The sequence below is a fragment of the Triticum aestivum genome, chromosome 4D (genome assembly GCF_018294505.1).
Source record: "Triticum aestivum cultivar Chinese Spring chromosome 4D, IWGSC CS RefSeq v2.1, whole genome shotgun sequence".
NCBI classification, from domain to species: domain Eukaryota; kingdom Viridiplantae; phylum Streptophyta; class Magnoliopsida; order Poales; family Poaceae; genus Triticum; species Triticum aestivum.
Genome location: NC_057805.1, coordinates 211,174,896 through 211,246,984, shown reverse-complemented (window position 1 = coordinate 211,246,984; position 72,089 = coordinate 211,174,896).

Sequence of the window (72,089 nt, the reverse complement as noted above, 5' to 3'; positions counted from 1 at the left end):
TTTAGTGGCCCAACAAGTGTCAGGCAAGTGGGATTCCAAGGACCCCCTCATGGCGGCTTATCGCCGCGAAGTTGATGCCATTGCTGGACATTTTCAGGGTTACCAAGTAGAGCACATCGATCGCAGGAAGAACGAGGCGGCTGATGCATTAAGCCGGCTGGGCTCTCAGCGAAAGCCGGTGCCGCCTAATACTTTCTTGGACATTTTGCATAACCCTTCTGTTAAGTTGCCTACAGAGGAAGACTTGGCTGTTCCTGACCCGGAAGCACAGTTGGTGGCGGCTCTCCACATTATCCCAGATTGGACAGTACCATACTTGGCTTACATGACCCGGGGAGAATTGCCTGAGGATGAAACTTTGGCCAGACAAATAACCCGGCGGTCTAAGTCAATGATAATTATCAATGGCGAGCTGCATCGTCGCAGTGTCACTGGAACTTTCCAGCGTTGTGTTTCCCCTGAGGAAGGTCAAGAAATTTTACGTGAGATTCACGAGGGGGATTGTGGCCATCATGCCGGCTCAAAATCCCTTGTGGCCAAGGCTTTTCGTCATGGTTTTTATTGGCTGACGGCTCATGCTGATGCAGAGGACTTGGTCAGTAAATGTGACGGTTGTCAGAGGTTCTCACGACGGGCTCATGTGCCGGCTCAAGAGTTGAGGATGATTCCAATCACTTGGCCATTTGCGGTCTGGGGGCTTGATATGGTTGGGCCTTTTAAAAGGTCCAAGGATAAGAAGACCCACCTCTTGGTGGCGGTCGACAAGTTCACAAAGTGGGTTGAGGCAGAGCCAGTTAGTAAGTGTGACGCAGCCACAGCGGTTCAGTTCATGAAAAGGGTGATATTTCGCTTTGGTTTTCCACACAGCATTATAACTGACAATGGCACCAATCTGTCTAAGGGCGCCATGGAGGAATTTTGTCAACGAGAGCATATTCGGCTCGATGTTTCATCAGTGGCTCACCCTCAATCCAATGGTCAGGCTGAGAGAGCCAATCAGGAGATCTTGAAGGGCATCAAGCCCCGGCTTTTGGTCCCTTTGCAACGGACGCCGGGTTGTTGGGTGGAGGAGTTACCCTCCGTGTTATGGAGCATCAATACTACTCCTAACAGGTCTACGGGTTACACACCTTTCTTCATGGTTTACGGAGCTGAGGCGGTCCTCCCTAGCGACATCCGTCATGACTCGCCTCGAGTGGCGGCTTATGTCGAGGCGGATAATGAGCAGGCGCGTCAAGATGCTCTTGACTTGTTGGATGAACAACGTGACGTAGCAGCAGCTCGCTCGGCGATTTACCAACAAGACCTGCGCCGCTATCACAGCCGCCGGGTTAAGTCCGGGTCTTTCAGGAAGGTGATTTGGTGCTCCGGCTCATCCAGGATCAAACAGATGCACACAAGTTATCCCCACCTTGGGAAGGGCCCTTTGTGGTCAGCAAGAACTTGCACAACGGGTCATACTACCTTATCGATGTTCGGGAGCACAAAGATTCACGTAAGTCGGAGGAGGAGACCCGCCGGCCGTGGAACATAGCTCAGCTTCGGCCTTATTACACTTGAGCCACCGGCTCTCATAATGTACATATTTCTATAGCCATGTATATATTGTGATAAATAATAAAGCAGGACCTCTGTCCTTTTTTCCTCCAAAGGTAAATGTATTATTGTTATTTCCATTGAACATTACATGGTCACTTGGAGGTTGATCCGGCTTATGATCGTATTCGAATCTAGCCGCTAAAATATGATCACTTGGGGGCTTCCTGTTCAAACATAGGTCGTATCCGAACCAAAGAGAACATAGCTGTCGATACCCACTTGATTGGCAAATTGCCGAGCTCATTGGGGAGTTTTTCTTGATCATATTTGAATCATAGCTCAACCCCCTTTGGGAACCGACGTGGATCGTATTCGAATCAGCGTCGTTAAACAACTCTCAAGGTCATTTGGGGGCTTCCTGTTCAAACATAGGTCGTATTCGAACCAAAGAGAACATAGCTGTCGGTACCCTCTTGATCGGCAACGCCAAAGCCACTGGGGGCTATATGATCGCATTCGAATCTTAGCTTAACCCTTTGGGACGGTTCTCTGGTCGTATTCGAATCAGAAGCCCTAAGTTTTTGATCTCTTGGTTTGCAACAAATTCTTTTGATCATATCAAAAGTGTTCAAGGGTGGTTCTTTGTCCACCGGCTTAACTTTGATTAATAATGTTGATAGCACACAATAAGCATTATAGGTGCTGGTGAACCGGAGTTGAGTTCTCAACCTTATTATTTGGGTTACATAAACCGGAAGTGTACTTGAAGGCTTGCAGCCGCTAGAGACTTGTGATTTGTTTTCTATGGCAGGACAATTAAAGATCAGCTCTTTAAGCTTAGGGAAAGCAAATGATCAAACATAACCCGGAGGAATATAAAAGAGCAGCCTAAACAGAGTTGAGCGCTGCACACGTGCACGATGGCACGACAAAATAAGTGTTTGTCCTACTCTATTACAGGACTCCCCGAGTCCAAAAGGTGAGGCATTGTTTTTAAGGCATAACCATGAGCCGCCTAAGAAATTAAAGTGCTTGTTGGGTTGAAGCTTCCGGCTCATCCCTCTCCGCTCCTCCGGTTGTTTCCATGACCTGGAAGGTTGATGATTTCCAGTCAATGCCGCTCAAAGCTTCAAATTGAGCCTCATCATCAATTAACCCGGCCGGGTCAACTTCAGGGGCGAAGGTATGCTTACGAGTTGGCGGAATCAGGCTGACTGCCTCATAGCGTGGTGTTGGGATTCTCTGATTCTCCGCGTCATAGCCCGGCTGATATTTGGTAAGATCTGTGTCATTGCCAATCAAAGTGGCCACAGGGCGTACGCTCTTCACACAGGCGGCGAAGTCCTTCTGGTCAAAGGGGGTGCCGTCTTCCTTCAAGCTGGGATACCCAAGGGCGATGTCGGCCGGGTCTAGCTCCGGTAGAAACGCCTTGGCCCGGCTCAGAGCGGCTATGGCTCCGGCTCTTGCAGAAGCCCGTCTCAGCTCTTGGAAGCGCTGAGGAAGTACGGCAAGCCGCCTGAGTACATCTGCCAGGTGAGTGGGAACTTCATTGGACAGAGCCACAACGGCTAAAGCACGTTGTGACCCGGTGTAAAGTTGCTCCACCAAGGTGTAAACCGCCTTCAGCTTAGTCAGCACGCTCTGGTTGAGATTGGAACTCCTGGGACCTGCATTACAAAGTCAAGTGAGCTGTTGGCAATTGAGATGTTTATGGGAACTAAACGATATAAACTGATTAGAAATTTACCAAAGATTGCGGAGACCATCTGAGAGACATGGCGTTTTAAGCCGGATAGCTCGGCGGTTCTTTCAGTAAGAGTGGCCTCCGCTTGTTCGGCCCGGCTGAGCAAAGCAGCTTTTTCATCTGCCCAGGCTTTCCTTTCTGCTTCAAACTTTTTCTTCAGTTTCTCTTGTGCGGATACACTGAGTTCAAATTTGGAGTTGGCTTTTTGGGTTTCACTTTCCTGGGTCTTCAGGCGGCTCTTCAGATCAGAGATTTCCGATTCAAATTTCTTGCAGGCAGCCTGTACAAATTCCGGGTTACAGTTGAGGTGATTATACATGCAACATTAAAGTCCCAAGCACTTTGCAAGCAAAGACACTTGGCACTTGGGGCTAATGTAGGCTGAGAAGCTCTATCTACAGTGCCGGTTCATGAAAGTAAGTCCCGAAGCACTTTGCAGGCAAAGGTACTCGGCACTTGGGGGCTAATGTGTCAAGTTGCTCAACTACTTGGTTAAATAAGGTAAAAGAATCAGGTAACTATGCTGGTTTAAGCCGGCCCTTGAGTGTTACCAGGTAAGCCGGTATTAAGTCTACAAACATATTCTATCATAAGTAATAGACTTGGGGCTAGCATGGTAAGGATGACTATGGAGTAAGCAAGAGGAGTTGTACCTCAGATTTTGCTGTAATCTGCTTCACCATGTCAATTTCCAGGTCCCGGCTTGTTTGTGCACTTGACCAATATAGCCAGCGACAATATCTCCAATGCTCAGATTGGCATAGTTAGTAATGTCCAGCCTGGCTCTGCGGCGTTCCAGAAGTTCCTCCTTGGCAGAGCACCTAGCCAGCACGGTGGGTCTTCCCGGTTCAACAAATTCGGTCCGGGTAATCACCACGTCCGGGTCATCTGGATGAGCCGGGCTGGGGATCTCCGGGTTATCAGAACCCTCCATAACTTGCTCATCAGATGGGCAGTGGTGGTTTCCGGAGCTGGTGCAGACGGCGGCTCAGGGGCAGAGGCATCAGGTTCAGTCAAGACCGGCTCTTCGGCCGGCTTACTTTTCTTCGCCCTCTTGCTGGGCTTTACTTGTATACTGAAAGTCAAAGGGTTAGTGCAAAAACATGAGTAAGATAAGCACAAAAGAAGCTGGCTATCATTACCCGGGTGCGGTTTTGAAGGCCGGCAAGTTAGATTGCATGGAGTCGCCGGAGGAAGGTGAAGTTCCCTGATAGTTTGAATCAGAAGAATTGAGTGGTTGACGAGTGACGCCCGCCAAAGGATGAAAAGGATATAAGTCGGAGATAACCTCGGTCCGGCGCTTCCTTGATGCTTCGGGTAAGCCGGAGGAGAGGTCTGCGTCCTTGCTAGTCCGGGTCTGCCTCCGACTCTCATGAATCTGTCGCTTCAAAAGAAATTGAGGATCTTGATAAGCTAAAGGATGTGAAAATCTTACTTTCCGGGTTACTCTTCGGACTTTCAGTCTTGGCAAGGGCTCCGAGTCGGAGGAAAGTATAGTTACCTCTTCAATCACCGGGTTACTCGCTCCGGTATCCTCCTGCTGATAATCAGTGTCAATAAGACGGTTAAAAAAGGAGCCTAAAGAATCAAGGGCTACCTCTGACTCGGAGGTGTCTTCCAGGTGAAGCAGGTCCGAGGCGCTAGGCTTACTCCCCTTCTTGCGGGGAGCGGCTCTCCTGGCGGCTTTTTTAACCTTCCTGGCTTTCTTAGCAGCTTCATGGTCATACCTGACCTTCCAGAATTTATCATTAGCCTGTAAAATACAACAAAGGTTTCTTGAAGTTAAGACGAAAATTGTTAAAATGAAAAGTAAGGTGTTCAGGTCAATAGCTTACCGCCGGGGCCGGGTTAGCCTTGCAGAAGGGGCTTAGGCCTGTCCTCCCGCAATCTGCTAAGCTCTCGTTCAGAAGAGACTTGGTCATGTCATCAACGACGTCCTCAGGTAAGTCGTCGGGGCTGTGCCGAAGAGGATCATCCTTCCGGCCCGTGTAATCACACATTAAGCCGGGGCGGCGGCTTAGAGGAATCACCCGCCAAGCAATCCAGACCCGGACCAGATCAACGCCGTTTAGGCCGTTTCCCAGAAGAGCTTTGATTTTGTTGATGGTGGGAATAAGCGGTTGACGCTCAGCTTGAGATAATTTGTCTGGCAGGGGGTGATTTGACTCCAGACGCAGGGCGCGAAAGCCGGGCAGAGGGTTCTCATCAGCCGGAGAAGTATCTTGGCAGTAGAACCATGTCTGGTTCCAGTCCTTCGGGTGGCTTGGCGGCTCAGCATAAGGAAAGAGACAATCTCTCCGTCGTTGGATTGAGATTCCACCAAGTTCCAAGCTAGGCCCGTTGGCACATTCATTCTGGCGGTTCAGGTAAAATAACTCCCTAAAGAGTAGCAGGCTGGGTTCTTCTCCAAGGTATACCTCACAGAACACTTGAAAGTTACAAATGTTCGACACGGAGTTGGGTCCAATGTCTTGAGGTCGCAGATCGAAAAAGTGCAGAACATCTCTGAAGAATTTTGAGCCAGGAGGAGCAAAGCCCCGGCTCATGTGGTCAGCAAATATGACAACCTCTCCGTCCTTTGGTTGAGGTCTCTCTTCGGACGGGTCAGGAGCTCGGTAGGACATGACCTCCTTCTTAGGCAGGTAACCCGTTTTTACGAAGTCATCTAAGGTGCTATCAGTAACGTTGGATCTCACCCAGTTGCACGTAATGGGCGCTTTGGGAGCCTTGGGCGGCATTGTGGAAAATGGAAGCCTATGACAAAAGAGAATTCCCGGTTCAAATTTAAGCCGGAGGAAGATTTCAGTTCAGTATTCAAGATGGCGGTTTATGAAGGGGCCTAATGATATATGACTAACTGTGTCAGGTTATCTAAGCCGCCGTGGATATCTTAAGCAATTTAAGTTATTTAACTCTATTGTGAGTGAGCCGGAGATTTCACAAAGCAGGGTCTCTTTTAAGCCGGCGATATGAGCCGCCATGGCTAACAGATGCAGTTTTTTGTCTAAGTGTTGCACAAACAAGTTTCACAGATTGCAGGGATTACTTTGGATCAAACGATCGTCCAGAAAGGAAAAATTTCTAGACCTAAAAAACTGATACAGAGGAGTTCATAAGCTCTAAATGAGGTCTTTTTTCGGGCAAAAGGGATCTACTAGCATAAAAATGGGTGAGAAACTACTACCGCAGGGAGTCTGTACCGTTTTCGGATCAAAAGGAGCCTCGGTGGAGGAACTGTGAAGAAATCGAGATGAAACTACGAAGAACAGGGAAGAAGCATGGAACCCTAATGCGAATCTACTGTACGGAGTAGCAAGGACTTACTGGTGCCGATGAGCAGCGGAGGTCGCCGCCGTTTCTCTGGACCGGTTCAGGATGATGCAGCGGCCGAGGCTGAGGAAGACGAGGGGCGCGGCGGCGGCGGCGGAGCTCGAGCTCTGGGGCGTCAGAGGAGGAAGACGATGGATCGAGAAGAGTGACGAAAGGCTTATGGGCCGGGCCTATTTATAAGGGACGGCTGGTAAATGGGCGCGAGAAACGAGGAGGCTGAAGACATGATTATCTTGCCGCAGAAACGCCTCGATTCTCGGGATGGTCATTAAGATAAGATCCGTTGGGATATGACAGAATAAAAAATGAATTTAATGGAAGATGACGTCATGGCGGGTTACCAAGAATCCAGAAGATGACGTCACAGCGGGTTATAGCCTTCGCACAAGCAGAAGCCAGAAGATTTTCTCTTAAAGGTATTGAAGATTGACATGAACCGGTTCAAATCAATCTGGGGCCTAATGTTGAGGATATAACCATTAGAGTCACCCGCCCAGGAGGGGCCGGGTTACGTCATAATGATCATCACGTGAAGCCCAGTACCAAGCTTGAGGATGGCGGTTCAGTAATGGGCTTAAGACCCGGAGGCGGCTTAAGGCCCGTAGTGATAAACCGCCGTTATGGCAAGACTTATAGTGTAAGGCAAGAATAGTTAAGAGTCCGAGCCGGACACTGTTATAAGCCGGCTGGGACTCTGAGAGCCGCTGGGCGTCAACCTCTCAATATAAAGGGACGAACCGGCGGCGGTTCAGGACAGCAACATCAGATCGATAGCCAGGCATAGCGGTTAAGCTCCCTGGTCATCGAAACCCTAAGTAATTCCACCTCAACTGGAGTAGACTTTTACCTTCACCGTGAGGGGCCGAACCAGTATAAACCTCGTGTCCTTTGTCCTGTTTAACCCCTTTAAACTTCCTAGCTGCGATGGCTCCACGACTAAGTCCTTGCACGAGGACATCTGCCGTGACAATTCCACGACAGGTCCCATAAATCACCCAACCGCGTAAGGAACGCAAACTCAAGGAACATAACACCGGTATGACGGAAACTAGGGCGGCAAGAGTGGAACAAAACACCAGGCATAAGGCCGAGCCTTCCACCCTTTACCAAATATATAGATGCATTAATTAAATAAGAGATATTGTGATATTCCAAAATATCCATGTTCCAACATGGAACCAACTTCAACTTCACCTGCAACTAGTAACGCTATAAGAAGGGCTGAGCAAAAGCGGTAACTTAGCCAAACAAAGGTTTGCTAGGAAAGGATGGTTAGAGGCTTGACATGGCAAATATGGGAGGCATGATATAGCAAGTGGTAGATAGCGTAGCATGGCAATAGAACGAACAACTAGCAAAGCAAAGATAGAAGTGATTTCGAGGGTATGGTCATCTTGCGTGCAAGGTTCTCAGAGTTGTCGAAAGGTTGATCCTCGTAAGCGTACTCAATAGGTTCCTCGTTCACGAACTCGTCTCCCGGATCTACCCAAAACAAGAACACAAGCAATGGAACCACAATCAATCACGGGAAATGCACAAGCAACATGATGCAAAACATGCATGATATGCGGGATATGATATGCGATGCATATGCGTGCTCCGGAAGAAAAAGGATGAACAAGGCAGCAACTTGGCAAACCAAGTATGCCACTGGAAAGATGAGATGATTTCGGTCGAAATCGATATAAAGATCACCGGAAACGGATGCACGGTTTGCAAATGGCAAGCAAAACAAGAATGACACGATTCTGCGATTAACAGCATGATAGCACTTAGAATACATCAAGTAACTATGCTACAGCACCCCAACATAGCAACAAAGCATATGGCAGTGATCTACAGGAGATGCTTGACAAAAGATGAACACTGAGCTACGGCTAGATCAAACATAACAGGTTCAAACAAGCATGGCAAAAGTGCAAAAGATATCAGCTTCACAGACTTGTGAAAATACTGAACATGGCTGAAACAGCATCAGGTAGCAATGTTCAGAGCAAGCAATCAACATGCTACAGGAACTTACCATAGAAAAACAAGGCATGGCATGAATCTACTAAATGCATAGAACAAAAGTCCCTTAATGACCATGAGCCAAAAAGGATTAGAAGATATGATGGCACCCATGTAAACATAGCAAGTTTCGTTAACAGGTTTCAGACTTGGCAGAAAACAGAGCATGGCATTAATAGAATTATGAAGGCATCTTTGTGAGCTCAATTCACTCCTCACAAAGCAATGCATGACAAAACAAGCATACCTACAGCAAGATGGCATGTTTGAAGCTAACCATGGCAAGAACAAGTTCATATCATGTATGGATCAACTACAACAACCTTGGCAAAATTGAATATCATGTTAACAATTCTGCCAGGAACATTTTATAACAAAAGTAGAGCAAGATTAAGACACGCTATGGCACTCTATAATTACAAACAGGGGAATGGATGGATAGAGCACAACTATATCTACAAAACATCCTTATTGAACATACTCAAAAGAAGCATGGATCTCACTGTAGACACATGGATACATGGCAACAAAATAACAGCAGTAACAGACTAGCAAAATTCCTAAGTCCCTGAAAACAGAAACATCACGAAGCCTAGTTTGCATGCTTGTGCTAGTCACCACATAGATCACAAAAATACATGGCATACACTCTGTAAAGATGGCATGGCATAGATCAAAACACATGTAGAGCTCATGCCCATAAGATGCACACATCAAATGCAACAAAAATAACAAAACATCAATTTCTGATAAGTAACAGCAGTAAACATCATATAGCATTCTTGCCCCAGAGATTTGGGCATCAATATGGACTCAAATGAGCATGGCACAATGGAACAAAATTAAGAGCATCTCGTGATGAACATTTCGATATATCACACGCAGAAACGGAGCTAGTATGCAAGAGTTATGATGCAATGAACAGAGGCAACATAAAAAATCTAGGACTTAGAGAAAAATCGGGGGAAGGAGAAGTCAACCGAGCTGTGGATCTGGATCGGGCCTCGAGCTTGAGCTCGGGCTCGCCGGAGCAGAGGGCGCCGGAGGGGACGGCGGCCGGCGGAGGAGAGGAGGAGGACGGCGAAGAGGAGCGGGGTGGAGGCGCCGGCGGCGGGGAACGGCGGGGCGCGGCCGGCGCGGAGCAGACGTCGGGCGCGAGGCGTCGGCCGGCGAGCTCGGCGGCGACCGGGAACGGCGGCGGGAGCTGCGGCGAGGGCGACGGGCGGCGGGAGGAGCCTCGGGTGGCGGCGGGCGACGGGCGGGCCGCGGGGGCCGACCCCGGGCCTCGCGGGCTTCGGCGGCGCGGCGTACGACCTGCTGAGGTGGCGGCCCCTGGTTGGCCGGGCGCGGCGGCGGGGATGCGTCTGGCCGGCGGCGGACGTGTCCGGCGGCGCGGGGGCGATTTGTTAGGGTTAGGGTGGTTTTGCCCGAGATTTGGGGGGGAGGTATTTTTATAGGTAGAGGGAGCTAGGAGACTCCAAATGGAGTGCGGTTTTCGCCCACACAATCGTGATCGAACGACCTAGAGCATGGAAGAGACTTAGAGGGGTTTTGGGCTGTTTAGAGGGGGGTTTTGCTGCAACACACAAAAGACCTTTGCGGTTACCCGGTTAACCGTTGGAGCATCAAACGACCTCCGAATGGAACAAAACTTGACAGGTGGTCTACCGGTGGTATACCAAGGCCACTTGAAAAACCTCGGTCCATTCCGAGAACGTTCAACACCCGCTCACGAAAAGAAACAAGAGGGGTGCGCCGGAGGAGGTGGGAGTGCCGGATTGCAAAACGGACAACGGGGAAAATGCTCGGATGCATGAGACGAACACGTATGCAAATGAGATGCACATGATGACATGAAATGAGATGCATGACAAGAACAAAATGCAAAACGAAAAACAAAACCCAACCACGGAGGGAATATCATAACACATAGCCGAAAATGGCAAGAGTTGGAGTTACAAATATGGAAAGTTACATCCGGGGTGTTACACCCTTCGCAGAGGGAAGTAGGGATTTGTAGAGGTGCCAGAGCTCAAAGCGAAAAAGATAGAGATAAAAAAATTTGGGGGGCATCCTTTTCCTGTCAACGAAAACGACCGAGTAGTTCCCAATACTTTCCATGCTATATATATCATAGGCTGTTCCCAAATAGAAAATAAAGTTTATTCCTTTTTCCACCATACTTTCACTTTCCATGGCTAGCCGTATCCACGCGTGCCTTCCATACCAACACTTTCCAATGAATTTATTATTTGACAACATAAAGTAAATTCATTTTTCATTTTAGGACTGGGCATCCCTAATACCTTTATCGTACTCTCGTGCAATGACAAGTGAATAAACACTCATCGTGAGAATAACACATCTAGCATGGAAATATATTAGCCACCCCTACCGTTTCATGAGCAGTACGAGCACACAAAAGTGAAGTTTATTTTGAAAATTTGAGATGGCACATACAAATTTGCTTAGAACGGCAAAAGAATACCACATTGGTAGGTATGGTGGACACATAAGGCAAAACTGGTTTAAAGGATTTTGCATGCACAAGTAGTGATCATACTTAGTGCAAAATGAAGGCTAGCAAAAGATTGAGAAGCGACCAACCAAGAAACGAAAAATCTCATAAGCGAGCATTAAGCATAACTAACACCGAATAATGCACCACAAGTAGGATGTAATTTCATTGTATAACTATTGACTTTCATGCTTGCATAGGGAATCACAAACCTTAACACCAATATTCTTACTAAAGCACAATTACTCATCAACATGACTCACATATCACTATCATCATATCTCAAAACTATTACAAAGAATCAAGTTTATTTTGTCCAATGATGTTCATGAAAGTTTTTATTATATCCTCCTTGGATATCTATCACTTTGGAACCAATTTCATATGTTGCTTTTTTAATAGCTCAAACAAATATAAGTGAAGATCATGAGCATAATATTTCTTTCTGTCAAAATAATTTAAGTGAAGCAAGAGAGAATTTCTTAAAAAAATTACTAACTCTCAAATAAATCTAAGATAATCATGAGAGCATTTCTTCGAAAATAACAAAGCACACCGTGCTCAAAAAGATATAAGTGAAGCACTAGAGCAATTCCATAGCTCATAAAGATTTAAGTGAAGCATAGAGAGGAATTCTAACAAGTCATAGCATAATTTTGGCTCTCTCAAATAGGTGTGTCCAGCAAGGATTCATGACTTAAAACAAAAGGTAAAACAAGCAAAGACTCATATCATACAATATGCTCCAAGCAAAACTCATAATATGTGACGTATAAAAATATAGTTCCAAGTAAAATACCGATGGTCGTTAGAAGAAAGAGGGGATGCCACTCGGGCATCCCCAAGCTTAGTTGCTTGCTTCTCTTTGGATAATAGCTTGGGATGCCATGGGCATCCCCAAGCTTAGGCTCTTCTTACTCCTTATTCCTTCATCCATCGTAAAATCACCCAAAACTTGAAAACTTCAATCACACAAAACTTAACAAAACCTTCGTGAGATCCGTTAGTATAAGAAAGCAAATCACTACTATAAGTACTATTGCAAACCCATTCATATTTTATTCTTGCATTATATCTACTGTATTCCAACTTCTTTATGGCAAAAAAATCTTCAAAGAAAACCATAGAATCATCAAAACAAGCACACAATGCAAAGAAAACAGAATCTGTCAAAAATAGAACAGTCTGTAGCAATCTGGATATTTCGAATACTTCTGTAACTCCAAAAATTCTGAAAAATTAGGACCACGTGAGCAATTTGTAAGTTAATCTTCTGCAAAAAGAATTGGCATTTTATCATGCTTCTGTGATTTTTAATAATTCTGTGACTAGCTTGCAAAGTTTCTGTTTTTTCAGCAAGATCAAATCAACTATCACCCAACATGATCCCAAAGGCTTTGCTTGGCACAAACACTAACTAAAACACAAAAAACACAATCATAACAGTAGCATAATTGTACAAACACTGAAGAACATAAAGCAAAAGAAAATAAATAAATTTTATTCAATGGGTTGCCTCCCAACAAGCGCTATCGTTTTATGCCCCTAGCTAGGCATAAAGCACAGATCTAAGTGTTGTCATCTTTGTTTCTAGATCCATAAGATGCCCTCATGATTGATTCGTATGGTGGCCTAATTATTGTTCAATGGAAGTGTTCCATACCCTTCCTTAGTGGAAATTGAATTTAATATTGCCTTCTTTCATATCAATCACGACACCAAAAGTACGTAAAAAACAGTCTACCAAGAATAATTGGACAAGACGGATTGCAATCAATATCAAGAACAATAAAATCTGTGGGCACAGAATTCCTATTTTCAATTTTGCCAACAAGATTTTCACCCTCCGAATTACCGGGACGCCTTCTAGCTAAAGTTGACTCTTGTTCAGTCCCTTTATTATCAATCTTAATCTTACTAAACAAATAATCAATAGAAGAGACACCAATCATTTTAATATCTTCATCACTTTTATGAAAGCAATCACTAGAAAATGTTTTTTCTAAAAATTCTCTTCTAGCACTAAGCATGGCGGTTCTTTTCTTACTTTCATCCATAGAAACATAAAGAGCTTTAATTGATTCTTCTACCTTAGGCACAAAAAATTTCATCATGAGAAATTCTATCAATACTTCTAGACATATCATCAATCTTATTCAGCTTTTCTTCTATTGTAGCATTGGAAACTTTTTGAGTATTGATAAATTATTTAATATTATTCTCAAGATCAGAGGTGTTCCCATTATTATTATTAGAGGGATTACCATAGGAATTACCATAATTATTAGAGGAATTACTAGGAAAATGCCTAGGATTAAAATTACCTCTATAAGCATTGTTATTGAAATTGTTTCGCGAGATAAAATTCACATCAATGGCATCACTATTTTGCTCAGTCAAAGTAGACAAAGGCACATCATTAAAATCAATAGGAGCACTTTTATTAGCAACCGGTTCAATAAGATCATCAACGTTTTCACTCAAAGAAGAAATTTCCTCATCTGAATTAACCTTTTTACTAGTAGGAGCTCTTTTGGTATGCCATTGTGAATAATTTGCCATAATATTATCAAGTAATTTGGTGGCTTCACCCAAAGTAATTTCCATAAAAGTACCACCCGTGATGGAATATAAAAATTACGAGAAACAAAATTCAACCCCACATAATTTTTTTGTATGATCATCCAAAGAGTTAACCCATGAGTTGGGCAATTCCTTAGCATCAATTTCATCCTTTCCCAAGATTGTGCAACATGCTCATGTTCAAGTTGCTTGAAATTCATGATCTGGCATCTAAGAGAAATAATTTTTGCGGGCGAAAAATACTTAGTAATAAAAGCATCCTTGCACTTATCCCAAGAATCAATACTATTGCGACACAAAGAAGAAAACCAAAATTTTGCATGATCTCGCAAAGAAAACGGGAATAATTTCAACTTCACAACATCATTGTCCACATCTTTTTTCTTTTGCAAATTGTATAATTCCACGAAGGTGTTAAGATGGGACGCGGCATCCTCATTAGGAGTACCGGAAAATTGATATTTCATAACAAGATTCAACAAAGCGGTATTAATATCACAAGACTCCGCACTAGTTGCGGGAGGAGCAATCGGAGTGCTAATAAAATCATTGTTGTTGGTATTGGAGAAATAACATAACTTGGTGTTCTCTTGAGTCATTGTGACTACGCAACAAGATTGCACTCAAAAACAGATCTGACGAGAAAATGGAGAACGAAAAAGAGGGCGAATAAAACGACAATTTTTTGTGAAGTGTGGGAGAGGAAAAGAAGTGGCAAGTGGCAAATAATGTAAATTGCAAGGAGATGAGATTTGTGATTAGGAACCTGGTAGATGTTGATGATGTCTCCCCGGCAACGGCGCCAGAAATTCCTTTTGATGTTTGCTTGAACTATGTCGGTATTTCCCCAAAGAGGAAGGGATGATGCAGCACAATAGTGGTAGGTATTTCCCTCAGTGATGAGACCATGGTTATCGAACCAGTAGGAGAACCATGCAACACTACGCAAAAAACACCTGCACACAAATAACAAATACTCGCAACCCGACGTATTAAAGGGGTTGTCAATCCCTTTCGGGTAACAGCACCAGAAATTGGCAAAAGGATGGGAGAAAGTTGTAATAGATTGAATAAATAGATCACAAATAAAATAAAGTGCAGAAAGGTATTTTTGGATTAATAGATCTGAAAATAAAAGCAAATAAAAATAGATCGCAAATGCAAATATAATAAGGAAGAGACCCGGGGGCCGTAGATTTCACTAGTGGCTTCTCTCGGGAAAAATAGCATACGGTCGGTAAACAAATTACTGTTGGGAAATTGATAGAACTTCAAATAATCATGACGATATCCATGCAATGATCATTATATAGGCATCACGTCCAAGATTAGTAGACCGACTCCTGCCAGCATCTACTACTATTACTCCACACATCGACCGCTATCCAACATGCATCTAGTGTATTAAGTTCATGGAGAAACGGAGTAATGCAATAAGAACGATGACATTATGTAGAGAAGATCTATTTATGTAGAAATAGACCCCATATTGTTATCCTTAATAGCAACGATACATACGTGTTGGTTCCCCTTCTGTCACTGGGATCAAGCACCGTAAGATCGAACCCATCACAAAGCACCTCTTCCCATTGCAGGATAAATAGATCAAGTTGGCCAAACAAAACCCAAATATCAGAGAAGAAATATGAGGCTATAAGCAATCTTGCATATAAGAGATCAAAGAAGACTCAAATAACTTTCATGGATAAAACCATAGATCTGATCATAAACTCAATGTTCATCGAATCCCAACAAACACACTGCAAAAAAGAGTTACATCATATGGATATCCAAGAGACCATTGTATTGAGAATCAAAAGAGAGAGAGAGAGATAGGAAGCCATCTAGCTACAAACTACGGACCCGTAGGTCTACAATGAACTACTCACGCATCATCGGAGAGGCACCAATGGGCATGATGAACCCTCTATGATGGTGTCTAGGTTGGATCTGGTGTTTTTGGAACTTGTGGCAGCTGGAATTGATTTTCGTCGACTCCCCTAGGGTTTCTGGAATATTGGGGTATTTATAGAGCAAAGAGGCGGTGCGGGAGGCCACTGAGGTGGGCACAACCCACCAGGGCGCGCCTGGGCCTCCAGGCGCGCCCTGGTGTCTTGTGCTCACCTGGAGCTCCCTCTTCGGTACTTCTTTGGCCCACTGGATGTCTTCTGGTCCAAAACAAATCCACAAAAAGTTTCGTTGCGTTTGGACTCCGTTTGGTATTGATTTCCTGCGATGTAAAAAACAAGCAGAAAACAACAACTGGCATTGGGCTATGTCAATAGGTTAGTACCAAAAAATGATATAAAATTATTATAAAATGATTGTAAAACATCCAAGAATGATAATATAACAACATGGAACAATAAAAAATTATAGATACGTTGGAGACGTATCACATGTAAGTATATCAATCGAGCACAAGGAAAGATATCACAGGGACACACTACTGCAAGATGCTGCTAACGCGACACTACGATCAGCGACCCTTTGACGAAACTGTGTGCGATGCATTAATCACAAACGTTGATGTAAAAAAACTTGTCAAAAAGATGCACAACGTTTGTGATGAATGATACATCAAACACGGTTCAGATTTTAGTTGCGTGTGCGATGAGGGGCATACGGTTGATCTGTACGAACTGTTTGCGATGAGATAGAACAACAGAAACGGGCAGCCAGATCAAGGTGTGTGCGATATATGGCATACAGTTCACTCCGATGAACCGTTTGCGATGAGTGAGGTGAACAGAAACGATTCGGCGTAACAAGATGTGTGTGATACCCGGCAAACAGGTCGGTAATCATAATTGTGTGCCATCATTACAGACATCCCATATGGTCTTTTTTTGTGAATTGTGTGCTCGTCAGGGCACACAGCTAAACAAACCAACCTGTTGGTGATAATGTAGAAGATCTCTATCGAATACATATTACTAACCGTCTGCGATGAGATTGACAGGATAAACAGAGATATATACAGTCTGCTTAATTTAGTCCTTCTTCTTCTTGTTGTTCTTGTTGGATGGCCCCGCGACATCGTCTTGGCGAGGACGCTTCTTGCCGCTGACCGTTGTCTTTTCATCGCTGCCGCTGTCGTCATCGTCGTTGCTGTCGTCGTCCTCCTCCTCCTCGTTCGACCATTCCTCCTCCTCATCATCGTCGTCCTCTTCTTCGTCCTCCGACGGCTCCTCGTCTGTCTGGTTGTCGTCTGACGACTCCGGAGGCGGCGTCCCTTCCATGAACCGGATATAATCGAGGTCTGGGCTCAACGCTGGACTCATGGAAGACGAGCGGGATGATTCCGATGTTGACCTATCATCGGGCGCCAGAATGCTGGCCGAACTATCGTCCTCGCTGTCGCTCGACATGGCTGCAGAGTGTGTGCCAGTGTGTAGCGCGGCCTGCCGGGGACGATGAAGATGGTGGACACTTAAGTGGGGTATGCAGAGAAGAGGTACTGCCAATTGAAGCGGTGATTGAAGCGGGGGTTGACCTATTATCTAACCGCTGATATAATCAACCGCAATTATTTGTACCCAGTCGCTCCAAATTCCTGGGGTTGCGCAGGACTCCTATTAGCTATTTGGCTGGTTTCCTTTTTCAGGACCAAAACAAGGAACGAGTTTTGGGATTATGCACCGGTACCGGTACGAACGGAGTAGGACAGTTGGCAAGCAATACATTGAGCTCTTCTTATTGATAAAGCCAGTAATAATCAAACTAGAAAGGAAAAGAAAAAAGACAAAGAAAAATATCTGCACGAATCTTCGCGTAACATCAATGGCATAGGACCTAGATGTGCATTACTTAGAGCACATCTAGATGTGCTTTAGCAATACTGTCAAACAAAACCCCTAATCATCATTGCACACAGCGCATAGAACATGGCTAATGCGACAACCACAATTAACATGCTAGTTCCTTCTTGTCTCTTGCTTCCATCTGTTGCCTGTGATTGATTCTTTCTTACTTCATCATACTGATTGTATATTCCAGATCAGCCAGTTTCTTCTTAAGCTTTACGTTATCTTCTGCGAGCTTGGTGATAACACTCCGAGGCCTGCCATGCCATCTTCATCCAGCCAGTAAACAAAGGCACAAGCCTTATATCCCTGCCAATGTTAAATAGTATTTTGGATGAGCGGTGGCATTAACTGAAGTAAAATGATGAACTTAATTAGCACTAACCTCTAAGGGGCAACTGAGAAATCGCCTGCCAATGTCGAATCCCTCCGTGCATACACGTCGAGCGGGAGTGTGCCCGTGCACACAACTCAGCTTTTGGTACTTCTCGGTGGCGCAAAACTTGGAGTCGAACTCGTGTTGCGGGAGTCTCGAGTCAAGCTCCGGATCCGGCGGCAGATCGCTTTCCTGGGGGGGGGGGTCAGTCAGGATGGATTCAGCAAGGATCTATACTTTGGACATGCTAAAATAGATCGGGATAGATTGGAACCTGGTAGGACGATTCAGATCCATAGTACACCTGCCTTCTGATGACCTTAGGCAAGTGCTCGGCGGCGATCGCCGTCGTGGCAGAGATACGAGCAGGAGCAGCCGCACCGAAACCATCAGCACCACATGTCCGCATTCCCCCAATGTCAGCACCACGTGAGGGAATTTGGAGGCTATGTAGGGATTTGGGGGAAATGGGGAAACTGTGGAGATAAGCTAACGGTCGGGAACTACTAATGGCACTATATGTATGTTGTATACGGCACACTATTTGTACATGTCGTTTGTGTTAGGTATTACAACATCACACACGATTTCCGCACCAAACCGTGTGAGAAGACAACGTAGGTTAGACACGGTTGTCGTTACATAACCGTATGTGATGTACTACCCTGTCCATATAATTGAGTTACGGTGAGATACCGTGTAAATAGCCGCTCCATGGATATCCGTCAAAAAAATAGCCGCTCTGCATTTAGAGATGGCGGCGGCGGCCTAGGCAGCGGCTACCGGAGAAGAGGTCAATCCTCGGTCGATGGGAGGTGGCGGCATCATAGGAGGTCAATCCTCGGTCTGTGGCAGGAGATAGGAGGAGCTCAACCATCGAGGTTGGCGGCAGCGTGATTCGAGCACATCCATCGCGGTCGATGGCGGGATAGTGGAGGTCGAACTTCAGGCGGCAGCCGCACTAAGCTTTGCTCCTCGACCCTGCTGTCTCGACGTGCCGCCGCATCGCGCTTGTCTGTTTGCTGGGTGGAGGTTGCCGCGTGGCTAATTAATTAAGGTATTCTTTTCGTGAGTGGCTTAATTAAGGTATTCAATTCCTAAGTGTAGTGTTCTACTAGTACTCTGCGTGTAAATTGACTGGCCATTAATTTTTGTCATTGCACGTCTGGATAACAACATGGAGTGCCCTCAGTAATTATTAAAATAAAACCTTGTGATTTATGCACGCATCTTTGGGTAGCAGTTAATCCGTGTATTAATGTTGTTGTTTTGTTTTTAATTACCATTCATGTGATGCAGATGGAACGATCTCGATGGGTGAAGAATCGGAAAACCGCAGATTTTATCAGTGGCGTGACACAGTTCATGAATTCGGCTGAAAGCACAAAGAGGAGAATTGGTGATGCGGATTACATCCTGTGTCCATGTACTAATTGTGCCAATACAGAGTCACATGAAGTTGCAGATGTCCAGATGCACTTAGTCTCTTGGGGATTCATGGATGGATATACACGTTAGACCAGACACGGTGAAGAGGAGGTCATGGATGAAGATAACCAGGGCAGCGAGATGCCGAACCCCGATCAGTGTCACATGGATGTTGAATCTAACATTGGGGCAGAGGTCGTCAAGCTACCAATGGAACACCGGAAAGCCGAAACGCCCATGGAAAACCAAGACGTCATCGCAGATGACGACGATCTTGATATGCCAGATTTTGCTATGATTGCAGATTTCGAGGGCCCAGAAAAGGATATGATTGGGTACAAGGATCTACCAACCATTGATGCGGACTCCAAGAAAGAATTGTATCCAGGTTGCAAAAAGAAATATTCCAGGTTGAGTGCCACCTTGGCGCTTCTCAGATTTAAAGCAGCAAACGGTCTATCAAACTAGGGCATCACAGAGATCTTAGGTCTTTTCAAAGATATTCTTTCGGAAGATAATGTGCTCCCCAGAAGCACGAATGAAGCGAAGAAAATTGTTTGCCCATTGGAACTTGAAGTACAAAAGGTACACGCTTGTGTGAATGATTGTATATTGTACCGTGGTGAGTACAAAGATTTGCGTGCATGTCCCACATGCAAGCATGCATGATACAAGCGCAGGAGAGCAAAGGACAAGTACAAATTGGATGACGAGATCAAGACAGGAATCCCGTTCAAGGTTGTTTGGTACTTGCCTTTAATTCCAAGGTTGAGGCGTTTGTTTGCAAACCCTAGAGAGGCAAAGAGGTTGCGATGGCATCATGATGAGCGAATTGCGGATAGGTTTATGAGGCACCCGAAAGATGGGGCTCAGTGGGAATTAATCGACAAAAAGTTTGAAATTTTTGCCAAGGATCCTAGAAGTATAAGGCTCGAGGAGTGTACTAACGGGATGAATCCTTTTGGCGATATGAGCACCAATCACAGCACATGGTCGGTGCTTCTGTGCATATATAACCTAGCTCCTTGGTTGTGTATGAAGAAAAATACATTATGATGTAAATGATTATCCAAGGCCCGAAGCAACCTGGAAATGACATCAACATTTACTTTCAGCTACTGGTAGAAGAACTGCTGATAGTGTGGATAGATGCTCCTGATGTAAAAATGTTATGATGCTTACAGAAAGGAGATTTTCGATCTACATGCGATTCTGGTGCACACCATTCAAGACATGCCGGCATTAGGCAACACATCGGGGCAGAAAACAAGGGGAGATGTAGGGTGTGTCACATTCATGGATAGGACAGCTAGCAGAAGACTTCCCAACTCGCGCAAAAAAGTGTATTTGCGTCATCGTAGGTTCTTACGGAAAAATCACCCATACCGAAAGATGAAAGCTAAATTTGATGGTACGGCAGAGGCAGGTGCGGGCTCAAGACCCTATGACGGGGAGGTGGTCCACAACATGGCTAAAAAGATTAATGTTGTGCTTGGCATGAACCACCCTTTGACGGTGAAACTAACACCCAAGGATCAAGTGTTTAAGAAGAAATCGGTGTTCTAGAAATTACCTTACCGGGAGATTCTACGTGTACGTTACTGCATCGATGTCATGCACGTAGAGAAGAACGTATGTGAATGCATCCTTGGTACTCTGCTCAAGATTAAAGGTAAAAGAAAGGATGGTGACGGTTCACGGCTCGATATGCTTGCTGATCAATCACAACGCACGAGTGAAGCAGAAGATGATGACAAATTCATCAAAGCTCGCGAGAGTTACAATTTCAATACAAAAGAAGCAACACAGTTCTTCACCTATTTGTTGTCAGTTAAGACACCCTCTTCCTACTGCGCAAACATCAGAAGTCTCATGGATGTGAGCTCAGGTAAAATAAAGTTGGGACACATGAAGTCACATGATTGCCATGTAATGTTGACACAAATCCTCCCGGTGGCCATCAGGAATCTGATGGACAAAGATATAAGAAACACACTCATTGACCTCTGTGATTCTTCAACCAACTATGGTAGAAAGTTGTAAATCCTGAAGAGTTGGATCATATGCAAGATGATATTGCAAGAATATTGTCCAACCTAGAGATGTTTTTCCCACCGTCATTCTTTGATGTCATGGTCCATCTCACTGTGCACCTTGTTGACGAGATAAACTATTGTGGTCCTGTGTTTCTTCGCAACATGTATCCCTTCGAGCGGTTGATGGGAATACTGAAGCGCTTTTGTAAGAACCGAAACCATCCAGAGGCAAGCATCCTACAAGGTTATACCGTGGAGGAGGTGGTTGAGTTTTGCACCGAATACATGAAACAAAGACCTATAGGTTTGCCCCTCTCTCGCCATGAGGGAAGGCTGAAAGGTAAGCCGGTCCTTGCTGGCACGCAAATGGCTGCACCCCGAGAATTGGCAGAGAAAGCCCATTTGACAGTACTGCTTAACAGCCCAGTTCTCATTGCTTATGCTGAAGAACACTTGGCGGAGATACACCAAAGCTTCCTACCAATGGTGCCTTCATCAGAAGTGGAGATGAAGGAGCACACTACGAAGTACGCCGAATGGCTGAAGAATCGTTTGTCACAAGGATCCGTCGATGACATTGCTACGTGGTTGGCACAAAAGCCATCACCTACGGTGTTGACGTACCAAGCATATGACATAAATGGATACACGTTCTACACTGAGGAACGTGATAAGAAGACCTCATATCAGAACAACTCTGTTCGAATAGAATGCATGACTGTAAATGAAGCTGATAAAAGGGTATACTATGGAACCATCAAAGAGATTTGGGAGCTTGACTATGTGAAAGTTAAGGTGGCATGATTCAGGTGCGCATGGATCCCTCTTGGTCAGGTAAGGATTGATGAGTATAGGAAGACTTGTGTTAACAGGACAACAATGGCATATCACGCGGACCCATTCATTCTTGCTAGCGATGCTACCCAGATTTTCTTTGTGGAAGACCCCTTGCATAAGAATGACCATTTAGCCATGCATGGGAAGAGAAGGGTACTGGGTGTCGATGATGTTGCCGATGAGGACGAGTACGATGATTTGATGAGTTGCCAACCAAGGAATCACGCAGCCGTGTAACAGAGTAGCGTAAAATCATAAAAAACCCCAAGTTCATTTGGGGTCAACTTAATGATCCCAGTTCCCCCATGTACATGGGAATTAAGACGTAAGACTAGTCTTTATGCCTACCCTGCAACTTAATTCGTTCAATTTAGAACTATCGCGTGTACTGAATTTGTGAGTTATGCCCGGTTTTCTGTTGATGTAAGAACCGTTAATATGTTGACCTTGATATGCTGTCAGCTCAGGCAATGAATATGGACTGTTTTTTGTTATTATGATTATTATATCATAGAGGTAGCACACTCAATTGATCTCGCTACAGTATGTGTGAACAAAAATATGCAATCTGGTTTGCGAATAGCACACAGTTCGTTGATGAAAGCCGTGTGCCGACCAAACCCCGTCACCCCGCCCACGATCTGAGTCGTGCTTTCTGATTGGCCAGAACCAAACCCCACGGATCATACATCTGCACCGTTGGATGCTCCCAGATCGAACGGCGATCCTCATCCCTTTCGACAACACATGCAGTTCCGGTTGTAATTTAATTTTTATGCACAAAATGCATGTTAATCTCAAAAATGTCTTAAATATAGCTAACGATACCTGAAATGCGCCAGAAAATCAAACCCGTGGTATAATGGTGATTGCGTACCGTGGAAATTTTTATGGGGCCAAACGATGAAGTCACCGGCCACAGGAGTTTGAATTGACACGTCTCCTTTTGGAAAACCATGATCCTTCATGTGAGATGCTCCGGTTTGGAAGGAGCGGTCATCAAAACTTGTGCCAAACTTTACCAATTTTTTCCACGGGGTCATGAGAGCATGCCACAGGCACACATCGATTTTGATGATGTCTGAACTCCATCTGAATTTCCTGTAATTAAAATACCAACTAGGCCTACGCCAGTGGCCGCACCTCGCGGCCGAAATGTTTGAAACTTCTCCATGCTTCTCGAACAAACGGATGAAAACTCACAAAGCGATGCACAAATGATCTGTACACCTTTGCTAGGCTGATAGTAAGGGGGTATCATAGCTAGTATCATGCATGCCAACCAGGCAATTTTGATGAGCTGTCATAGAATTAATTAAATGAAGAAAGAGAGGGTTAAGTATCATATCATCAAACCGTATCATAATAAATGCTATGCTACTATGTGTCATGCATGACAATATAAATAAAGTACTACATATGATACTAGCTACTCTATGATACTATGCATTAGAGCAAGTACACAATAGAGTGACATAAGACTAGCCGCAATGGGTAGTAACATAGAATGTTACTAGTCTATGTTGCTACCTCTATAGTGGGGAGTAACATATGTGTAGTAACATGCAACACTTCATTTATTAGGCTATAGACTCATCTTGCCTTGAGATGTGTGATGTTACTCATACTACTAGTAAGACTACCCACAGCGGGAGTAACATAGGTAGTAACATCACACATATCTAGATAAAATAGATGATGTGGCAAGCAATAAATGAAGAAGTGGAGGAAAGTGGTAACATAGCTAGTTACTAGTAGTATGAGTAATTAACATCACACATATCAAGGCAAAATGAGTCTATAGCCTAATAAATGAAGTGTTGCATGTTACCACACATATGTTACTCCCCACTATAGAGGTAGTAACATAGACTAGTAACATTCTATGTTACTACCCATTGTGGCCAGACTACCCACAGTGGGAGTAACATAGGTAGTAACATCACACATATCTAGATAAAATAGATGATGTGGCAAGCAATAAATGAAGAAATGGAGGAAAGTGGTAACATAGCTAGTTAGGCCTTTCCCAGTGCTCCACCGTGGACAAGTGCTAAGCATGCCACATAAGCGAAAAAAATGACATGGCACAACATTTAAGGAGGGGAGAGAGCACTTTGGTGACACCAGGAAGAACCAATGCCAAGCACGAGAACCTAGGCAAACCCCTTAAATGAAATAATTTGACCAATGCATGAAAGACTTTAGGTGCCAACTCATTAAATAAAGTGTGCTTAGCAACAATAAGTTAAGCACATATGCATTGGGGAGTTGAGTTGCTAAGGTATTTAATGCACTTAGCACCTCATCTAAGCACCTCTGCATTGGAAGATGTCTTACTAGTAGTATGAGTAACATCACACATATCAAGGCAAAATGTGTCTATAGCCTAATAAATGAAGTGTTGCATGTTACCACACATATATGTTACTCCCCAATATAGAGGTAGTAACATAGACTAGTAACATGTGCATGTTACTAGTCTATGTTACTACCCATTGTGGCCAGTCTAACTAGCTATGTTACCACTTTCCTCTCTTTCTTCATTTATTGCTTGCCACATCATCTATTTTATCTAGATACGTGTGATGTTACTACCTATGTTACTCCCACTGTGGGTAGTCTAAGCATGCTATAAGGAATAGAATAATATATATGTTCTTATTAGTTGGAGGAAAGAGAAGAGAAGCGGGCTCTTGGTTAGTAGAGCTAGCTGCAACACGAGACCCAAGACACTTTGTGAGGATGTAAGGTGGGCCAACTATTGATAAACTAGTACGTATATAAAACTTATTATTGTACATGCCCGCTAAGAGATTGGCTGTATATGACATGGCAACTTCTTATAGCCGACCCTTGGCTGTATTATTTACCATGCTCTTAGTGAGGTAGCTAGTATATCATAGATGACTAGCTAGTATCAGACTAGCCATAGTGGGAGTAACTTCAGTAGTAACATCGACTCCAACTCAGCAAACTTGCTTATGTGGCAATAAGTTAATGAGGAGAGAGATAGTTTCAGTAACTTAGCTAGTTACTGTAACATAACATGTCCCAATGCAATATGAGTCTATAACCTAATAAATGAAGCTTTGCATGACACTACACTTATGTTACTACCCACTATGAAGGTAGTAACATATATAGTCTAGGGATATGTACTGTATGTTACTAGTGTACTCTCCACTGTGGCTAGTCTCATACTCCCTCCTTTCTGGTTTAGGCTGGTTGTAATGGTATTATCATAAGCGGTATCATGCATGCCAACTAGACTTTCTGGATGATGTGGCACACAATTAAATGAGGAAAGAGAGGATGTGGTATCATATCATGATACCATGTCATATTAAATGTTGTACTACTACTTTGTGTGATGCATGACAATTAGTAAGGCAACCTAAGATGCTAACTTATGATACTATGCATTACAGAAGTAGTATCCTACACTATCATATGCATGATACTAGTATATATGATACTCCCCATTACAGCCAGCCTTATAGGGCTCAATTTAAAAATCTCACCAACCAAGGTAGATGGTGAGTGGTGGAATACTTTTTGTAGTTTGCAAAAACACCCAATTAATGCTTTTGTTTTCCTCAAAAAATTATGTTTTCCAATGTATTAATTGCAATACATGCATGCATATACAAAGTACATGCATTGATCAACTTTCTCTTAATACTTGCATGCAATGATTTAATGCACCTTGGAATCTGGACATGTGATGGGGAACAACCAAATTGAGCCTTATGAAATGGAAAAACTAAAATTTTGAGATAAGCCTATAAACCGGAAAGGAGGGAGTATATATGCATGATACTAGTATATGATCGGCAATACCTCCGTAATGCGCATACATAGTATCATAAGTTAGTATCTTAGGTTCCTTATTAATTACCATGCATGACACAAAGTAGTACAACATTTAATATGATACGGTATCATGATATGATACCACACCCTCTCTTTCATCATTTAACTGTGTGCCACATCATCCAAAAAGTCTAGTTGGCATGCATCATACCTCTTGATACTCCCATATTACGACCATCCTTATTAGGGTGGCCATAGTGGGGGTATCATAGCCGGTATCATGCACTCGGGAATAGAAAATATGATGATGTGTGGCAAAGAAGCAATAACATATGTAGATATCGTAACATATATATATATATATATATATAATAAATGCTATACTACTTTGTGTCATGCATGGCCATAAATACGGTCATCTATGATATATACACCCTCCGTAAACTAATATAAGAGCGTTTAGGTCACTATTTTAGTAATCTAAACGCTCTTGTATTAGTTTACAGAGGGAGCTAGTACTACTCTATGATACTATATATGCACTATGAAGGCACGTACGTAGTATCATACACTAGTATCATATGCATGATACTATATATATATAGTATATGATACTCCCCACTATATAAGGCTGGCCATAGTGGTGGTATCATAGCCGACGATGTCATGCACTCGGAAATAGCAAGTATGCTGATGTGGCAAAGAATTAAATATATATAAAGAGGGTTAGAGTAACATATAGGTAGATACCGTATCATGTTAAATGCGATGCTAATTTGTGTCATGCATGGCAATAAATATGATCTATATATGATACTATACTCTATGTATTATACTATGTGCTATAATTAATTAAAGGTAGTATCATACACTAGTATCATATATACTGTATATTCATGATAGTAGTATATGAAACTCTCCACTATACTCGTGATTTCTTACCGTGGAAAAAAATTGGAGGCGAAACGATGAACTCATGTTTTCATTCGAACAAAAATATGATGTTAGGTAATGTAAATGTTTTCAAAGAGCACACGGTTCACTCATGAAAGCCGTGTGTCCACTAAACCGTGGCCGATGCACCCCCACCCCTCTGCCACGCGCGCGATCTGAGTCGTGCTTTCTGATTGGCCAGAACCCAAACCCCACGGATCGTACGTCTGCACCGTTGGATGCTCCCAGATCGAATGGCGATCCTCATCCCTTTCGACAACACATGTACATGTTTTCAAATAGCCCCTCCCAAAAAATGTTTTCAAATAGCACACGGTTCACACATGAAAGCCGTATGCCTACCAAACCGTGTCCGATGTCCCCCTCGCTGCACGCGCGATCTGAGTCGTGCGTTTTGATTAGCCAGAATCCAAACCCCATGGATCGTACGTCTGCACCGTTGGATGCTCCCAGATCGAATGGCGATCCTCATCCCTTTGACATGAAATGAAGTTCGGCTAGGAATTGATTTATATGCCAACATGCATGGTAAATGCCAAAAAATGTCTTACATATAGCACACGAGACCTGAAATGCGCCAGCAAATCAAACCCATGGTAAAATTGTGATTGGTTTACATGGAAAAATTTAGAGGCGAAACGATGAACTCACGTCTTCATTTCAAAATTAGTACGTCTTCATTTCAAACGAAATTATTCTGTTTGTGCACACGAGCGCTTAGAGGCAACCGTTTGCATATGCCTTTCTGTGCGCGCGGCGACCGGGGATATTTTTCACCCTTTTCACCTAGGCCTCCAACCCCCCGCCCCATCGTCCGCCCGCGTTTCACTCAACTAGTCCACCCAATCTCCTTCGCCGGCTCCCCCCTCCCCCAAATCCACAGCAGAACCCTCTCCGGCGCCGCCGTGCTCACCCCGGCCGTGTGCCCGCTCTTCGGCGTCAAGCCTACCTCCACTGTCGTTCCAAACACGCGGCGGCCTACACCCCGCCGTCTTCATTTGCTCGCCAGCCACCCTCGAGCATATCGATGCAGTAACCCTCGCCTCTCCTATGGTCCGGCGAGGCATATTTCCTCGCAATCCCTCTTCCAATTTCGTTCCGCATGTTCCCAAATTGGCTATAAAATAACTGAGAGCGTATATATGTTCATTATCTACCTTCCTTACTACATATAAGCTGTATTTGTTCCAATAAATTACTGCCTATTTACAGATCGCGGGCGCCCGAGTCACACTAACTTAACAAATTAGTCGTACATTTTCTAAATTATTGCATGGCATGTTTAGAAAGCTTGATACCAAGTTGTTAGTTTTATGCTTATCCTCCTTTCCTGAGTTTCGCATGTGTTCGCTGTAGATGCGAGTAGCAGCGACAACACTCGTTCAGGCCATGTATCTTCATCTGATTCGGACAACCCTAGGTCTTTAGCAGATTTTGAGGGATCAAGTAGTCTTGAACGGGATAGAACTGCAGCAATTACCCTTCCGGCCAGTCAGGACACGGAGGAACGCTCCAAGGAAGCCCACACACCAGCCTAAAGGTGTATATGAAGTAACCGAGATTGATTTAAAGTCCTGGGCTCCAACTAAACAAGATAAAACACGTATGAGGTTCAGGAGTGTGTGTGGATTTGTTGGCAGGGCAAGGCTCAACATTAATCTGCTGGGGTTTCGGAAGGCTGACACAGAAACACGGCGAAGGATAGTCCGGGAGATCATGGATCACTTCAACATTCCGGAGTAGTGGAGAATGCAGGTGGAACACGCTGCACTGAAGAAGGCTAGGGATTCTTGGAGAAGCTGGAAGCACGTGATGTACAAGAAGTACTTGAGTGAAGGCAAGGACCCAATCCCCGCATACCCCCAAATTACAAAGGCAGACTGGGCATGATTCAAAAGGGTCAGGGCAACTAAAGAGTTTTTGAGAAGAGTTTCAAGCAATCGGTACTTCAGAAGAAGAACATACACCCCCACCGTATGGGTGTGGCAGGATACTATGGCATGAAACTGATATGGGAATAGGAGGACAAAGAAGCAGTAGCGGCGGGTGGGAATTCGGCCTTTAGCGAAATCAGGGGCGAACGCGCCAGAGACTACTTGCGGGCACGTGCAAAGAGGCATGATGACGGAACTTTTTTGAAAACGCACATGATGCCAAACTGTATGAAGTGATATTAGAGGCTTCCAAGATCCCTGGAAGGTTCTACAGGAACTCAGGGCCATGTGACATTCTGTCCATTGCTCTGGACACAAAAGAGCCCCCTGGCCGTGCAAGGGGTATAGGTGTTAATGTCCCGCACAAGAGGGCTTTCACACTCAGCAAAGAAGAGAGGCTCAACATGAAAAAAGCGAGGAGTGAAATGAAGCAGAATGCATTGTATGAAAGGTTGAAGAAGGAGATTTATCCGGCTGTTCGAAAGGATGTTGAGGAGTCAATGATGATGCAGAAGACTCTAACACTAATAGATAGCCAGCAGATGGGAGGGGAGGCGGGCATGGATGATGCTGCTTATTGCGCGACAACACTGCACAAGAGTAGCTGTGCATCAGCTGACTCCAGCGACACTGAGACTACTGCAGCTGCTCGTGATGATGCTATATCTGATCTATCTGGAATGAAAGACAGACTGAAGGGCGTGCTTACACATTATGAAGGTACATTAAAATGTGCAACAGCCTGGGTTTTCCCACCCTTCTTGGAAGATGGCCTCTTCTTGGACAATGTCCATTGAAGCCGGGCTGTGTGAAGTGCTACGTGACTGAAGTAAAGCCTGGATTCAATGAATTTGCCCTGAAGAATGTCCTAGGAGACTTCGATGAGCAAAGGACCTTGGGAGAAACACTGTTACATCACGTCCAGTGGCCACGAAAGGAAATAGAGTTCATCGAGGAGATTCCTGAAGCCCCGCCAAGAGAAACCACTGTTGCCCCTCGACCGCTGACGCTCTCCTTGCACAGCAGCTCTCGCGGGCTGATGCATCAACTTGTGATCAGCCGGCCCGACTTTGTGGCGTACAGGCCATATCATCCTCCGCCCCAAAGCAGCCAGTGGCAAGGCCTACAACTGCTGATGATGCACCACCGGTTCAGATGCCGGCCGCTAAAGCAGCGGGGGAGACCCAGCTGCAGCACATGCTCAATAGACCAACATGGTGGAACAGACTGCTAAGCAGTCTGATGCTTCAGAACTGCCTGCTAAGCAGTCTGTACGTCTAGAACTGACTGCTCATCAGTCCGTCGCTCCGCAGGCGCGTGATCAGCATACCAATGCGTCAGCACTTCCTGCTCAGCAAACCAACGCGTTGGCATGGCCTCCTCAGCACACCGACAAGTTGGCACCACCTGCGCAGAAACCTGACATAGCTTCAACGCATGGTCAGCAGTCCGATGCCTATGCTCCTACAGCCCAGCAGTCCATCACAGCAGCACCGCCAGCTCAGCGGTCCGGCATAGATAAGTCGTCTGCTAAGCAGTCCGTCCAAGCTTCACCGTCTGCTCGGCAGACTACCTTGCACGCAACCAGACGTTCTGCCAGAAATGCTTCAAGTACCAAGAAGGAAGTGGCCAAAAAGGCTACACCCCTCAGAAGCGTGGCGGGGAGTGAAGAGGAAATAGAATGATTGCCTCTTACTTAAAGCACTCATCGCGCAGAACCAAATTAACAGCAACTTGTTTGAATTGGGGAGTAATATTATTTCTGATGCCATGGATGATGAAGAAGTATGTTTGTTGCTTGCTAAAAGTAAAGCAAACGTACTTCAAGCACACTATAACGTCCATGGCCAGCCATTTCTTGTCGGCGAATACTTTGATGAGTGCAGCTCCAGTTGCCGCGAGTTACATGAATATTGCATGGATCTAATGTCAGCAGGTCATCATGGTTTGCTAGTCCACTACAACAAAGATCATTTCCGACACGATGCTGGTTCCATCGATGTGAGTTTCGAGGACTTACATCTCTTCTTCAACTTCAACGTGCTCGATGCCACTCTTGTTAGATGCTTGATTTTGTAAGTACTTAACTAACCCTGATCAACTTCTCCATACAAGGCTGTAAATGATAAACAGCTAACTGCATTTTATTCCTCTCAGGGGATTGAACGCGCAGAGAAGAAAAAGGGAGAGTGTGTATTTCATAGATCCTGCATTAGCAAATGGCACAACATTAGATGGGAAGGACCGACGGGACTGGGCCGTTAACATGGTCGTCCGTATCTTCGAAAACACGTCCCATGCAGAATCATTTCTCTGGCCATATCATGAACGGTAAGTCAAGTAAACAACCACGCACACATTGATTGTCTTTCAGATTTCGACATCATTCGTAAGTTCATGGCTTTCTTAATATGTAGCAATCACTGGATATTGGTATTCATTGTTCCAAACAAGAACACAGCTTGCTACATCGATTCTCTTAGAGAGTCAACAAACGCTCAGGATCTGACGCATCTTTAGCAATTCATGGATAGGTATTGAATTCTATGATGTTGAAATTAATTTGCACTCATATCTTGTTCAATAATTGATGTTGTCAAAATTCATCATCATTTGCAGTGTGCTTGCATTGTGGAAAACTAAACCAGGGAACCTCTTCAAGAGGGAACTACCACTGCAGCACGAGATCGTTTCTCCAGTAACACACCGAAATCCATTATTTTCAGAAAATTTATCCAACAGTCTGCAAATACCTTTCGTTACGCTAGTCAAATGTTCAAGCTTCTAAATAAACCTTTTTCTATTTTGTCCAAAGAAAAAAATACACCTAACACCGGTTAGGTTGTTCCTAATAGGACAAATACATGACTAATTATGTACAAAAAATTTCAGTGTCCTCAGCAAGAAGCAGGGACCAACCTTTGTGGATACTATGTTTGCAGACACATGATCTCCATCTGGAAATCCGCTGATAGTTGTGACGATCCTCGCGAATTAGTACCAGTAAGTCTATCTTAATTAATATCTTCTACTGCACTCATATGGCACATTCTGATCTTAACATTCTGATCTTAGAAATACTGCAGCTCATCTTAAAACCGAGGACCCCTGAACCGCTCCCGGCTGGTGAATTGCTGATGGTTCGGAGATTTATCAGCGACTTCTTCCTAGATCATTACATCAATCCCACTGGTGATATTGAAGATTTCAGCATGCCTTCTCCTGAAACATTGAGCAAGAGTTAGCCGCTAAACATATAACGCATGGATCCATTGTTTTCCATCTGATGAGGTCTTCGTATTTCGTACACTATGATTAATTATGTAATGCATATATGTGTGGACAAATCATTGAACTTTAGCTACCATATGTTCAATTGCAATTATTGCGAAATCTGATGAATGTTCTTCCCGTGGACACTATTTGTTCAATTGAATATTGTGGCGAATTTGCTTTTTGCGTGCCGATTGAAAATGGGATATTTTTGTTTATTTGTTCAATTGAATATTGTGGCGAATTTGCTTTTTGCGTGCCGATTCAAAATGGGATATTTTTGTTTATTTGTTCAATTGAATATTGTGGCGAATTTGCCTTTTGGGTGCCGATTCAAAATGGGATATTTTTGTTTCAACCTGGCAATTGCTTCGCACATGGTTCAACTAAATGAGTGTGTGCGATCCACATCGGAAAGCATACGTAAATCATAGCGGAACCGTCGGTGATACACAGCAGATCGCAAACGATTTGCAGCACTACTACGTGTGCGTAGGGTCTCCGGAACCGTTTGTGATATCGCGTTATCGCACACGAGAACTGGGAGTAAACCGTGCCCAATGCAAAACACAATCCCAGTCATAAATTTTTCAGGAAACGTGTGGGATCCCAAATGAAAAGCACACGTCACTCTTGCGGCAACCGTCGGTGATACCCAATAAATCACAAACGGTCTGCAGCACTTGTATGTGTGCGAAGGGGCTCCTGAACCTTTTGTGATAGAACATTATCGCAGACGGTAATTGTTGGCAAACATGTGTGATGGAGTCTAGCACGGTAGACGAGTTACGCAGAAAACTCGTGTGCGATGCGGCACAAATCGCACACAATTCATATGTTGGCCCGTGTGCCTTACATACTGTTTCCCAAACGGTTTGTTACGACAGACCGTATGGTTTCACTGCGTCATTAGAAACGCTTAATCACCGATACTACACGTGCGAAAGAATTTAGTGTGTGCTGCATCGCACACGATTACATTTTGGAAGGCCTCTGGATCACTGCTCCATATCCCTGACGGTTTCTGGGTCGTGTGGGAAGGACACCCTATCGCACACACTCACTTGGCGACGGTCCCAAATGCCGTCGTGGAAAGGGATTAAAAACCGTTTGTATAGCACCGACATGTACTAGTGACAAGTATGCAATTGTGAGGTAGTGATGCAAATATGTGTGACAAGAGAATAAGCATCTACCTCGAGGTCATAGCAAGCATTCACAAATTGCTTAATGAAAGGTCTATGGTAGGCATAAGAATCATTCACAACACCGAAGAAGATGAGATGTCTAAACACATGGGTCAAGTGCAACGCAATCCAAGCATAACGTGCATAGGGTGTAGTGAAGATAGTGCGGCACTCTACACGATAGAAAGAGCAATTGTTCATCATGTGTGAGGCGATCAAGTCAATCATGTGACAAGCAATGGGACATGTCATATGTGAAGAAATGACATTGTTGCAACCAAACATATGATAAGCAACTAACCCAAGAATTGGATGCAACACACAAGGTATATATGTCATGAGGCATGGAAAGGCGAAAATGACAAGTCGAAGCAAGATCTCTAACATGTGTGGAATCAAGTGGTCCAAGATTAACAATAAGTCTCATGGTGCAAGCAACACAAGTAGTATGATCCACAATATTCATGCTCATGGTTTTGGGTTTCTCGAAAGAGAAGGATATCACCTTGAAAACATGTCCTTGTGCATCCTTCACAATGACAAAGCACAAGCAAGTGCGATGTAGAGTCTTCGTGGTAGAAGGTGGTTCGCTCTCAAGAGGTCGGCTTGTCAACTCACGTGACGTGGAAGTTGACATGAAGTCTAAGTATCCTACACATGCACAAAAGAAAGCAAAGAACGTATGCGCATGGTAGATAAACACATCATCCATCATGATGGTTCTCTTCTTTTTCACATAACCATTAGAAGCACAAGTGCATGAATAATATGAGGCAACAATGGCTATATTCATGGCACTAGGTATATGGTGCAAAGAGGTAAAACAAACATGCTTCACAAGGAATATGCCAAAATCTCCAAATAAATGTGAGAATGCTATGGGGGCAAACTCATTATCAAGACTAAAGGAATAGTTGCACTCAATACATGGCAAATCATCTAGCATGAGGGAGGCAACATATGGAGAGATATGACAAGAAGCAATGTCAATCATGTGCAAAGCATGGAAATGGTTGTCATCAACCGCATGAAATGAGCAAGTATGAATCATGGGTGATGCAACATAAGCAAGAAAGTCGTGCAAACTAGTGGAACGAAGATGCAACACACTAGAGGAATCATGGCAATCATGTCATGTGTGAAACAATAGGCATAGACAATGCACATGACATATCGCAAGCACGAACACAAAGCAAGATCATAGTATAATCATAGGCATGGGGCACAAAGCAAACATGGCAATAACAATTGATATCTCCACCATGTTTCCAAATAAACATACAAGTACTAGAATCAATCATCATGTGTAATGCAAAGCATGGGTCACAAATGCATGTCCAAGGCATAGGAATGAGCATATCATGCAAAGTGAACATGGCAAGATGGGCATAGAATATGTAATGGACAATAACCCATAGCCAAGTGAGGGCCATGTAGAAGAAATGCGCAAAATCTTTGCTCGAAGGGAGCGGTGGGAAGGACAATCCACGAGATCCCAAGTCATCATTGCTCTCGAGAGCTCATTTTGTCAACTCGTGGGATTGCGAGGTTGACAAGTATTCACGGGTACCTACACAAAAGAGACACAAACCAAAGAAATCGTGTGTGTGGTAAATGTTCACATCATCCATCACGATGTGTATGTGCACGTAAGAGTTATGATAGAGGCAAAGGTGTCCCGTCTTTCGATGAGATGATGGATATCGCTTTGGTGGAAGTCGACTTTGACGATCCGACTACGAACGTGCGATGACGTCGCGCCTTAGCAATCGCTAAACCAACTCCGAGAGGTTATTGACCATGCCGGAGCACGATCAACCTGACCACGAGGGTCTGTTTCCTGCGAGCAAACGAAGAACAAGCAAGAAACTGAGATTGCAATCTGGATATTGCGAATATAAGATGAAAGCTTTATTGATCAAGGTGGGGTTCTGTGACGCCTTTGTCTGGTCGTTGAACACAAACGAAGTACGCGAAGTTGCAGCTATGGCGAACTTTTAATCTAAACAAAACCCCAAAGTCTAAACGACGCCCTAAGGGATGTATATATGGAGGAAGAGGGGGGAATTTCGTGGCCCTTCGGGAAGGGGTCCGAAACCAACCCTATCTCTTGTTTCCCCACACATACGGACTCTAAAAACAGCCTATACTTATGTATTTCGAAATTACATGGGCCTGGCCCAATAATAAGGTGACGCAGCACCTAGAATAGCCTCCGGACGAAAGTTATGAAGTAGCATCTTGTATATTTCGTCCAAGGCTTCATGCACGCATTATGGTGGCTTCAATGTCCTGAAATCATCACTTGTAACTCCGTTCTTGTCCCCCATGCGCATGCGATCATCTCCATGCTTGTTCTTGCTCCAATGTTCATCCTTCTCAAAGCTAGGCCCTTCATTTGTAAGCAAAACAAATGTATCCAATTTAGGCAGCATCATATTCTCATGAACAATAGAATCATTACCAAGAAACGAAAGTACCTGGTAATTTAATTGGCGTGCGCGAGCTCTAGTAATTGGTCCAGTATGTATAGCAGCAGGGGCTGTGGGTGTAACAATGGTATTGATGTCCTCATCAAGTTAGCACAAGATAAGCATCGCTCAAAGAAATTTGAACCATGGTATAAGAACATGTCATCCATCATGAAAGAATAGTTGTTATGTATAACACGATGGGGACACAAATTGAGCATACAAATATATGGCACATCAATAACATGTTTATTCATGGGAGCATATTGTGCACATAATTATGAGGATCATGCAATGGGTAGGATGAATCAAAATCTCCTAAAATGTATGAGGAAACTATGGGGGTCTCCTCATGAGCAATATGGGAAATATCATATGGAGGAAATGGACAACATCCAAAACAATGCATATCCGAAGCTAGGTGGTCATGGCATGGCATATGAGATAAATGATGCAAAGGGAGCATATCAATATCATCACAAGAGAAACAAATGCCAATAACCGTGGGCTTGTGATCTATGTCATATGTGCAAATTGGGTTTATATTAATGGAATATGCATAGTCACTACGATGGGATTGCAAATATGACATATGATTGATCTCATGCATAGCATACGACAAGTCAAGCGGATTGTCGAACATGATGTGACCTAAAGAATTGTCATAAGAAATCCTATGTAACATGGCATCACAACTAATAGACTCCACATGAGAATCATCATACTCATCATAAATGGGCAATAAATCATCACATAAGGAAGTCTCACTAGCATGAATCATGGTAATAGGTTGATTAACATCATGCAAGCAATCAATGTCAACAATGTCCACTAGTGGGACTAGAGCATCACCGTCACCTATGTTACCTTTGTCATTCCACTCAAGTGGTGTAGTGAGGTGGGTAAGACCAAATGGTGGTCAATATCATCATCTTGATGGAACCATGTGGGGGGGGGGGGGGTGCATCATATTCCACCATGGCCATCGTCTTGTCCAAAGGAAGGACGAAGTCATCGAGTATCGGCGCATCATCATATATGGGACCTATCACCAAATGAGAAGACACATTAGAGGTAGAGGTTAAGTCGTTAGAAATCATAGTGGCCTCACATGCCCTATCAACTATCACTCTCTCTCTCTCTCTATGTGGTGGTTCTGTCACTCCCTCAAAGTAGGTGCACTCAAACTCACATATGGTGGAGTCACTCATCTCACTCAAGTGGTGGGGGTTGTGGCTCTCCTCACATGGGAACTGGGGCACCACATCATATATGGGGCTGGTGGTGAAGTCACTCTCACTCCCAATATGGTGACACAAGTCACTCAAGTCATCATATGTCGCCGTGGTCGAGGTGAAATACTCAACCATCTCATCGCGGTCGCCGTGGATGAAGGCCGAAGATGTCACATCATCACTCTCCTCCATGACCGAAGGGAAAATCCCATGCTCGATCATCTCGTCACGGTCGCCATGGATGAATGCCGAAGATGGCACGTCATCACTCTCGCCTCCTAAGATGGAAGCATCATCCTTGCTCGTCACCGTGTCGCTCGCCTCCAAACCTTGGTCCTTGATGGTCTCCATAGTCGTAGTCGTCGCCGCACCGTCTTGAAAAAGAGTCGAAGTAGACTCGGCATCATCAATGCCACAAAGAGGGATGGAGGTGAAGTCGAACTTGGGAGCATCGTCTTGGAGCTCGTCGGACTTGGACATCATGGTGGTACTAGCCTCATGCTTACCATCTTGGAGCTTGGTCTTCGAGAAGTGTGCTTGGGGTGGAGAAGCCTTAGCCTTCATGAGTTCTTGTTCCGCCTTGAGAGCACCAATGTAGTAGTCGTCGAGGGACTTGTAGTTCTCGAGGAAGATAGTCTTGGAGATGTCGTTGTGCAATCCCATCATGAAGTAGAACTTCATTTAAATGGGGTCATCACGTCGGCTCGTCGCAAGGCAACCTTCATCTCCTTGAAGTACGCGTCGATGGACTTGGATCCTTGGATGGTGTTCTCCAATTGGCATAGAAGTTGTTCCGTGTAGGTTGGAGGCACGAAATCTCGCCACAAAGCTCTCTTCGTCTTGGGCCAACTCATGTCGTAGCTCTCCGAAGGTGTGTGAGGCCACCATGCCGATGCGTAGTCGTGGAAGTTCGTTGTGGCGCACTTCACTTGATCTTCGGGAGGAACTTGATGTAGCTTGAGGTAGTCGTCCATGAGGTGCTCCCACTCGAGATACTCCTCGGGTTCTTGAGTCCCATAGAAAGGAATCTTGTGGTCGGTGTCGAGGTCGTAGTAGCTTGTGGAAGCCGCGGACTTGAGCTTGGGGAGCTTCTCTTGAGCGTAGTCTTGAGGTGCTTGTAGGCGAAGATGCCGTATGTCCATAGGCGAAGATGCCTTGAAGTCGCTTGGCGAAGATGCCAAGGGAGATGGTGAAGTCATTGAGCGGTTGTTGGTGTTGAGCTCTTGACCTTCATGTTCTTGTCGGTGTTGGTGTCGATGCCGATGTGATCTTGCCGGAGATGGTAGCTTGGAGGCATGTGCTCTTGAGCATCTTCTCGAATATGAGGAAGATCGCCTGTAGGACTTGATGATGGCTTTGATCTCCTCCATTTGAGCATCCATCTTGGCGTCCAAGTTGTTTTTCATGGCACCAAACTCGTCCTTGTTGTTGTAGACCGAAGGAGGTGTGCTTTGCCTATCCATCACAAGACTCGAGTGGAGGTGAGTAGGAAATGAGATAAACAATACCTAGTTACCTTTTCCCAAAGTTGAGGATGTATCTTGTTTCACTCAATGTGAAATGAAAGAATAATGGAATTGGTACCAGACTTTTTCACTCACACCTATCTAGTAAAGCTTATGGAGTAGCTTGGTGAGGATAGTGGCATAAAAATTTGATGCAAAATGTTAGGAAGAGTCAATAATGTTGAAAGAGATTCACAAATTCGCAAGTTCAACAAGTAGACCAATAGCAAAGAATGGCACACGGAAACACACACATGGATAGATAAATGGAGTCGTGCAACCAAGGAATGAGCACAAAATGTGGAATCCATGGAAAACGCTCTTGTTGCACAACTCAAGAGAGACGCTAGCACGATTGCTCAATAGGCGGATACGACACTTGTGCACAACCTATAAGATGCAAAATGAATCAACTTTCTATTCCAAGTATGCTATGTATGTATGGTTCCCGTTGTTCCTCTCAAGATGATCCAAGATGATCGGATATGACATTCTTATATGCAATGTGGTATGATGCTATGGCACTTGCTTACAAGCTTCTCTACTCTTTCTCTTTTGCTTAAAAGCTTATTCTTTTTTTGATATGGCCACTATGCGAAATGCACAAACCAAGATAGCAACTGTGTGTATGCGGGAACAAACTTGTGGCACAAGAGATGATATGATGATACCAAGATGATACCAATATGATATGGTATGTATGTAATGGAAGGTGTAGACCAATGATCACTAATGTGCACAAGTAACATTGCCGGCAATACTCAAATGGCTAGTCTCGATAGGCAAGTGACGCAAAATGGGCTAGGGGTTATCAATGCAATTCTAAGGGGAATATACAATGATGTCGTCGAGGTTACCGTCCGTATGTACGATAAAGACCTCGTGGCGATGATGAGTGGCAGTGTTCTCGATGTAGACCCATTCCTAATTAGCCAAAACACCTTAGGAAACAGAAAAACCGCAAACTCAAAATCTCAAACGTCAATGTCAAAATGGTGGTAGCGGGAATGCGGTGGTGGTTGCGAAAGTATTGGTGGAAAACCGGTCAAAATGGGTTAAGGTGGTGGAAAGGTATGATGGGCTATATGCGGTGTCGGAGTTGAACGCATGGTCCCTAAGTAGCCGAAACACCTTAGGAGACACAACTAACAACACAAACAAAATTGGGTTAAGTTGGGGTTGCAGAAGTGTATGGTGGGCATGCCTATGCGGAAGTTATGGTGGTGGTTGATGAAGAAGCGAGCGTCCCTAAGTAGCCGAAACACCTTAGGAGTCTCGAATCACTACTCAAACAACCTCTAGCTAAGGGGGACAAAATGGGTTAGGTTGAGGAAGTCGGTCGTGGTTATGCGGACGATATGGTGAAAGCCCTAGGCCAAGATGCCAAAGTGCCAAAAATTTGATGGAGTCAAATGGTGTTGGAACCTATCTAGATGGATGGGGGATGTCAATAGCTACTCAACGAGCTAAATAACGCGAAAATCGAACTCCATATGTGAAAGTTATTGGCAAAACGGTGAAACACGGGATGCTAAAATTCCAGGGGTCGGTCATCCGGGGTTGGGGCCGGAAATCCAGGACCTGATGTCCAGTACCTTACGTGAAAATGCGCTCTAGGAGCCAGATGTCCGGGCTACGGGCCGGATGTCCGGGGCCACGGGCCGGATGTTCGGGCTCCAAATCCGAGGATGAACTCGAGGAACTCGATTTTGGGGGCGGAAATAGATGGTTTTGGGGGCAAAATTCGAGAGATTTCATGGATGGAAAGTGGGGAAACTTGGGGAGATGCTAGATCCACTTGAAACCAAGAAAATCCATGGATCAAAATCAACAAAACATCATCAAACCAATAAATCACAAAAAAATTGGGGGCTATTTTTGGTGGAGATTTTTGAATTTGGGAAGAACACAACAAAATTAGGCTAGAAAACAAAGGGGTAGGGGCTCCAAATTCATGATCAACCCTGCTCTGATCCAAGATGATCATGAGCAAGCTGGCTCTGATCCAAGATGATGTGGGGTAGAACCCTAGATGCCTGATCTTTCACGAAATGGAGGGCATCCCGCGAAGAACACGAAGAACACGATGAACAAGGGGAAGAACGGAGAGAAATGACAAGGGGAAACACTCAAGAACAAGTCCAATCACACACCCACTAGACAATCAAAACACAAGATCCACAAGGTACATGAACAACAAAAGGATAGATATAAGGTAAAGTTCATCTCCATGAGGAGGTCTTGATGATACCCTAGATGGATCTTCCCTAGATGGGGTCTTGAATCCATGAGGGATCTTCTCACATGGAGGTCTTGAACTCCATGGGAGTGGTGGTCTCTCTCTCTCAAGAGTAGAGGTAGGTAGGAGCAAAGCTCACATGCAAATGAGCTATCATATTTGCTAACCCTAGAAAAGGGGAGGAAGAGGTCTATTTATAGTGCTAGGGACGAAGGGGTGAGAGAGGGGAGGATACAAGGCACTCTGGCAGGTTGGCACACGTAGGTGCCGGATGTCCGGGCGTCGGGCCAGATGTCCGGGTGTTCGAGGGGGTACCGGATGTCCGGGCGTCGGGCCAGATGTCCGGGTGTTCGAGAGGGTACCAGATGTCCGGGCTATGGGGGCCGGATGTCTGAGGCCTAGGAGACCGACTTCTGTGAGGTTCTGTGATGGAGTGCCAGATTTCCGGGGCTGGGCCGGATGTCCGGGGGCACGAGTCGGGCCGGATGTCCAGGTTCTATAGCACTTCGGCTGCTGGGCTGCTGTTGCCGTTGATATCTCTAGGGGCCGGATGTCCAGGGCTGTAGCTGGATGACCGGGTCCTGGGAGCTGTCTCCATCTTCTTCCGTCGTTGCTTCCATGCTTCCCTCGCGGATGGTGTAGTTGTTCCTTGGCGCTTGCACTCCTCCTCAACATCCGTGAAGCTCCGACAATACCTATGCATGCACACGGGAGAAGTGTCAACTAGTATACCATCCTCGAAGGGTCAGTGAGCACGTGTAAAGGAGATGATTCACCTTTGTGTATGTGAAGTAGATGTCGCACGTGTCACTCGCCGAACGGACTCTTGACATGGTGATGTCCATAGGATGCTCCGCATTAGCCATCCTCCTCCTCCTTCCACATCCTACATGCCCCGACCGCCGGCGCGACACCTTCCACCCAAATCACCGACCCCTCCCCCAAATAAGCGCCGCCTTAAGCCATGGTGCATGCAGTATAGCTAGGAGCTCAAGGAGCATTTGATAGCAGAGAAGCAAATCGCGCCCGCACGCGCGGATGAGGTCGCGGTGGCTGCCATTCGTGTCGACCCCCAGATCTTGGAGGAGCACCTCGTCATCGAGGCCACCATTGACGCCTTGCAGACCGACGTCGCGACATAGATGGTTACTTTAAATGACAGTTCGTGGCATTTTCTTGAGGCCACCATCGGTGCCTTCGACGAAGACTACGAGGTATTTTCTCAGCATGCCCATGCTTACCTCAACAAGAGAGCCAGCAGGTTGGTACCCAGAGTGGCTCAAGCAACTCACCACTACGACGAGGGCACCCAGAATGTGGAGGCCTCGCCCTCTTCAATGTCCAAGGAGCCAATCATCATCGATATCTCCGACGATGAGGAGTAGCTTGTCTTATTAGCTCACCATAAGGACCTATGTTCAGTTAGCTAGCTACGCCAGTTAAGCATGCTCGGTTTACCCGTTGCATGTGCTGCTCCTGCCTTTCCTTAACAAATTCTAGTGAATTGGCCTATGTACTTTTACCATGCAATCTGTTGGTCTAGTGTATATGTTCTATATGTCGTGCAATGTGGTGCTCACTTATTAACTGTTTGGTTAATTAGTTGTCGTGTTCAGTTAACTATCTGGTTCAATTCTGCAATGTGATGTTCAATTCCTCAGGGTGCAATTTTGTATTGTCTTCCATGTGAGAAATAAATCGAATTTATCTGTACAAAATACATGAGAAACAAATACAATTGCTATATTTTCAAGTTGTCAAGCATGCTTAGTTGGTTAACTATCTGATCTTCTAGTATGTTATATATTGTGCAATGTGGTACTCAGTTAATGTTTGGTTCATTTGTTGTGGTGTTTAGTTAACTGTTTGGTTCAATTATGCAATGCGATGTTCAATTATTGTGGGTGCATTTTGTTATTGTATACCATGTGATAAATAAATTGAATTTGACTGTACTAAATACACGAGAAACAAATACAATTGCTATATTTCCGAGTTGTTAAGCATGCTTGGTTTGGTTAACTGTCTGATCTTCTATTAGGAGTATGTTATATTCTGCAATGTGGTGCTTAGTTAATGTTTGGTTCATTTTTTGTGGTGTTTAGTTAACTACTTGGTTCAATTCTGCAATGCGATGTCCAATTGTTGTGGGTAGAATTTTGTATTGTTATGCATGTGAGGAATAAATCGAATTTGGCTGCACTTAATACATGAGAAACATATACAATTGCTATATTTACTAGTTATTAATCATGCTTGGTTTGGATAAATGGGTTTTCCATGTGGCTCAAATTAATCTAGTGAATCTGCAATGTGTTTATTTTTCATCAACATATTTTACTAATAGCATGCCAACCCTCATTTAACATGATCACTAACTACCTTATATGTGTTGCAGGGAAACAATGGGAAGCACTGAGGTTTACAATCGAGGTTTGCACATGCATGGTCCTTTGTCTAATAGCACATTATTGTGCAGTTGCAGGAACCATTCTAATATTTAGGTTTTTAACAATTTGGTCTTGCACATGTAGGTCCTGCTGTCAAAGGTTTTGACCCACTGTTCGACCCATTTTGCATATGGGGAAATGAGTTGTCCATGAATATCAGTGATAGAGGCAAAGGTGTCCCGTCTTTCAACGAGATGGTGGCTATTGTTTTTGGTGGAGTAGACTTTGACGATCCGACTACGAACGTGCGAGGACGTCGCGCCTTCAATCACTAAACCAACTCTGAGAGGTTATTGACCACGTCGGAGCACGATCAACCTGACGACGAGTGTCTATTTTCTGCAAGCAAACGAAGAACAAGCAAGAAACTGAAATTGCAATCTGGATATTGCGAATAAAAGAGGAAAGCTTTATTGATCAAGTGGGGTTCTGTGACGTCTTGGTCTGGTCGTTGAACACAAACAAAGTACGTGAAGTTGCAGCTATGCCGAACTTTTAATCTAAACAAAACCCAAAGTCTAAACGACACCCTAAGGGCTGTATATATGGAGGAGTAGGGGGGAATTTCGTGACCCCTTGTAGGAGGGGTCTGAAACCAACTCTAACTTTGTTTCCCCACACATATGGACTCTTAAAATAGCCAATACTTATGTATTTCGAAATTACATGGGCCTGGCCCAATAATAAGGTGACGCAACACCTATAATAGCCTCTGGAGGAAATTTGTGTAGTGGCATCTTGTATATTTCGTCCAAGCCTTCATGCACTCATTACGGTGGCTTCAAACTCCCGAAATCATCACTTGAAACTCCGTTCTTGTTTCCCTTGTGCATGCCATCATCTCCATGCTTGTTCTTGCTCCAATGTTCATCCTTCTCCAAGCTAGGCCCTTCATTTGTAAGCAAAACAAATGTATCCATTTAGGCAGCATCATATTCTCATGAACATTAGAGTCATTACCAAGAACCGGAAGTACCTGGTAATTTAATTGGCGTGCGCGAGCTCTAGTAATTGGTCTAGTATGTATAGTAGTAGTGGCTATGGGTGTAACAATGGTATTGATGTCATCATCATCCTCCCCTTCTTGAAATGAAGTCGTCCTCGATGGAAGCTCATCTTCCTCACCCAAATAAGGCTTCAAATCTGCAATGTTAAAAGTGGGACTAACCACAAAATCTGCAGGCAGCTCAAGTTTATATGCATTACCATTTATTTTCTCTAACACCTTAAAAGGACCATCAGCACGTGGCATTAGCTTTGATTTGCGCAAATCAGGAAATCTATCCTTACACAAATGTAACCAAACAAGATCTCCAGGTGCAAACACAATATGTTTTCTACCCTTATCTCCAGCAAGTTTATATTTAGCATTCATACGCTCAATGTTTTCCTTACTTAAGTCATGCATTTTTAAGATCAATTTAGCATGTTGTTTAGCATCAAAATTAACCTTCTCCGAAGATGGAAGAGGCAACAAATCAATAGGTGCACGAGGTAGGATACCATACACAATTTCAAAAGGGCACATCTAAGTAGTAGAATGCAATGAATGATTATAAGCAAATTCAATATGAGGCAAGCATTCTTCCCACATTTTCTTATTATTCTTCAAAACAGCCGTAAGCATAGTAGACAAGGTTCTATTGACGACTTCAGTTTGTCCATTAGTTTGGGGGTGACAAGTAGTACTAAAAAGCATTTTAGTCCCCAACTTAGCCCATAAACATCTCCAAAAGTGGCTAAGAAGTTTAGTATCTCGATCTGAAACAATAGTATCTGGCACACCATGCAAGCGAATAATTTCACGAAAGAACAAATCAGCAACATTAACAGCATCATTGCTTTTATGACATGGTATAAAGTGTGCCATTTTTGAGAACCTATCCACGACAACAAATATGCTATCCCTCCCCTTCTTTGTTCGAGGTAAACCTAAAACAAAGTCCATAGATATATCCTCCCACGGAACACTAGGTACAGGCAAAGGCATATATAAACCATGAGGATTGAGTCATGACTTAGCTTTTTGACATGTAGTGTAGCGAGCAACAAAACGCTCAACATCCCGTCTCATCTTTAGCCAAAAGAAATGTGTACCAGGTATATCCTCCGACTTCTTCACGCCAAAGTGTCCCATTAGTCCTCCTCCATGCGCCTCCTGCAACAACAAAAGACGAATGAAGCTAGCTGGAATGCATAGCTTGTTAGCATGAAACACAAATCCATCGGTAACGATAAACTTGTTCCATGTTCTCCCTTCTTTACAATTCTGCAATACATCTTTAAATTTAGCATCATGCACATATTGATCTTTGATGATCTCCAAACCAAATATTTTAAAGTCAAGTTGTGAAAGCATAGTATAACGACGAGACAATGCATTAGCAATAACATTTCCTTACCCTTCTTGTGTTTAATGACGTAAGGAAAAGTCTCTATGAATTCAACCCATTTAGCATGTCTACGATTCAATTTGGCTTGACTTTTAATATCTTTCAAAGATTCATGATCAGAACGTATAACAAATTCCTTAGGCCATAAATAATGTTGCCATGTTTCTAAAGTCCGAACAAGAGCATATAATTCTATATCATAAGTAGAATAGTTCAGACTAGGCCCACTCAATTTTTCAGAAAAGTATGCAGCAGGTTTGCCATCTTGTAATAACACACCTCCTAATCCAATTCCACTAGAATCACATTCAAGCTCAAAAGTCTTACTAAAATTAGGAAGTTGGAGCAAAGGAGCATGTGTCAACTTATCTTTCAATACCGTGAAGGCTTCTTCCTGTGCGGTACCCCAAACAAAAGGCACATCCTTCTTTGTAAGCTCATTGAGAGGTGCAGCAATGGTGGTGAAATCTCTCACAAAACGCCTATAGAATCTAGCGAGGCCAAGAAAACTCCTCACTTGTGTGACCGTTTTGGGCTGCGGCCAACTCTCAATAGCTTCAATCTTGGTTCTATCAACTTCAATTCTCTATGGAGTAACAACATAGGCAAGAAAAGATACTCGGTCGGTGCAAAAGGTGCACTTCCCAAGGTTGCCAAACAAACGTGCATTACGTAGAGCAATGAAAACAGCACGTACGTGTTCCAAATGTTCCTCCAAAGATCTGGTATAAATCAGTATATCATCAAAATAGACTACCACAAATCGTCCAATGAAAGCACGTAAAACTTCGTTCATTAATCTCATGAAAGTACTAGGTGCATTAGTTAACCCAAAAGGCATGACTAACCACTCATATAATCCAAACTTAGTTTTAAATGTTTTTTTCCATTCATCTCCCAATTTCATACGAATTTGATGGTATCCACTACGCAAATCAACTTTGGAGAATATTGTAGAGCCACTCAATTCATCAAGCATATCATCTAGCCTAGGAATAGGATGACGATAATGAATAGTAATATTATCAATGCCTCTACAATCAACACACATACGCGACGTACCATCCTTTTTTGGCACAAGTATAATAGGAACATCACAAGACTAAGAGATTTGCGTATATAACCTTTGTTAAGCAGCTCCTGTACTTTACACATAATCTCCTTCGTCTCCTCTGGATTGGTACGGTATGGTGCACGGTTGGGTAGTGATGCACCGGGAATTGAGTCAATCTGATGCTCAATCCCTCGAATAGGTGGTAATCCCGGTGGCACGTCTTGTGGAAAGACGTCAACAAGCTCCTACAAAATGTTCGTGACAGTAGGAGGCAAAGAGGAAGGCACGTCCTCCAATGAAAATAATGCCTCTTTGCACACAAAAGCATAGCAAACAGATTTGCTGCAATCTAGATCATCAATACCAGATTTGGTGGCAAGTAAACATCCACTTTTCAATTTAATTTCAGAAGCAACACTAGATGGTTTATTATTAGGTTTCATTTGTTGCTCAAATTCTTTTGCCACTATCTAATTTTCACTCTTATTTTCCTCCTATTTTGCTTTACTAGCTCGATTAATATCATCTTTCAAAATGGAATCACGAGTCATAGGAAGCAAAGCAATATGTTTATCTTCATGAACAAGTGTATAGTGATTGTTTCTACCATGGTGTACATATTTTTTATCGAATTGCCATGGTCTACCAAGTAATAAGGAACATGCTTGCATGGGTACCACATCACAATCAACAAAATCAGCATATGTAGCGATACTGAAATGCACACGAACAGTGCGTGTTACCTTAACTTTGCCGCTGTTGTTGAACCACTAGATGTAGTAAGGATGCGGATGTGGTCTTGTGGTGAGAGAGAGCTTCTCCACCATCTCCATGCTAGCCAAGTTGTTGCAGCTCCCTCCATCTATGATGACGCGGACAGAATATTCCTTCACAACTCCCTTTGTATGGAACAAATTATGCCTCTGATTTTGCTCAGCTTGTGTGACCTGCACACTCAAAACACGTTGAGCAACTAAACTTCCATACCTGTCAGTATCTTCAGCAGCCATGTATTGCGTCTCATGATAGGAATCATCTCCATCGTGTTCTTCACATGTAATAAGAGCCAAAGTCTCCTCATCATAGTCATTAGCGTACTCATACCCACCATCCTAAGTAGCAATCATCACACGCTTAGATGGGCATTCTCCCGCATAATGACCACCACCCTTGCAATGACTGTCGGATTCTGGGTTCCGGCAAACCCTTGAGGTTCGAACTCTGGGGTGCGCATGAAGGATTCTCTCTCTCGCTAGTTCGCTCGCACAAGATCTCACGGCCTAGCTCGTTGAACCCGGATAACACGAGACACAAGGGTTTATACTGGTTTGGGCCACCATTGTGGTGTAGTACCCTACTCCAGTGTGGTTGTGGTGGATTGCCTCGTAGGCTGGGGATGAACAAGTACAAGGGGTGAACAGCCTCCTGAGGAGAGGTGTTCTTGTGCTCGGTGAGCTGGTGTGTGTGAGGGTGGTCTGAATGATCCGTCCCCTTCCTCTGGTGGTGGCTAGCCCTATTTATAGAGGCCCGGGTCCTCTTCCCAAATGTTAGGCGGGAAGGGATCCCACAACGGCCAATTTTGAAGGGAGACAACTAGTACAAGTTATCCTGACAAAAGTAGTCTTCGCCTGCCAAAGGCTCTGGTGGTGAAGCTGTCGTGGGCTCCGTGATGACCTCCGTCCTGCTGTCCCGCTGGTCTTGGTCTTGTTGCACCGATATGGAAACCTTTGTCTGATGCCTCGGGACTCCTCGTCTGCGCTTGCCTCTTTAGCACGAAAGAGGAAACTGGTACACTGCACCCGCTGGCGCTCGCCTGGCCTTGGTCGTCACGGCTCACGTCATGTGAACCTCGTGAGGTGCCCCTTGCATAGATATCTCCGCTCCTCGGGAGCCAGCCTAGCGAGGCCGCCCCTAGGGAGGTCTTGGTGTCGTCCCCCTCGCGAGGGTCTCGAGCTGTTGTTGTTGAAGCTGGGCCGTACCGGGCCGTTGGTAGAGCCACGCTATGGGCTGCAGGTAGGCAAGTCCGGGTACCCCTGTTCCCAGGACGCCGACAGTAGCCCCCGGGCCCGAGGCGCGCTCGGACTTGGCTTCGGGGCAAAGCCAGGGGCAAGTGAGGAGCGCTGCAGACCCTAACCGCCTGCGGCCTTGGCCGACACGTGGCGAGTGACAGGACGTGGGCGGCTCCGCTTCCCCACGCTGCCTCGGCAACCGCCCGACTTGACGAGACCCTGCTGCATGCAGAAGAAAACCATCATTACATGCGATCATGGAGGCCGGTGGTTGGCATCCTTTTGGCTATAAATGAGGAGAGGCGCGGAGCCCCCATTTCCCATCTCCATCTTCCCGCTGCCCGCTCCTTCTTCTTCCTCTTTGCCTCGCCGCCTTGCTGCGACACCCATGGCGTCGACGAAGAGGTTCTCGGCCGCGGAGAAGGTGAAGGCTCGCCAGGAGGGGCCCGGCTCGCCACCGCCTAAGAGGGGCGTGGCCGCCCCCGCAAGCACGCCGCGACCCCTGTTGCGGCCCCTCGCGGGTGCAGACGTACTCCTTCGGGGGACGGTGTTGTCCTTGGCAGCCGCGGTGGTGCCTCCTCCCGCGGCGGGGGCTGTCCCAGGCGGAGCAGCCCTTGTGCCGAGGGGAGGCGCGCCATGGTCGCCCGGCCTCCTTGGCCGCGCTTCCATTTGGCGGAGGTGCTCCTGGAGTTCCTCGTGTGGTCGGAGCAGCCGGCCGGCACTTGGCTCCAGCTCCCGTGCTCCTCCGCCAGAGAGCTGCCGGTCGCAGGTCTCAACGGCTTCTGGCTGCAAGCTGACGGCTGCTGCAGCAAGGCTTCATGGGCCGCGGTGGAGGTTTCCGCTGTGGGCAACGCGGTCCTGGCCCGCAGCCTTCAGACGTTTGCTCGCGCGCGCGGCCTGGGCAGGAGGTGCACCCTCCACTTCAAGTACGATGGCGTCGCGACCCTCTACATGAGGGTTTTTGGGGAAGATGGCCGCCGTGCAGGGTGCTGCCCCGAGGATAGCAGCGGTGACGACGAGCTGGGCCTTGACGATGGCCGCGACGACGCCGAGGGCGGGCTCGCCCTTGGCAATGGCCGTGGTCTGTCGGGTGGCGGCAGTTCCTCCTCCGACGAAAGCTCCAGCAGTGGTGGCTATGACCAACCGCCATGTCGCCAGGCTCGCTATGAGGACGACGGCGGGTCGTCCCGCCGCCGCGCCCCGGTGAAGCGCGAGGAGGATTCCGGCTGAGTCCGGTGGGAGGCGCCAGGAGCCAACCCTCGTGAGCTGCTGCGGGCGTGGGCGCCGCTTTTGCTTATCCTCTCCTTTCTTCCTGTATTCCAAGAAACAAGTATGGGGCCCTGCGAGGGCGTGTAATGAACTGTAATTTTTATGCCGCTCATGTTATGTTCATCGTTTCTGTCTTGTGTTGTGGCATCTGTGCTTCATGTAGGCGTAGAGGGATAACTTAGCTCGATACATCCGAGGTAGTTTCCACGTCGTGAGGGCGCGCCTCCTGACATCCGGTGGGGCTTCCCTACTGCCGACTCGGGAGCCGCTGACCTCGAGAGATACCGCGAAGCTGCAAAAATTCATTAGGAAATCCTTATCCTTCCTTGCGCGAGGCCTCAGGCATGGGCTGATCATGGCCTAGCGCACCACGTCGCAGTACCCACGAACTTAGAAGGGTGCGCCGATCACTAGCTCAATCGAGGGCGCCTCGCAAAGATCAGGGGAGCCGAAGCTCTGGAGCGACAGGGCTTTGGCGAGGTGTGCCCGTGACCGGGTTAGCCCAGCGAACGCACACACCTACCCAGCCCCCGCGCGAGGCGCGTGAGGGAGAGCGTCGGGCAACTACCATCCTCCTTGGCGCAAAACAAAGAACCGAGCGAAGAAGCGGTGAGAAGAAGGGACTCAACCAAGCAATCGGGAAATGCCAGAACTTCAAATTCCATTAAAAAGGGTTGCAAACCAACTACAGAAAGCAAATGAACAGTCGCGTCCGGCACCTAGTCTAGTCTTCTCACCAGCACGGAGCTAAGTGCTGCCACTAGGACGTGGGAGGGAGCCCCCGAGGCCCAAGGGCTGCACTCCAGAGACTCCGGGGCGTGTACAGCCCCACTCATTATTACATGAGAGTGTCACAAGCGGAGACCTTCACAGGCACTGGGCCTTGCTTCATAAGTAGAACTTCTGGAGGTGTTGGATGTTCCAGGTGTTCTGGATGGGGATCCCGTCCCGCATCTCCAGGCACGCGGCGCCAGGGCTGCAGACGCGGGCAATCCTAACGGGCCCTCCCACATGGGTGAGAGCTTATGCAGCCCTTCCCTGGAGAGCACCCGCCTCAGGACGAGATCGCCCACCTCGAGCGTCCTGGAGTAGATGCTGCGGAAGTGATACCATCACAGCGCCTGCTGGTATCTTGCCGCCCGGAGCGAGGCTTGGCGGCGGCGTTCTTTCCCCAGCACGAGGTCCATCCCTCGCAAGGCGTCCTGACGTTCCTCGTCAAACGCGAGGACCCGCGCGGAGCGATGCCTAACCTCTTGAGGGAGAACCGCTTTGGCTCCGTAGACGAGGAAGAACGGGGTCTCGCCTGTTGGCTTGGTGGCGGTAGTGTGGATGGACCACATCACGGACTGGAGCTCGTCGTGCCAGCCCCTACTGCAGGCCTCGAGCATCTTCTTGAAGGTCCTGGTTTTGAGGCCTCTCAAGACCTCCGCGTTGGCGCGCTCGGCTTGGCCATTGCTCCTGGGGTGTGCCACTGAGGCATAGCATATCTGCGTTCCAAGGTTAGCACAATATGTTTTGAAGAGATTGCTAGTGAACTGCGAGCCGTTGTCGGTGATGATGCGGTTAGGGACCCCAAACCGGCTCAAGAGGCCCTTGATAAACTTGACTGCGGACCCGACTGGGATGGTGCGGATGGCTTCTACCTCCGGCCACTTGGTGAACTTGTCGATGGCGACGTAGAGGTAGCGGTAGCCCCCGAGTGCTCGAGGGAATGGACCCAGGATATCTAGCCCCCAGACCGCGAACGGCCATGAGAGTGGGATACTTTGGAGGCCCTGAGCCGGCTGGTGGATTTGCTTGGCATGGAACTGGCAGGCCTCGCAGGATCTCACCAGCTCAGCTGCGTCGTTGAGCGTCGTGGGCCAGTAAAACCCGCTGCGGAACGCCTTGCCCACCAGGGTGCGCGACGACGAGTGATGCCTGCAATCTCCGCCGTATATGTCCGCTAGTAGCTCGCACCCCTGCTTCCTGGAGATGCATCGGAAGGAAACATCATTTGGTCGTTTTCTGTATAGCTCACCATCCTGAATGCAGTATGCTGTAGCCTGCCGGGCCACGCGCTCCGCGTCCTCCTCTTTCTCCGGTAGTGTTCCTTGCCCCAGGTATGCACTGAACTCTTTGGTCCAACACCCCTCCCGAGGCTCGAGTGTGAGGAGTAGGCGCGCTCCTGAGGTCGGGCCGCAGGCTGGGGCTCCTGAGGCTGGTGGCGGGGGAAGCTCCTCTCGAGGCGGTGCCGATTCTGCAGCCTTGAAGATCCGCTCTTCGAAGACACCAGGCTCCTGAGGCAGGCATAGGGATGCCCTCTTGACGATCTCGCAGACCTCCTTGTTCGTGCCGCGGGGCACGTGCTGCAGTTCCAGGCCCAAGAATTGCTTCTCTATTTTGCGTACCTCCGTGAGGTATGCCTCCATGTGCTCGTCCTTCGGCTCGTATATCTTGTTGGAGAAGTTGACAAGGAGCTGCGAGTCACCCTTGATGGTGAGGCGTTTCACTCCCAAGGCTACCGCAGCCTTAAGGCTGGCGATGAGGCCTTCGTACTCCGCGATGTTGTTGGAGACCTTCTCGCCCTGCTGGAAGCAGAGCTGCACGACGTAGTAGAGCTTGTCCTGGGTGAGTGAGATGAGCACGGCTCCAGCCCCCGCGCCCTGACGCGCAAACGCGCCATCAAAGTACATGACCCAGCCATCTGGCGCTTCACTTCCTGGTGAGAGGGATCGGTTCTCGCCTGCTTCGGGTTCCGAAGCATCGGTCCATTCCGCCACGAAGTCGGCGAGGGCGGCTCCCTTGATGACCCTGGTTGTGCTGAACTCCAGCTGAAACGCCTGCAGTTCGATGTTCCACTCGGCGACTCTTCCCGTGGCGTTGGGGCTCCGGAGCACCCTCTCCAGTGGGTAAGCTGAGACGACCTTAATGGGGTGGCCTTGGAAGTAGTGACACAACTTGCGTGAGGCCACTAGGAGTGTGAGCAGAAGCTTCTGTGGTATGGGATATCGTGCCCTTGCGTCCCGTAACACCGTGCTGACGAAATACACCGGGTGCTCGACGAGGGTTGGAGCGTCGATGGAGCCCGAGGCCTCCGGAGGTTGGGATGCCTCCTGAGGTCGGGGGACCTCAGGGGCTTGGTCACCCATCAGGGCCACCGTAGTTCCAGGAGCGCCGTCTTGTAGGGCTTGATCATCTGCTGGCGTCGTTGTGGCTTTAATGGCGCTGTCTTGGTGCCGCATCGTCCCCGCTGGAGGTGCGGCATTACGTGGCGGGCCCTTGGCCTGGCGCTCCTCCTGGACAGCCACCAGCGCCGCGCTGGCGGAGTGAGGCGTGGCAGCCAGGTAGAGCACTAGAGGCTCGAGGGGATGAGGCGCTACCATCACCGGCGGGCTGGTCAGGTATCTCTTGAGGTCTTGAAACGCCAGGTCGGCCTCCGGGGTCCACTCGAAAGGGCCCTTCTTCTTCATTAGCTTGAAGAACGGCAGGGCGCGCTCCCCCAGCTTGGAGATAAAGCGCCCCAGCGAGGTCATGCATCCAGCGAGCTTTTGCATTTCCTTGAGGGTTTTCGGCGGGCTCATGTCTTTTATCGCCTTGACCTTCTCTTGATTCGCCTCGACCCCCCTGTATGACACGAGGAAACCCAGCAGCTTGCCGGAGGGGACGCCAAACACGCACTTCTCCGGATTGAGCCGCAGGTCCACCTAGCGCAGGCTGGCGAAAGTCTCCTCCAGATCCTGAATGAGGGTCCTCGCCTCCCGAGAATTTACCACGATGTCATCGACGTAGGCCTCAGCGTTCCTCCCGAGCTGCTGGCCCAGGGCGATGTGCATCAGCCGCTGAAAAGTCGCCCCAGCGTTGCGCAGTCCGAAAGGCATGTAGGTGTAGCAGTACACCCCACAAGGGGTCAAGAAGGCCGTCTTTTCCACGTCCTCCACCGCCATCTTGATCTGGTGGTAACCCGATAAAGCATCTAGGAAGCATAGCAGGTCGCACTCGGCGGTGGAGTCGACGATCTGATCGATGCACGAAAATGGGAAGGGGTCTTGAGGGCAGGCTTTGTTGAGGTTGGTGAAGTCGACGCACATGCGTTCCTTCCTGCCTTTCTTTGGCACGACGACAGGGTTCGCCAGCCACTCTAGGTACCGGACCTCGCGGATGACGCCCGCCACTTGTAGCTTGCAGGTTTCCTGGACGATGAAGGACTGCTTCTCCGTGGACTGCCGTAGTGCCTTCTGCTTCACCGGGCGCACATTGGGGCACACCCTCAAGTGGTGCTCGATTACTCGCCTCAGGACCCACACCAGCTGCTTGGGCTCCCAGGCAAATACCTCTTTGTTCGCTCGCAAGAACTTCACTAGTGCCTCTTCTTGGTCGGGGTCGAGGTTGCGCCTATGGTGAAGGTGGCTCCCGAGGCCCCGTCATGATCGACCAGTACTTGCTTCGTCTTGGCCCGATCTTGCGAAAATAGCTGCTTCTTCTTTGCCGGCGCAGCCCCCTGGCCCCGGATACTGCTTCATCAGTGGGGCGGGCTACCGCTGCTGACCTAAGGGCGAGCCTGAGGGCCGTCAGGGCTTCCTTGGCGTCTCCGGCCATGGTAAGGACACCGTTGCTTCCTGGCATCTTCATGAGGTTGTAGGCGGGATGGGTTGCTGCCATGAACTGAGCCAGGGCAGGGTACCCAAGGATGGCATTGTACGAGAGGCTGATGTGGGCGATGTCAAAGTCGATAAGCTCGGTGCGGTAGTTGTCGCGGGTGCCGAAGGTGACAGGGAGGTGGATCTGCCCTAGGGGGCTGGTGGATCCACCACCAACTCCGGAGAAGGGTTTGGTTTGGCGGAGCCGGCCGAGTGGCACGTGGAGCTGAAGGCCTCCACGGAGAGCACGATGAGGGTCTTGGTAACCGCCACATTGCAGATGGTGGGTGTGCAGAGCATCGGAAGCGCACCCGAACCTGCAGTGGTCGCCGGGTGGTCCTCTGAGTCGAAGGTGAGGTCGGCCTTGGGTGCCGCCCATCCTGGAGGAGCCCCCTGCTGCAGACGCGCGTCACCCACCTGGCGGATGAGCTGCTTGAGGAGGCGGTCCAAGGGCGGTGCTTGCGAACCACCGAGGAGGGCCGCAATGTCGAGGGGCGCCGGCGCTGCGAAGCGCGCGACGAAAAGGCTGCACAGCTCCTCCCTAGAAGCCACAGAAGACCCTGGTAGGTTGGAGCTATATTTTCATTCATCTCATGATATGAGTTTTGCTTGGAGCATCATTTTATTTTGTTTTGATTTGCTTGATGCTATCTATAATAATGCTTTGCATCTTTTACTTCATTAAAAATGTCAAGTATAGCCTTTGCCATGCTTATTTTGCAAGTATATGAGTTGCTGTTTCGAAACAGAAAGTTTATCGGTGCTGCAAATATTCTCTAGAAAAGTCAGAATGTGATAAAATGTTGAAACTTTTTGCACAATAAGCTATGATAAATTTTCTACAGTGTGGCAAATTTTTAGAATTTTTGGAGGTACATAAGTATGAATGTTCTTGCATTCTTTACAGACTGTACCGTTTTGGCAGATTGCTGTTATGGTTGCATTGTTTGCATATGTTTGCTTGTTTAATGATTCTATTTGAGGATAGGACTATTAAAATGCAGAGGCATTTAGTATGCAATTTTAAATTATAATTTTAGTGATTTGCTACAGTAGAGAATGATAAGGTGTTGCATTGATTTATACTAACTTATCTCACGAGTTCTTGTTGAGTTTTGTGTGGATGAAATTTTTTAAGATTCAGGGAAACCATGATATAAAAGGAATTAAGGAGACAAAAAAGCTCAAGCTTGGGGATGCCCAAGGCATCCCAAGATAATATTTCAAGAAGTCTCAAGCATCTAAGCTTGGGGATGCCCCGGTAGGCATCCCACCTTTCTTGATCAACAATTATCGGTTAGTATCAGTTGATCCTAAGTTTTTGCTTCTTCACATGATGTGTGCTATTGTTGGAATGTCATTTTATTTTGTTTTTGCTTGATGTTTTAATAAAATACTTAGATCTGAAAGTTTTTAAATAAGAGAGAGTCCACAATTAGCTACCTATTTACTCAACTACTCGCTTGATCTTCACGTATATCTTTTTGGAGTACCTTGTCATTTACTCTTGTGCTTTACTTATATCCTATGAGAAAATTATTGAATGAATTGAATATCATGAAGTTGAAATTATATCATGCCTACTGGTAGCTTCACATTGGGTTTAGAAAGTGAAATCTTTTGAAGCTTGACAATCACAATATTGGTCATACAAGCAATTCATGAATAATTAGTATAAGGAAGAGAACTTTCACATGCAAATATATTATCTTGGACATCTTCTATGATTGTGAATACCATTAATTATTTTCAAACTTGAGCAAATTAGTTGAAGTTGGGCAAGGAAGACAACATAATGAGTTATGGTTGTGTATATTTACATAGAAGTTATATTGTCATGGATCCTCCAACATGTGGTGTTTGCCTAGGATCTTTTGCTAGCCAAAAAAATCGTACTAAGTAGAGATACTACTTGTGCATCCAAAAACCCTTAAACCCAGTTTCTTGCTATGAGTGTCCACCATACCTACCTATGGATTGAATAAGATCCTTCAAGTAAGTTTTCATCGGTGCATAAAGCAATAAAAATTGCTCCTAAATATGTTTGATCTTTTATTGTAAGGGAAAATTGAGCGTTGTATGAACTTGTGATGGCAAAGTAATAAAAGCGACGGACTGCATAATAAAGGTTGCCATCATAAGGGGCAACGTGACGTTCCTTTGCATTTAGAGTTTGGGCATCCAAATAAAAAGCGCATGACAACCTCTGCTTCAGTCTGCTAAGGGCCTACCTTTTACTTTCTCAGTATTTACTTTTATGCAAAGTTAATAGTATGAATTCTCATTTCGACCTCAATTATTCTCTAGTTGGCAAGCATCATGTGGTGGGGAAAGATCTAGGCACATATGTCGTGGGAAACCACGGCCACCTATGGGGCCATGAGGCCCTTTTGGTTCGGCGGGGGGATGGGCACGTTGCACAAAGAGCAGAGAACCATAACACAGCATGGCAGAGATCACACGGGCAGTTTTACCCCGGTTCGGGCCTCCGCGAGGCATAAAGCCCTACTCCTGCTTTGGTGGATTGATGGTGGAAAATGGCGTAAAACGCAACACTCTTGCCCGGCAGGGTTGCCTCGGGGTGAGAGTGGATACGCGCATATGAATGTGTGAGGGTCCGAATCCTTTATACGGTTGCCATGGGCCTGGTTTTATAGATGATGGGGTCACCATAGTGGCAAATTAGTCTTTACATACTGATTAGATAGCAACAATGCTATCGTACCTAACTCTGCAGGCTGACAGAGCGCATTAAATGCGCCGCTCAGTGTCACATCACAGCGTGCCCGGCATAGTGGCAAATTAGTCTTTACATACTGATTAGATAGCAAACAATGCTATCGTACCTAACTCTGCAGGCTGACAGAGCGCATTAAATGCGCCGCTCAGTGTCACATCACAGCGTGCCCGGCAGGCCTTGCCGGGCTGTTTTGCCAGCTTCGCGCCTGCTTGCTTGACACGTCTCAGGACGAGTGTCGTTTTGAGGTATTTTCTGTAGGATGTGGCTGCCATGTGGCAGGAAGAAGCCACTTAGTCACTTAGGAGCTTGACACCGCACTGATCGACGACGCGCGTCGTTGTGAGGTGGTGCGGTGGAGTGGTTTCTCTCCATGAGCCCCGGCAGGCCGTGAGGTGGTGCGGTGGAGTGGTTTGTCTCCGTGAGCCCCGACAGGCCTGCCAGGGCGATCTTGGAGGCTTGCTTCTGGGGTAACCCCAACCTTGCCAGGCTCGCCTGCCCGGCAAGGGAGGTTCTTCTCGTAGTGGTATCTTGTCTCTCTGGCTAGTCTTGGTCTTCTTGGTCTGCACTTTGATCCTTCAAAGAACTGATCCCTCGCGCTTTGATCTGATCTTGGTGCTGTAATCTTGTTCTTGGGCGTGTGCACAGTCTGGGCAATGGGCCCAGGGTTTGTTGCACCGACAGGAGCCCCCGGGCCTGGCGCGAACGCGCTGCTGGGCGTCGTCGGGGTAGGCCCGAACCAGTGCACAGGGAGGGGCGTAGAGGTGGCTGGCCCCTTGAGATCTTGTTTGCTTCTTCATTAACCTGAGCCCGGGCCAGTTTCCGGTTTTCCCGCATGTCGTGCTGAACATTATGGGAAAATCCAGATCATGACCCGTGGATCACCCACGCCCCACGATCACAGGGTAGAAACTGCCATCCCACTTGCCTCCCTCCCTGGGTGCATCTCCACGTGTACTACATGCATTGCGTAGGGTAGGTGGCGGGTGCAAGGGCGCGGGGACGGACGCCATGGCAAAAAACCAGGTGTCGTTGGTTGGCGCAGAAGGTCGGCTCTGATTCCCGGAGTCGTTGAACGCGCAAGGAAGCCGTATTGGGGGAGCGGGGCCGTTGCTTTCTGAATGAGAAGCCAGCCCCCTGCCTCATTCCCCTATAAAAGGGGGCAGTAGTGGTGTGTTTGCTCACACACTTTCCTTCTCTCTTTCCTCAAACTTTCTTCGCTCACCATGGCGAGAGGACGAGGACGCGGTGGTGCTCCAGTGGCGGCGACATAAGCCTCCGCACGGCCGCCTCCGCCTCCCTACTCCATTTGCAAGGGTGATGGAGCTTGAGCAACCGCGAGCGTTGAGGCTGCATATGAGGGGCTGCGGGAATGGCAGCATACGGGTGGATGTAGATTTCCCCGGCCCTCATGTCACGTACTTCCGTCGAGGCTGGAAGACTTTTGCTCGTGCCCATAGCTTGTCGGAAGGGCACGTCCTCCATTTTAAGTTAATGGAGGATGGTTTCCTTTCCGTCAAAGTTTTTGGGAGCTCGGGTGCTCGCTTAGGGTGCTGCGTGGAGAGCTCGACCGATGACGAAAGATCCTCCTCGAGCGATAGCGATGAGGAGGACAGTGACGACGATGACGACGACACCGACTGGGAGGACAATGACTCTGACTCTGGCTGAGCATCAGCTGAACCGTCACCGTCAGGCGGCGGCAGCACCATCTGCATCTGCACCTCCTCTTCAGCAAGGTCATTTGCCGGGGAGTTGGGAGCAGGGGTGGAGGTGGTGCCTCTGGCTCCTCCAGCAGCCTTCCAGCTGGACCCCGGCAGGCTTCCTCGTGGGCTGCAGCTCCGTTCTCCCTGCCGCATCCTGCTGGCCCTGGTGGTAGTGGTTGATGGGTCGCCTCCGCCGATCTCTTCACCATCGCCTTCGTCTGTGCCCTCCCGCCTCCACCGGGCTGCCTCTCCTGGAGCCCGACAGGGTCAGGCCGGGCTTCTGCCCATGCACTCCTTTTGTCCTCTTCACATCCTGCCGCAGTGCCTAGGAGGAGAGGGACAAGAAAGGGCATCACTGGGCACTTATCTTTTTTCAATCTTAAATCTGCAGGCACTTGCCAAATTTTAGTTCAAATTATGTAATCTCTTGAATCCGTGTTTGTGTCCTGTAAGGTCGGTACTTGTTTGATCAACATATTAATGGAAATGATAAACCTTGCCGGGGGCTCGTGCATGTAATATGTCCATGCAGAGGTGGAACACCTCTATACTTTTAAGTAAACAAGTTTCCCCCGGCAAACTACCCCGCCAGTACCCTCAGTTTTGTTGCCGTGGAGTTAGGCCTACCAGGCACAAATTGTGAAGAGGGACCAACCCCCCGCCAATCCTTTTTCACCAAAGGCCACTGCGAGCATCTTGATCGAAGCAACGTTCGAGTCAAGGAATGGGAGCACCTAAGTTTCAAAAAGCGGCGAGGTTTTCTTATGCACAAGTCCTCGCTTACAGAACACATATGGATAAGAGAAAGAACTTATCTGTTTGGCTTGCCGGAGGTCGCAGTGTAGGCTTATCTTTCCATCTCCTCTTTGGGACCAAGTCCTCGACATGAGCCTGTAGTTTATGCAGATGAAAATGATGCCAGATGCGATCTTATCTACATGAACATGCGATGCCCATGAAATGCTTATGCATGCATGCAACTTATCGCGGCCCCCCGGCGCTTCATTTATTTCTCTGTTGCTCAGGGTCTGCGGTTGGCTTTGTACAAGGGGTTACATGCAACTGAGTGCTGCGGAGCATCCTACGATCATCCCCATGTACACTCGAGCCTACGCCATTGGACCTAAGGTGAACCCGCTCCTAAATGCTTCTCCTTTCCATTCATGTGAGACATGGTTGCTACCTAATGCAAGGACACTACACATGCCTAGGTACCAAGGAGACCCTCTCGGAGATGCTCGGAATGATGGACAAGTCCCCAAGTACAAGGATGTAGGAGCACGACGAGAGGAACCGGAGAAAGGCTACAGGACCCGGACATCCGGCCCCGGCCCGGACATCCGGCCCCGGCCCGGACATCCGGCCCCTCCCGCAAGCCCGGACATCCGGCACCAGCCCGGAAATCCGGCACCCATCACAGAAGACACCCGAAGCTGAACCAAGTCAGCCCGGACATCCGGCCCCCAGGCCCGGACATCCGGCCCGTCACGAGCCGCCGGACATCCGGCCCAGCTCCCGGAAATCCGGCGCCCCATCACAGAAGCTGGACCCTGCCAGCCCGGACATCCGGCCCCAGCGCCCGGACATCCGGCGTCTCGGGAAGGCCCGGGCATCCGCCCCCCTCTGCCTGTGTGCAGCGCATCTGGGCCGAGGCCCATGTACCCCTTCGTCCCTTAGACTATATATACTCCCCCACCTCCTCCTAGTCAGGGTTAGCATTGGTTTAGCTCATTTAGAGATAGAGCTTTGCTCATCCATATCGGTTCTACTCCACGAGAGAGACCGCGGCCCCTCTACGAAGACGATCCACCTTGGATTCAAGACCTCCTCACGGAGAAGACCCCCATCAAGACCTCCTCACGGAGAAGAACCGGTTACCCTTTGTATCATCCTTTGTTGGACTTGAATCTTGTATCTTACCTTTGTGTTCATCGATCTAGCGCATGTGTGATCTATTCTTGTTGGTTGAGTGATTTCTCTCGTGTTCCCCTCGTGTTTCCCCTCGTGTTCATCACGTTCTTCGTAGGGATCCGCTCCTTTCGTGAAAGATCAGCCATCTAGGGTTCCGCCCTACATCATCTTGGATCAGAGCTTAGGTTTATCACGAATTTGGAGCCTCCCCGTTGTGTTTTCTAGCCTATTTTTGTTGATTTTGTCCCAAATTCGAAAATCCCCACCAAAAAATAGCCCCCAAATTTTTTTGTGATTTGTTGGTTTGATAATGTTTTGTTGAATTTGAACCGTGGATTTGCTTTGTTACTTGTGGATCTAGTTTTCCCCCAATTTTCCCCACTTTCCATCCACGAAATCTCTGCAATTTTGCCCCCGAAATCATCAATTTCCGCCCCCAAAATCGAGTTCCTCGAGTTCATTCTCGGATTTGGAGCCCGGACATCCGGCCCGTAGCCCCGGACATCTGCCCCCCCCCGGACATCCGGCCCGTGCCCCGGACATCCGGCTCCTAGAGCGCATTTTTGCGCGCGGTTCTGGACATCAGGTCCCGGAAATCCGGCCAAAGCCCCGGATGTCCGACCCCAGTACATTTCAGCTTTTCCATTTCACCGTTTTGTGCATAACTTCCACATCCGGAGTCTGATTTTCGCGTTCTTTAGCTCGTTGAGTAGCTATTGACATCCTCTATCCCTCTAGATAGGTCCCATCACCATTTGACTCCATCAAATATTTGGCACTTCGGCATCTTTGCCTAGGGCTTCCACCATAACTTCCGCATAACCACCACCGACTTCCGCAACCTCACCAATTTTGTTCCCCATAGCATTTGTGGTTGTTTGAGTTGTGATTCGAGTCTCCTAAGGTGTTTAGGCTACTTAGGGACGGTTGCTTCTTCATCAACCACCACCATAACTTCTGCATAGGCTTACCCACCATACACTTCCGCCACCCTAACTTAACCCAATTTTGTTTGTGTTGTGTGTTGCGTCTCCTAAGGTGTTTCGGCTACTTAGGGACCGTGCTTCCAATTCCGACACCATGTATAGTTCACCACCTTACCCTCCACTTCCGCATTGCGTCCCAAAACCAATCATTGCATTTTCGCGATCCCATTGAGCTTCCGCAACCACCTCCACACCCTGCTACCACCATTTGACATTTGACATTTGAGATTTTGAGTTCGCCGTTTTTCCGTTTCCTAAGGTGTTTCGGCTACTTAGGGACAAGTATCCATCATCTTGGTATCTCCATCAAGATCACCGCCACTCATCATCGCCTCGGACGGTAACCTCCATATCATCTTGGTATCGTGGTATCCCTCCATTGTATATTCCCTTGCACATTGCATTGTTAACCCCTAGCCCATTTTGTGTCACTTGCCTATCGAGACTAGCCATTTGAGTATTGCCGACAACGTTACTTGTGCACATTAGTGATCTACACCTTCCATTGCATACATACCATATCATATTGGTATCATATCATCCCTTGTGTCACAAGATTGTTCCCGCATATACACAATTGCTATCTTGGTTTGTGCATTTTGCAAAGTGGCCATACAAAAAAAAAGAATAAGCTTTTAAGCAAAAGAGAAGAGCAAAGAAGCTTGTAAGCAAGTGCCATAGCATCATACCACATTGCATATAAGATTGTCATATCCGATCATCTTGGATCATCTTGAGGAACACCGGGAACCATACATACATAGCATACTTGGGATAGAAAGTTTATCCATTTTGCATATCATAGGTTGTGCACAAGTGTCGTATCCGCCTATTGAGCAATCGTGCTAGCGTCTCTCTTGAGTTGTGCAACACGAGCGTTTTCCGTGGACTCCACATTTTGTGCTCATTCCTTGGTTGCACGACCCCATTTATCTATCCGTGTGTGTGTTTCCGTGTGCCATTCTTTGCTATTGGTCTACTTGTTTCACTTGCGAATTTGTGAATCTCTTTCAACATTATTGACTCTTGCTAACATTTTGCATCAAATTTTTGTGCCACTATCCTCACCGAGCTCCACCATAAGCCTTACTTGTGTAGGTGTGAGAAACCGACAAGAATTGGTACCAATTGTGCTATTTCCTTGTTACACATTGAGTGATCATTGATCCATCTTCAACATCGGTCAAGGTACATTTGGTATAGTTCTTCTCTTTCTCCCACTCATATTTGCTCGAGTCTTGTGATGGATAGGCAAGGCATTTCATCTCCGGTCTTCGACAACAACGACGGCGCGAACAACTACATCACCAAAGCGTCCATCTTCGATCTACAACGACAAATGCAAGGAACACAATCTACCTTGCGAGAGCGCCTCGACAACCTCGCCATCGACATACACCACTCCGAAGCAAGGAAAAGGGACTACATCGACACCAAGTTGGGCGAGCTAAAGGATCAACTACGCGACATGGTGGCCGACTACAAGTCTTCTTCCCCTTCATCATCCTCAAGGCGGCGGCGAGCAAGTCGATCATCTTCGGAGCGCAAACAAGATGCAAGCGCAAGTCGTCCACGTCCACATCTCCATGGCGACCATCGCCAACATCGTCATGAAGGGCGAGACACCTCCAAGCATCATGTGCACGACGACGACGAACGACATCTACTACGAGCTCAAGTACGACAATGACATCATCAACATGAAGATGCTCAACAAGCGCAAATGCACGAGTCCCAACGAGCTCTACTTCACGCCAAGTCCAAGCTTCATGAGCACAAGAGAAGACCGCGAGACGAGCACCACCAAAACGGAGCTACGGCTACACCAACCACTTCGGCATCTTCGCCAAGTGTTCTCAAGGCATCTTCGCCTTTGGACGTACGGCATCTTCGCCTACTTCCCATGAGTTCGCCTACATCAACATCTTCAACAACAAGGCGACCACCTACGAGCGAGGGCGACACTTCCATCTTTGGAAGTCCCTCAAAGGAAGATGGCCGAGCATGGGAAATTCCCTTCGGTCATGGAGACGAGCTACGAGGTGCCACATCATATGGGCCTCCAACAACAAGACGGCGACAAGAAGGTTGAGCATGGGACTATCCCTTCAACCAAGGCGGCGATAGGAGTTGAGCATGGAGACATTTGCACCAACATCTCTCCGACACCCACATATCATGAGATGACCCAATTGCCATGTGAGGAGAGCCACCCAGCCATGAGTGACATGAGTCTCCACCATATATGACATTGAGTGCATTTCCTATGAGAGGATGAGTGTGACCACCACTAGCCCCACACATGAGAGCATGCCACACATCCTATGTGAGGTTGAGTGCCATTTGAGTGACTCCACCAACCATATGAGTGAGAGCATCTTACCGGGAGTGAGTGAGCCACAACACTTAGTGAGTGAGGTAGTTGACACGGCATGTGAGACCACTATGATTTCTGACGACTTAACCTCTACTCCGAGTGTGTTTTCTTTGGTGCTAGGTCTCCGACATGACGACATGCCTATCCTCGACGAGTCCATACCTCCAATGGAGACGACGATGGCCATGGTGGACAATGATGAACCCCCCACATGGTACCATCAAGTTGCAACCTCACCTACAACACATGAGCTACGCTCCAAAGGTAACATAGGTGATGGTGCTTCTCTTGTCCCACTAGTGGACTATCTCACCAATGATTGTTTGCATGATGATGACACACCTATTACCATGCTTCATGCTAGTGCGACTTCTTCATGTCATGACTTACCCATTTATGATGAATATGATGATGAGCATGTTGAGTTGCCTAGTTGTGATGCTATGCTCCATAGGATATCATGTGAAAATTCTATTGGTCACTTCATGTTTGACAATCCTTTGAACTTGTCATATGCTATGAGTGAGATTTCCCATATTGTTTCATTTCAATCTCAACATAGTAACTATGCATGCCCCATTAAAATACATCCCATTTGCACTTATGGCATAGATGACGAGATGATGGTCATTGGCTTTTGTTTTTCATGTGATGATATTGCTATGCTTCCTTTACATGATTTGCGCAATTCATCTACTATACCATGCCATGATCACATTGTTCCAAATATGAATTGTTTTGGATGTTATCAATATTCTCCATGTGATGTTTCTACAAATGCTCATGAGGAGACCCCCATAGTTTCCTCATACATATTAGGAGATTTTGATGCATTCCATACTTTGCATGATTCCCATAATTGCTTGCACCATATGCATTCCATGAATAACAATGCTCTACATATTCCCATGATGCATTACACAATTTGAGTCTCCATTATGCTATACATAATAACAAACCTCTCATGATGGATGACATGTTTCTATATCACGCATCTCATTTATTTGAGCATTGGATATTTTGTGCTAACCGACACAAGCACGTATGCATCATGATGGATGATGTGTACATCTACCACGCACACACAATTTCCCTTTGTCTTTGTTTTGTGTAGGTACTTATGACACTCGTCAACCTCACAATCCCATGAGTTGACGAAACGAGCTCTTGAGAGCAAAGATGACTTGGGATCCCATGGATTGTCCTTCCCACCATTCCCTTCGCGCAACGACTTCACGCATTCCTTTTACTTGGCTCTCACATGGCTTTGGGCTATATATCACTTGTTACATTATGTCCATTTTCCCGTGTTCACTTTGCATGCTATGCCTCTTTCTATAATTTTGCCATGCAATTGTGACCCTTGCTTGCATCTACCCATGATTCACCATTATGCTACTCCTATGTGTATTTGCATGTTTGGTGGAGATCCTTGTTGCTATTGCCATGTTTATCATGTGCCTCATGCTATTGTCAATTCTTGTGTTGGGAGAGTCATGATGTTCCATTGCTATTTACATAGGACTTCTTGCCAATACATTGATGATATATTGCTCATATCTTGCTTTCATGCTTGTGATATGTCTTGTGAATTATTTATGCCCACTATTTGCACACATGACATGCTTGCCATGATTCCTTCTTGATAGAGGCAAAGGTGTCCCGTCTTTCGATGAGATGATGGATATTGCTTTGGTGGAAGTCGACTTTGACGATCCGACTACGAACGTGCGAGGACGTCGCGCCTTAGCAATCGCTAAACCAACTCCGAGAGGTTATCGACCACGCCGGAGCACGATCAACCTGACCACGAGGGTCTGTTTCCTGCGAGCAATCGAAGAACAAGCAAGAAACTGAGATTGCAATCTGGATATTGCGAATATAAGATGAAAGCTTTATTGATCAAGGTGGAGTTCTGTGACGCCTTTGTCTGGTCGCTGAACACAAACGAAGTACGCGAAGTTGCAGCTATGGTGAACTTTTAATCTAAACAAAACCCAAAGTCTAAACGACGCCCTAAGGGCTGTATATATGGAAGAAGAGGGGGGAATTTCGTGGCCCTTGAGGAAGGGGTCCGAAACCAACCCTATCTCTTGTTTCCCCACACATACGGACTCTAAAAACAGCCTATACTTATGTATTTCGAAATTACATGGGCCTGGCCCAATAATAAGGTGACGCAGCACCTAGAATAGCCTCTGGACGAAAGTTATGAAGTAGCATCTTGTATATTTCGTCCAAGGCTTCATGCACGCATTATGGTGGCTTCAACGTCCTGAAATCATCACTTGTAACTCCGTTTTTGTTCCCCATGCGCATGCCATCATCTCCATGCTTGTTCTTGCTCCAATGTTCATCCTTCTCAAAGCTAGGCCCTTCATTTGTAAGCAAAACAAATGTATCCAATTTAGGCAGCATCATATTCTCATGAACATTAGAATCATTACCAAGAAACGAAAGTACCTGGTAATTTAATTGGCGTGCGCGAGCTCTAGTAATTGGTCCAGTATGTATAGCAGCAGGGGCTGTGGGTGTAACAATGGTATTGATGTCCTCATCATCCTCCCCTTCTTGAAATGAAGTCGTCCTCGACGGAAGCTCATCTTCCTCACCCAAATAAGGCTTCAAATCTGCAATGTTAAAAGTGGGACTAACCCCAAAATCTGCAGGCAGCTCAAGTTTATATGCATTATCATTTATTTTCTCTAACACCTTAAAAGGACCATCAGCACGTGGCATTAGCTTTGATTTGCGCAAATCAGGAAATCTATCCTTACGCAAATGTAACCAAACAAGATCTCCAGGTGCAAACACAACATGTTTTCTACCCTTATCTCCAGCAAGTTTATATTTAGCATTCATACGCTCAATGTTTTCCTTAGTTAACTCATGCATTTTTAAGATCAATTCAGCACGTTGTTTAGCATCAAAATTAACCTTCTCCGAAGATGGAAGAGGCAACAAATCAATAGGTGCACGAGGTAGGAAACCATACACAATTTCAAAAGGGCACATCTTAGTAGTAGAATGCAATGAACGATTATAAGCAAACTCAATATGAGGCAAGCATTCTTCCCACATTTTCTTATTATTCTTCAAAACAGCCCTAAGCATAGTAGACAATGTTCTATTGACTACTTCAGTTTGTCCATCAGTTTGGGGGTGACAAGTAGTACTAAAAAGCAGTTTAGTCCCCAACTTAGCCCATAAACATCTCCAAAAGTGGCTAAGAAATTTAGTATCACGATCTGAAACAATAGTATTTGGCACACCATGCAAGCGAATAATTTCACGAAAGAACAAATCAGCAACATTAACAGCATCATCGCTTTTATGACATGGTATAAAGTGTGCCATTTTCGAGAATCTATCCACGACAACAAATATGCTATCCCTCCCCTTCTTTGTTCGAGGTAAACCTAAAACAAAGTCCATAGATATATCCTCCCAAGGAACACTAGGTACAGGCAAAGGCATATATAAACCATGAGGATTGAGTCGTGACTTAGCTTTTTGACATGTAGTGCAGCGAGCAACAAAACGCTCAACATCCCGTCTCATCTTTGGCCAAAAGAAATGTGTAGCAAGTACGTCCTCCGTCTTCTTCACGCCAAAGTGTCCCATTAATCCTCCTCCATGCGCCTCCTGCAACAACAAAAGACGAAGAGAGCTAGCTGGAATGCATAGCTTGTTAGCACGGAACACAAATCCATCATTAACGACAAACTTGTTCCAGGTTCTTCCTTCTTTACAATTCTGCAAAACATCTTTAAAATCAGCATCATGCACATATTGATCTTTGATGGTCTCCAAACCAAATATTTTGAAGTCAAGTTGTGAAAGCATAGTATAGCGACGAGACAATGCATCAGCAATAACATTTTCTTTACCCTTCTTGTGTTTAATGACATAAGGGAAAGTTTCAATGAATTCAACCCATTTAGCATGTCTACGATTCAGTTTAGCTTGACTTTTAATATGTTTCAAAGATTCATGATCAGAATGTATAACAAATTCTTTGGGCCATAAATAATGTTGCCATGTTTCTAAAGTCCGAACAAGAGCATATAGTTCTTTATCATAAGTAGAATAATTCAGACTAGGCCCACTCAATTTTTCAGAAAAGTATGCAACAGGTTTGCCATCTTGTAATAACACACCTCCTAATCCAATGCCACTAGCATCACATTCAAGCTCAAAAGTCTTATTAAAATCAGGAAGTTGGAGTAAAGGAGCATGTGTCAACTTATCTTTCAATACCGTGAAGGCTTCTTCCTGTGCGGTACCCCAAACAAAAGGCACATCCTTCTTTGTAAGCTCGTTGAGAGGTGCAGCAATGGTGCTAAAATCTCTCACAAAACGCCTATAGAAACCAGCGAGTCCAAGAAAACTCCGCACTTGTGTGACCGTTTTGGGCTGCGGCCAACTCTCAATAGCTTCAATCTTGGCTTTATCAACTTCAATTCCCTGTGGAGTAACAACATAGCCAAGAAAAGATACTCGGTCGGTGCAAAAGGTGCACTTCCCAAGGTTACCAAACAAACGTGCATCACGTAGAGCAATAAAAACAGCACGTAAATGTTCCAAATGTTCTTCCAAAGATTTGCTATAAATCAGTATATCATCAAAATAGACTACCACAAATCGTCCAATGAAAGCACGTAAAACTTCGTTCATTAGTCTCATGAAAGTACTAGGTGCATTAGTTAACCCAAAAGGCATGACTAACCACTCATATAAACCAAACTTAGTTTTAAATGCAGTTTTCCATTCATCTCCCAATTTCATACGAATTTGATGGTATCCACTACGCAAATCAACTTTGGAGAATATTGTAGAGCCACTCAATTCATCAAGCATATCATCTAGCCTAGGAATAGGATGACGATAACGAATAGTAATATTATTAATGCCTCTACAATCAACACACATACGCGACGTACCATCCTTTTTAGGCACTAGTATAATAGGAACAGCACAAGGACTAAGAGATTCGCGTATATAACCTTTGTCGAGCAGCTCCTGTACTTGACGCATAATCTCCTTCGTCTCCTCTGGATTGGTACGGTATGGTGCACGGTTGGGTAGCGATGCACCGGGAATTAAGTCAATTTGATGCTCAATCCCTCGAATAGGTGGTAATCCCGGTGGCACGTCTTGTGGGAAGACGTCAGCGAACTCCTGCAAAATGTTAGTGACAGCAGGGGGCAAAGAGGAAGGCACGTCCTCGAATGAAAATAATGCCTCTTTGCACACAAAAGCATAGCAAACAGATTTGCTGAAATCTAGCTCATCAATATCAGATTTTGTGGCAAGTAAACATGCACTTTTCAATTTAATTTCAGAAACAACACTAGATGGTTTATTATTAGGTTTCATTTGTTGCTCAAATTCCTTTGCCACAATCTGATTTTCACTCTTATTTTTCTCCTGTTTTGCTTTATTAGCTCTATTAATGTCATCTTTCAAAATGGAATCAGGAGTCATAGGAAGCAAAGTAATATTTTTATCCTTATGAACAAGAGTATACTGATTGTTTCTACCATGGTGTACAGAATTTTTATCAAATTGCCATGGTCTACCTAGTAATAAGGAACATGCTTGCATGGGTACCACATCACAATCAACATAATCAGCATATGTAGAGATACTAAAATGCACACGAACAGTACGTGTTACCTTAACCTTGCCGCTGTTGTTGAACCATTGGATGTAGTAAGGATGTGGATGTGGTCTTGTGGTGAGAGATAGCTTCTCCACCATCTCCATGCTAGCCAAGTTGTTACAGCTCCCTCCATCTATGATGACGCGAACAGAACGTTCCTTCACAACTCCCTTTGTATGGAACAAATTATGCCTCTGATTTTGCTCTGCTTGTGTGACCTGCACACTCAAAACACGTTGAGCAACTAAACATTCATACCTGTCAGCGTCTTCAGGAGCCATGTATTGCGTCTCATTTTCAGAATCATCTCCACCATGTTCTTCACGTGTAATAAGAGCCAAAGTCTCCTCATCATAGTCACTAGCGGACTCATACCCACCATCCTCAGTAGCAATCATTACACGCTGAGATTTGCATTCTCTCGCAAAATGTCCTCTTCCCTTACAACGACGACAAATAATATCACTTGTGTGCCCTGTCGATGCCATGGAAGAAGAAGAGCTCTGCGCAGGCCCGGCAGGTGTGCTCTTGGCAGAGAGTGGTGGTTGTGCCTGCTTTCTTGTATCACGGCTGGAGGTGGCACCTGATGGAGGTGATGGTGAAGTGGAAGTAGAAGATGCACGCGGTGTCCATGATGAAGGTCGACCTGCAGAAAAGTTAGTTCGCGCCAATGGCTGTCGATCCTGCACTTCACGTTCAGCTTTACAAGCAAGATGGAATAAACGAGTGATATTATTATAATCCTTATACTCTAGAATGGTCTGAATCTCTTTATTTAATCCACCCATAAAACGTGCAAGCATAGCTTCATTCTCCTCAACAATACCACATCTAATCATGCCAGTTTGTAATTCCTGATAATATTCTTCTACAGAATTTTTCCCTTGTCTTAAACGCTGCAATTTTTGAAGTAATTCACGTTGATAATATGGTGGAACCCAACGAGTACGCATAGCAGTTTTCAAAGCAGCCCAAGTAGCTGGAACAGGATATAATCTACAATGTTCAGACCACCAAACACATGCAAAGCTAGTGAAAGCACAAACAGCAGCAGGAACACGTCTCTCCTCAGGATATTGTAAACATGTAAATCGTTGTTCAGTTTCTAACTCCCAAGTAAGATATATATCAGGAACATATCTACCCTCAAATGGTGGAATATTCAATTTCAGTTTAGGGAGATGGTCATGATCTCGTACCTGAGGTGGTGGTGCCGGCCTACCGTTGCGAATATATACCTGAGGTCGACCTGCTGGTGGTGGTGCTGGTGGCTGCACGTAGTTCTGATTTTGATCAACCTCATCCTCATAATCGCCCGCATAATCGTCATCCTCCTCAGCCGCCGCAGGAGCAGGAGCCAAAGAAGCATCAACAGTAGGTGCAGCAGCACCCGAATTTTGACCAATCTCAATTGGAACGCGCTGTGCCCGTCCCACTTGATTTGGAAGGCGGCGTTGGAGATGTGGTTGTTGTTGTTGTAGAGGTGCGACATGTGCAGCCGGTGGTGGTTGGGGAAGACGCTTGAGTAATTCAGTAAACTTGTTATCCAGCTTTGTCTCGAACGACTTCTCCACGGCATCTATCTTCTCCATAGCCTCTTCAAATCTGTTTAGCACATCTCCCACCTGGCCACTCATCATTTGCTGAAATTTATCATGCAACTCCTTGTTCGTCATGTTCTCCCAATCAGTCTCATCGGCTTGTGAACCTGCCATGGTTAGCAGCAATAGAAACACAAAAGAATATGATCCTGCAGACTACTAGAAGTGGTGGTGATGGTGGTGTGTCACAAAACCTTCAAGCGAATCTCAAATTCTTACCAGTTCTTACCCAGCAGCAGGTGGTGATCGGCAACCGTTGTAGTCAAAAACTCTCAAAGCTTGGATATAGCGATTACCAGGGAGAGTCAAACGCACGATGTAGACTTATGTGGAGCTGGGAAGGCTTATAATATGGTAGCAAAATGGTAAGCAATAATCAATTCAGAGATGCAAACTTGAATAAACGCTCAACGACGGTACTGTGCTGGTCCTAGGCTAGACCGTGCTAGAGACGCGAGCCTAGAACACTAACAAAATCACGGCGCTGCACG